We start from the raw sequence: 72,089 nt of genomic DNA on the forward strand, positions 1-72,089 counted from the left end.
CATTATGTCATCACAGACATCGTAGCTAAGTTTCCTGGCAGTACCCATGACTCATACATTTTTAGGCATAGTGGGATACATCAATGCCTGGAACGTGGGGAATTTGGAGACGGTTACCTCCTAGGTAGAGCCACAGACACTTGAAGACATACACACAGGTCACTGTGCACGACTATCTGGACTTCCTAACAGTGTACTTTTGTGCCCAACAGGTGACAGTGCATATGCTCTCAGGCCTTGGATCATGACTCAGTTTTTAACACCCAGAACTGAATCTGAGAGGCAATACAACAGTGCGCATAAGAGGACCAGGAACCTGATCGAGCGCACCTTCGGACTCCTGAAGGCAAGATTCAGATGCCTCCACCGCAGTGGAGGCGCCCTCCAATACACCCCCATTACCGCTTTCAAAATTGTGGTCGCATGCGCCATCCTCCACAACATAGCCACCCGACGTGGGCTACCTCTCATCCCTGCAGACCCAGATCCTGATGATGAAGAGCAAGAACAACCACTTCGCCATCATGGGGATAGGAGTATCGCTAATCAAGGCAGACTGAGACGGGACCACATTGCAACACAATATTTTGGACGGTACGTGTCAACTCCCACCATACTCACCTATTAACCAAAAACTCCATTTGTTAAGTGGAACAAAAATAACTGTTTTATTAATGTCATGAAGAAACTATATACAAGTTGAAATTGTCCATGGGCAGGAAAATGCCAACCACTCATGTGGCACATTAACGCCATGTGCCACATTAATATGTCCTGGCTGTTATCTATGATCTCCTGCCCCTCCTGCCAGCCTGGCTGGTCCCTGCTGCGTCCATGGTGCTCTGCCTACCACTCCTGAGCACCCTACTGTCAGTGGCAGAGACACTGCTCACTGTTGAGCCCTCCTCACTGTCTTGGGGTGTTTCCCCGGTGGCCCTCGACATCTCCTGTGTCTCCATAAGTTCAACTATGTGGGTGAGACGTCCCAGGCCCCTGGCAACATCCCCAGCAAAATGGCCCATCTCTATTTGCAGGCCAACTGTCCTCCTCGACAGGCCTCTTGTATTGATGGCTAGCCTGCCGATCGATGTGGCCATCCTGTCCAGTCTTAGCATTATCTGGCGATCTGTGCGCCGCCCAGCCTCTGCCTGGCCCAGCAGTCCGGCCGCCAGTTCCTGATGGCAAGGGCAATGTCCCCAGTGCTCTGGCACATCAGGTCCATGCATCTGTTGAGGTGCTGCATGCTTGCATGGTTGTTTCTAACAAAGCGGTGCAGCACACCACTAATCCTGCCCAATATTCTGTTCTGCAGGCGCTGACCCCACAGCAGATGTGCCTCACTGCTGGTTGGAGGAAGTATCCCGGATCCAGATGGTCTTGCCCTGCGCCGCCTGCGCAGCGGTGGCTGCCCTGTGCTCATACCTGTATCCTCCCTGCCTGTTGCTGGGGCAGCTCTTGGCGTGATTGTAGCAGCAGGCGTTACCACTGCAGGAATGCTGCTGACTGTGCAGGTGGGGGTGCTGGCGGGTCCTGGGGTGTCCTCCTGGGCCTGGGTGCTTGGGGTGTTGGGGGTGTCTTGCTGGAGACCTGTGGGACATGGGGAACACACTGTCAGTGTCTAGTATCTATTGCACAATTCCTAATAAACATTTGCCTATGAACTGCCTCTTTGACTACATTTCCCATAATGCATCATTCTGGCTTTTTCTACCCTGAAATGGAGCTAATTTGGTTGTGCATGCACCTGTGTACATGGTGGGTGGGGTATGACATTGATAGGGGTACAGGCTTATCACATGGTACTCACCGGTTGATGTGCTGGGCTCTGAGGTGTCCAGGTCCCCAAATCCACACACTGCCTCCTGCTCAAATGTTTCCTCAACCCTTTCTTCCAGGGGTGTGGGTGGTGGCACAGATGATGGTCCCCCTCCAGTGCCTCTCATCTCCCGGAGCCTTTCTGCCACCCTCACCTTGGTCCGGGAGCGGAGGTCATACCACCTCTTCTTAATGTCCTCAATTGTCCTGTGGCTCACACCCAGGGAATTAATTTTTTCTTGCATGTCCTGCCAGAGTTTCTTTTTGGTTGCCTCAGGAACAGTGAGGGCTGCTCTCCCAAAGAGCTCATCATGGTGCTGACAGCATTCCTCAGTCAGCACCTCCAGCTCCCTCTCAGAAAATTTGATTTTTCTTTTTCGTGGGGTTCCCTCCATGGCTGCTGCTGCTTGTTCAGTGTGAAGTCTGGCAGTTATAAAAGGGTGTGGTCCTGCCTCCTCCCAGGTGTATTTGTTAACTTCCTGGCTGTGATGTCATCATCATGTGCCAGGAAGTGTTTCCAGAGTGTTCTGGTATGCTTTCTGGAGTGTTCTGCTGCACCTGCAAGCAATTTTGAAGGTAATCGCAATTTGCGACACCTACTCGCTAATTGCGAGTTAGTTTTTTGCACACTCGCAAACAGCGGCCTCGCAAACTGCGGACTCGCACACAGTGTTGCGAGTCCGGCTGCGAGTCGCAAAATCGGATCGTTTTTTTTTCTGGCATTCCAATTTGCAACTCGCATTTTGCGAGTCGCAATTTTTATTTTTGCTACATCTGGCCCAAAGTGCTGTAACTGTTAGAACCTGGGCATCGTAGTTGCTGCACCAAAGGGGAAGCAGTGCACCTTCATCAATGGCTATGCATCAATGCTAATGTAAGGATCGGGGACATTGCATCATTATTGACGCTGAAGCATTATTTTGCTATGAGCACAGCACTGCTGACCCTGCATGGATTGTGGCTGATGCATCACCTACATCTTTGGGATCAACACTGATACATAGCCTCCAATGCTCCACCCATTTTGTTTTCAACATCAAAGCATCTCCAAACTAAGGTACTGTTTCAGCGAGCCAAGGTCCTGTATCCAACCCACACCTGACTTTACAGATTTGACCTGGTCTAACACGACCAGCTAACCCCAGTTAGCATTTTATGCTTCTAAGCACTACAACTAAGTTTATTCTTTAAAAAATCCTAACTCAACTATCGACTGGATGTTTGTCATTTTAGTCTTGCTTTGCTCAGAAAAATGTAATCTATTTTTTTAACTTTGTGTCGAGCCTTTTTGTGAAGTTTTCACTGTGTTACTGTTTGAAGTATGCACAAATACTTTACATATTGCCTCTTAAGTTAAGCCTGTCTGCTCTGTGCCAAACTACCAGAGGTTGACCATGGATTAATTTATGATGTGTATCTGCTTACTTTGACTAGGATTGTGGTTCCAGCTTGGACAGAGTGCATACCTCTGCAAACCAGAAACCCAATTTCTAACAAGTAATATTAATAATAGGTTGTATATAAAAAGTTATATTTTAAATGTTAATATTATAATAAATGTATCAATAATATTTTATATGTATGTATTTTATATGTCAATTTTCTTAAATGAAATTGTAATCAATATGTATGAAAGTTAAAGTATTTTAAAATATGATATTCATCTTTGTATTTTATATGTATTATAATATATTTTACAAATAAACAACCGCTTTTATATTTAATAAAACATGTAATATATATTTTTGTATTTTTTGTTATAAAATAGGAAGTTGGAAATTTAATTTATATATTTTGTCTGTTTATGCTTTTTAATTATTTAAAATTGTGAAAATGTGTTTGTATATATAATGTTAAAATATTTTATGATTTGATTATTTTCTCCACATATATATCTATTTTTATGTTTTTAATTTTTTATAATAAAACATATTATATATAATTTATTGTATTTTTTAAATAATAAACAATTATTTAACAGGTACTGAATAATGTTAAATACATTGAAATGTTGTATTTTGTAAATTTGGTAACAGTGTGCTATAAGTAATGTTTTAATTTATTTTTAAAAAGTTCCTTGACTATGGACTATGTACAACGTATCTAACGCTTTTAGTGTCCCCATCTTATAAAATATGGTGTGATTGGAGGGGGAATAGTAAATGTATATCCCTTAGTGCCTAAGACCTTTCCCAAAATAGTTTACTTTGGAGTGGAAATAGTAAATATATTTTTTATTTTTCAACACCTACCACAAAAGGATTTTTTGTTTGAGTAGGAATAGTAAATGTAATCCGTTTGATGTCCAACACCTTCTCCAATATGGTTTTGATTGGAGTGGGAACAGAAAATGAGTCCTCCTTAGTTTCCAACACCTTTCCCAAACTGGTTTACATTAGAGTGGAAATAGTAAGTGCAATCGCTTTAGTGTCCAATACTTTCCCCAAAATGAATTCTATTGGAGGGGAATAGTAAAAGTATCACCTTTAGTGTCCAATCCCTTCCCTAAAGTGGTTTATGTTGGTATGGGAATAGTAAATATAACCCACTTAGCATCCAGTACCTTCCCAAGAAGAGGTTTAGATTGGAGTGAGAATAGTAAATGTAACCCCTTTAGGGCCTGATTTAAGGAAAAGTGGCGCAGTGCAGTGATGTGCGTCACTTTAGAAAAGCAGGGATGCGCCATATTTAAGTCAATGCAGCGCAACCCTGCTTTTCCACCAGCACTGGTGCTAAATTTAACTGCCAGCACCAACACAGACATCTGCGTTGAGGGGTGTGATTATTTATGTACGGGAAGGTGTCCCTTCGTACACATAAACAATCACTAATAGCACTTTGGCACTTCTCTGTGTGCTGCACAATGCAACACACACAGAAGTGCCAAAGCGTCATTTTCAAATGATTGTTTATGTACGGGAATGGACACCTTCCCGCACATAAACAATAATTTCTTGCATTTTGTTCTTTATATGCATGCTGCAGAATGCAGCACGCAGAGAAAAAGCAAAAAACGAGGAGGAATAAAAGTATTCCTCTTCGTTGCGCCCTGCTAACGCCACCCCAGGGCTGCCGTTTGATATTGGTGCTGCCTCAGGTTTACAAAATGTCATGAATCTGAGGCAGCGTCAAAATGCAATCAGTGTTGCTGTGGCACGCCCACAGCAACACCCATTGCACGCTACTTCTACGCAAAGTCCTGTGTGGCAAGGGGCCGTATTTACAAGGTGGCGTTAATCCACAAAAAGTGGAACGCCCCTCATTGTCAAACACCTCCCTAAAAATGAGATTGGAGTTGGAATAGTAAATGTAACTCCTTTGTTGTTCAACACCTTCCTCAAAATGGTTTAAATTGGAGTGAGAATAATAAATCTAACCCTTTTAGTGTACAATACCTTTGTTAAAATGGTTGTGTATGAGATATGAGTAGTTAATGTAACTTATTTAGTATCCAAGATGTTATGAAAAAGCAATTCCATGGGCGTTAGTTGTGTTTTTTATATACAGGATTATTAATGACATATTTTATTATAATAAAGGAACACATCACAGTTTGTAATTTTCATTTATATTTTTTCATGTTTATTTAATGTATATTTTTGCATTTTAAGTATTTATTTGCAATAAACATTTTCATAGCGATATTTAAACAATATTTGAAGAAATATGTAAATTATATCTAAACAGTCTTGAGTGTTTTACATCTTGCTGTTATCTTTCCTGTTTGTTACATTTATTTTTAAGCACATATTTCTAAAATACTTTTAATACGCTTTACATTATTTATACATTTTTACATGTTAAACATTTTCAAATATCAAGGGCCCCATTATGAGTTTGTCAGATGGAAAACACCGTCCGCAAAACTCCCAGCAGGGTGGCCACAGCCTACGCAGCAACCTCCTCGTCTGAGCTATTATGGGTTTCCTGCTAGGTCGGCAGGCAGATACCTAAGATGCTGCCCGCTGGCCTAGCAGGAAACAGGCTACAGCATTGTCTCTGGCTTTAATCGAGTTGGTGGCAATGCTATTGCCTGCAGGGTGCACGAGCACACTCACATTGTTCACTGTCTACAAAGCAGACAGTGAATATTTTGATGGTGCCGGCCAGGGGGGCACCTACACTGCCCATGCCAAGTGCATGGGCATTGCAGGGGCCCCCTGTGGCTGCCTGCACCTGTTCTCCGCCAGCCTTTTCATAGCAGTGCTACCACCATGCAACCGCTGGTGGAGAACGAGGTAGTAATCCCCAGGTCAGTGCTGCAGAGCATGCATGCATTGTGCCACTTTGCGATCCCTTGCACCACAATATGCCTGTATCAGGCATAATGTATGGAAGGGGGGCTTTAGGAGGTTCGCAAAAAAAATCACACAGTGAAATCTACAATATTTCACTGTGACATTTTTGGCATTACTTTTAACGCTTGCTCAAAGCCGGTGCTAAAGTGATGCACCTATTGCAATCAATTGGCCTCTTTGCACTTCATTGCACTAGCATCAACATTTTTGATGCTAGTGTAGCAAAGCGCCACAATAGTGTCAACAATTTTGACACTATTGGCTTACGTGCGCCATGGTATGCCGTTCTGTCAATACAGTGCACACATGGTGTTGTTAGTTGGGGCAGGGTCGATGCAAGAAAACCGCTGCATCTGCACTGATGGTGGTAGCAACTTGCGAAGTAAAGATTATTTGTTGCAATGCATTATTATTTCCAAATGTAATTTAGACAATTTGGAATAGGGTTTAGTTAAGGTTTTAGAAATTAGGAATAGGTTAATTTGATAATTTAAGCAATCTGATTGAAAGTACGTCAATACGATACTGCATTTGCCTTTGCCTGTCAAAATATTATCTTGTACCACTAATATATTTTTGTTATCTTCTTTATTTCTTACATCAGTACCCATGGGCAAGAAGAGGGCATCAGGGAGTTGGGCCAAGGAGGGTGCCACTACGAGTGCCACTGTGGGTGTAAGTTCCACCACCAGCGCTGCGGCAGATGGCTCAGCTGGCCACAGCAAGTTCTTGTTAATAATATTTATTTCTCTAACTTTCACCTCTTTCTATTAGATTACTTTTTCCTAATTTCTCTTATGCTGTGCAAATTCTCTTTGTTCTATTTAATGTCTATTCTTGTTCTCCCCCCTTGCATTATCCTTTTTTTATATTTCTAGTTTCTATAGCTGACTTCCTCCTGTGTCTGTACTAATCTGTAGTTTAAGTTTTCTTCTGCTGGGTTATGCTGTCCCTCTCCCCTTACTTTCTACCCTGTGGACTGGTACTGTAATACTAAGGGCCTCATTATGAGGCTGGAGGTCACAAGACCACCAGCCTCGCGGTGGTGGTCAGACCGCCGTGGTTGTGGCAGTCCGATCGCCACACTACGAGTTTGGAGGGCGGACCCACCCCGATGGGGTGACAGCGATTCTGGTTGTAATTAGCCAGGGCAGCACTAAACTCAGCACCACCCTGTTTACAACAACTTTGTTCTCCACCAACCTCTTCATGACAGTTTCCCCACCATGTAAAGGCTGGTGGAGAACAAGTGCAGGGAGCCCAGTGGGGCCACTGCACTGCCTGTGCCCCCCTGCCCAGTACCATAAGAATGCCCACTGTCTGCTCTGCAGACAGTGGGCATTCTGAGACTGCTGGTTGGCCACCTCTGTGCAATGAGATAGCACTCGGCTCATTTAAGGGAGCTGAGTGCTATCTCATAGCACTTGTCCCGCTAGACTGACCAGTGGGTACGCTCTATTTGAAGGTTCCATCGGTCTGCGGTTAGGCTTATCTTGGAGATGTGCAAAGCATTTGTTGAACCCCCTGTTTCAATAAATATGGACACACACTCAAAAGAATAACTCAAGACAAGTTTACAAAAATACTTACTCAAAATTGGGTACTTTTTAAGTTTTGATTTTTCAAAGTTTAGCAGAAATAGGGCCTGATTCTAACTTTGGAGGACGGTGTTAAACCGTCCCAAAAGTGGCGGATATACCACCTACCGTATTACGAGTTCCATAGGATATAATGGACTCGTAATACGGTAGGTGGTATATCCCCCACTTTTGGGACGGTTTAACACCGTCCTCCAAAGTTAGAATCAGGCCCATAGTCTTTTGTGGGTAATTATGCACCCTAGGAATCGATGGGAAAAACTTCTAAAATGCATATAAAATCAGGTTCTTACAAATGTCACCTTCTATTTTTAGGTCAAGGAGAATTGGAACACTGGAGAATTTTAGGCGGTTCCCGGTTGGGGCGGGAGCATCTGCTGAATGTCTACAGCTGTGCAGAATGGAGAAGGGGACCACTTGGAAACACACTGCATAGGTGGACTGAAAGGTAAGTCCAGCGGGTCCCCTTGGAGTGTAGAGGTTGCAAGTGGCTAAGGACCCCTAGAGCACAGCTGGTTTTCTGATGTGAGGGCCAGGGAGACAGGTCCGATATTGGGGGTCCAGTACCGTGGGCTATGACACATCTCAGCCACTGAAGGTCACAGTGCCATCAATATTGGCACACTGGCAAGATTTGTCCTCTGGGTCCATGGGGTGCAACTTGGTCATGCTGCTGCTTCCGCTTCATTGGTCAGTGGCCGGCCAGTGAACTGCACTTCACTGGTTTCTTGCCTGCAGTGTGCAGGAAGTGTTGCCTTCACTCAGAGGGAGGTTCTTTGTCAATTTTCAGAAAGTTGGAGGTCCTCTGGGGTTTCTTAGAGTCTGTCCAAAGTCCATTCGACCCCTCAGCAGCAATTGTTGAGTCCTGGGTGCAACAGACAGGGTTTGGCACCTTTTTCTTCTTGTGGCAGGACTTCTATTTTTGAGCCTTGAGTCTTCTATGTCATTGGTCTTCTTGTGTCCATCAAAACTGATCTACAGGTCTAGGGATGCCCACTAAATACTGCATTTAGTGGGAGTTAAAGGGAGTACTTGGACGTGGACAATGGGCTACTTACCTTAGGGTAGTTACACTCACTATGTGACCACTTCCTGTGGGAAGAAGCCACATCCCCAACCCTGATGGGCTATTTTCCTAGCATCAAAGATGGATGTGTAGAAGCAGAAATCTTAGATACCCATCTCAGGATACAAACAACCATTAGCCAGCTCTTCCTGGTAGACAAAAAGGTTTATTTAGAAACAACAGATACATGTACATGGAGACTGAGCAGCATAAGTCAAGCTCAAACAGTCTGAATAAGGAAGTAATACATGATCTTTTATAATATCAAACCACAAACAGAATCGAGCATTTCATTGGTCCTTGACATGGACGTATGATCAATTCTTCACTATTGCTAAAGGTGCTACAGTCAATTCTTCATAATGCATCATATATAGTAAATTGAAGCACAGACAAGGAAGTTACCTAGTATGTCCTACGTGTCTAATATCGCGTGATACATCTTATGACAGAACTGAGAACAGCACGTACACAAATGGTATCTTCAAGAAGGAAGACTGCTTCAGCTAGCATGCAATGACAATGATATTTCATGGTGGCTGTTCTAATGGCAAGCCTTACAATATAGTGCATTTCAGGCAATATCAGAAGTATATCAGTAAGCATAGTTTGTGTTAGTTGTACATTGTCCCACAGAGATAGGCCCAATTGTCATTGTGTATCACAGGGCCCATTAGGCCCAAGTTGGTGAAGAACCGAAATGCGATTCCACAGATGAAAATTACATGGAGTGGTTACCTTTCTTGCCACACCTTGGGGGTGGTGCAGGCAGAGAGGGGCCACTCGTCCAACTCTGACTAAGTTTTCCCACCTATTTTCCCACTCATAGTTCGGGAAAAAACACTGGGTGGATATCTGCAGCTGGCAGCCGAGTCAGAGGGCAGATTTCAAAGACGGTAAAGCCTTTGAAGCTGACTGATGGCCTGGGTGCCTGCCTAGGGGAGGAGGTGTTACACCTCTGTGCAGGAAAGGCTTTGTGTTATGGTTCCTAAGAGCAGAAGCGCTCACTCCAGGAATCCATATTTTTGTCTGGTGGTGGCAGGCTGGTAAAAACCAATCAGTAACCATTCCAAGGCTGTTAGGGTTTTGCAGGGGGCACCTCTAAGGTGTCCTCTGGGTACATGTTATAATAATTCCAACACTGGCATCAGTGTGGGTTTATTATTGTGATTTGTTGGATAGCAGTCAACCCAGTATTCAGAGAGGCCATCATGTAGCTGGGGAAATAGTAATGACCATTGTATAGCACATATATTTGTTATGGCTTTCCTGTACACTTACTATGTCTTAAGGTTTTGTAAAGACACAGTAGGGACATATTTTCTCATGCAAACATATGTCCTCACATGTATTGCAATGCATCCTGCCTTAGGGCAGTAAGACCTGCCAGAGGGGTGACTTACCTATAGTGCATGCAGTGTTAGTGGACAGGGCACTCTTGGTGACTGCCATCTTGAGTTTGCAACTTTTAAGTTCACCTGGTCATGCACTTGCATTGGCAGTCTGCATGAGAGTGGTGTGGGTCTTCTCAGAATGGCACAACCGGTGCTGATGCACAGAGGGGCTCGTTGCAGTACCCATGTTCTAGGTACCAGGGGTACCACTTCAGAGGGACTTACAAGGGTGGCTGAAGAGCCAGTACAAAGTAAAGTTTTGGGTAAAGAGATCTGGCCCGGAGAACCTGCTTAGCAGGGGCTGAGGGTACTTATAGTTTGAAACCACATCAGTTTCCAGATAAAAGGTGGGGGGCTAACAATGCAAAAAGAGGTCCTTCCTCACAGTTACTCCATCACATATGTGAGGGATATCCTGTCTGCCGTATTCCAAACTATGCTACGGTGGACAGGATATCTGTCACTTTTGTGATCGAGTAACCCCTTTGCCAAACTCTAGTCTTAATCCGTCCCTAAGTCAAGTTTCTTTCCCTTACTGCCAAGTGAATGTATTTGATTTAAATAATTTGTGTTTGAGGTTGAGACCAGGAAGTGAAGTGAGAAGAAGTGCCTGTGATTTAATGTTTAGCAGATGGGATACTCTGTTTCCAATACAATTCACATATCCCGTTCCTCTCCCTGTACTTCAATGCATCATTTTTTCCACTTTCTACTTAAGGCAATCAGGATAGTTATTTTCCGCATGTTACATGTGACTTGTGTGACATATTAATCATCATCTGTCTCTTTGGAGTCAGGATAGAATTGAAAGGCATTTGGAGAAGAGCAGGGCCACTGGAATTAAAGATAACTTTATTGTCCATTACTTTTGAACCAGCTGCAGACTGGAAAGAGTACCAAACTTGTACCTGATGTGCCAGGTAGCATGCTTCCAGTCATTTAGCACAAAAGTAGAATACTTGTACTCCATAGAGGATGATGCCTTTCTCATTAAACAGAGTTATTTTTTATTTTTTACACACAAAATATCTTTAGGAATTATCTTTTCTAGGAAATCTATTAACAGAAAAAAAAAAAACTCTTTTGTTTAATCTTATGCCATCTCCTTTAAGCCAGTCAGTGGATTTATGTTAGGCATATGTTGTTAAAATCATGTCCCTCATTGTGACTGACTTTCCTAAGCACATCAAAAACTCCAATTGTCCCAGGGGACCAGCAGTGTACTCATAATGTACAACTATGTAATTAAAAACAAAAAACAAAAAACAAGCATTTGAGCAGAGTATTCTATACAATTTGTCTTTTTCATTTTCTTCTTTATTGATATAGCTTCTTTGGCTGGTCCACCACCACCACTGATCTGGCAGGAGATCGTGGCCCGGCTCCATCAGCAGAGGCTGTAAGCCATCAAAGCACACTACCAGCGGCTGGTGGATGAGGAAGGCCTGGCACATTCTCCTGCTCCTAGGCCCAGTTCCACCAGCCAACCACCTGCACCTTCATCCTCCAGGCCACACCAGCACCGCTGCCAACTTGGAGCTGCCCATCCCTCTTTCAGTCTGGCTCCACCATCACCAGAAGCTGAGTGAGCTGGTGCACTGGGCCATAGAATGGCATTCCTCAAGGTCTGGATTCAACACCCGGAGACCCTCATAGACAATGCCCTCTTTTAGGCCTTTTTTGAATTTTTTGTTTTGGTCGGTGGAAGTTGCTGTGGGTGGAGAGGGTGGGAATTTGGGCACGGCATTTTTCTTCTGTATGGAAAATATTGACTTGGAAATGTAGTTATTTAATTTGGACATTGGTTGGTAATGGGGAAAGACTTGGAGAGGGGTGGGCCTGTTGTGGGTCGTTAAGAGGGTGGGTTTTATATTTTATAATTTATAAGTTAGTAAAGGAGAAATCTTTATAATCCACTTTATGTCTGAAGTTTTTTTGTGTTTTACTTTAACTCTGCACTGATGCCTTTTTGCACAGCCTGTCCTTTTAATCTATTTCTCAAAGTATATAACAGTTAGGAGGGTATGCTGCCATTCCCTATATCCCTATGATGGGTGAGTGCATGTGTCAGCCAATAAACAATGGTGACACACTCCTGACTGTGGCACAACATGAAATGTATCCCCATCATGAATGTACTGTTCCACAGTTTGCCATACACATATATGTGAGGGAATCCAGATATCATCCCATCAAAATGGGTAGACCATGCATGAAACTGCAGCTTACAAATGTTTTTCTAAAAAGAAAGGGATACATGCTGACATGTAGGCACAAGGAATGTTGGCAAACATGATGGCACATAAATCATGTCAATGGACATTCCCCACTTACCAAGGGATAATATTGACCTATAGCTGCATCCATACAACAATGTAAACCCTGTCATCTATGTTGGACATCTTCACGTTACAGACTGCAGTGAGGCACTAGCACTCATCATATGTTGAAGACAATTAGCTTCTTGGGGGCAGATGCCTATATACACATTTACCCAGACACATGGCAGAGAACAGTGATCCATTACCTACTTACCTTTGGCCAGGATCATTAAGGAGTAGTGGTCTATTGCATAAAAATTACACACACTACAACAATAAATAGTACATGATTGATCAATGCACACAGCCATATGTCGTCCCTGCAGAGCAAGTGGTCTGTGTTTTCCACCCAGTTGTGTCCTAGGTCCCTGGGCCAATATGCAAGGCACATCAGTATGCACCACATGACATGTCTACAAAAACAATCACTCCTCAACTGTGTGACACATGGCTCATTCCGAATGGTCAGGAAAAGCTGTCAGAACCTAATTCAATCACTTGGCAAAGGGACAGGCAGGAATATGCACTGTACTCACCCTCTTTTGGCTGCTGCCCTTAAATGCCCATCAAGCTCTGAATAGAACACCGCCAGAATGCGGGCTATTGGGGGTGGTCATGGTCCAACGGGCACCACATCCACATTTGGAGGACATCCCCATCTCGATGTCTTTTATCTTCCGGGCCTAGAGTCTCAGGTCCTCCCACCTTTTTCTGCAGTGTGTTCTCCACTGGCTGTGGACCCCCAGGGTCTGCACCTTCTTGGTGATGGCTCTTCATAATCCCTTCTTTTGATGGGCATTGACCTGCATTGATGTAAACGCAAGCCAAGAGATCATGATCACAAGTCTCATCACAAATGAGTGAGTCACGTACATCAGTAACATCAAGCTAGACCTTTACTATCTGTCAATTCTCCCCAGATGTGTAACACATACAATCCAATAGGTACAGGGACATAACTATTCACTTTTGTATCGACCTGCAAATTAACCCACTACCCTGCTCAGGTTCTACAATAACTAAGCAAGCTTACCGACAACATGTAGGCCACGCTTTAGAAACCTAATTGAGATGGGAGCCACTATGAGACACATAACACCTCTGGCTTCTGAAGGGTAAACTCCTTAGGCATGAATGGACCAACACAATCACACTCTGTGAGAATGACTCTCTGCATACAGTCCCTACAGGCAACTGCAATGTCAAACATGACACATGGGTAGCAATGAAGGAACTGGCATGGTGGGTGCAGAAAGTGTCTTCCGTGTCCATGTGTGGACATGTGGACTAACAAATGTAGATTCATGTCACTTTAGGGGGTGGGGTTTTGTGTTATGTACCTGTATCACAGAACACTCCTTTAGATATATGTGCCCATCCTAAAGAGATGGCATCCAACAATCAAAGACATGCGTTGTACAGTTTCTGCTATTTGACCAACCTACTGAGTCATATACCATGGCCTCCCAGGAATCAACACACTGTCTGCACTGTGGGAATGTTAGTTATGAAATACCCCTGCACAGGACAAACATAACCTCTAGGAAAGTGACAACAGGGCTGTGGGAGTAAGGGTCCTGTCATGAGTTAAAGACACACGACAATGATGCTAAGTGAATGTATGAACTAGATTAATTACCTCTGTACCCATTCATAATATAATCAAAGGAATGAGGCATTCTAGGCATGATTTTCTACCAGAACATCATATTGTCCACATGACAGAATATACTGGGGTACAGGGAATGGGCACAAAGCCACAGTTGCATAGCCAGAGTGACTCCACCCCAGCCTAGACTAGGACCTATAATGGGAGATTTCTGCAGGCTGAGCATATAAAACCTACATGACACTGTGGCCCTCATAACAACATTAGCGGTAAATGCCGCTTACCGCCGTACAGAACACCGCCAACACACCGCTGCGGCGGCGGAATTATGCTGCAGCTATTACGACCCACAGGACGGAATCCGCCAAAATCCAGATGCCCACACAAGTCTGCCACTCCAAAGGTCAGTGATAAACTGGTGATAGCAAAACCTCCACCATCACGCCAACAGGAATACACCCACACTATCACAACCCACGAATCCACGCAGCGGTCTTTCAACCGCGGTATTCCATTGGTGGTACACACCGCAGCGCTCAAAATACACATACATTTACAAAACACAAACACATTGGACAATTCAAAATACACACACCTGACACACATATACACACCACTTCCACACACCAAATACAATATAAAACACACACCCACAATCACACATAAACCACTATGACAAAAATTGTGAAAGAAGCACAGAGAGAGACACCACTATCAACAATACTAGCATCCACAGGCACACATCATCATCACTCACACAACATCCACGACCTCGGACAACACACACAACCACACATCCCCTCACACATCGCAACACACACCACCCTACAAATCACCCACACCACATCATGGCACCACAAAGAAACCCCAGGTTCTCCGAGGAGGAGCTCAGGGTCATGGTGGAGGAAATCATCCAAGTAGAGCCACAGCTATTCGGATCATAGGTGCAGCACACCTCCATAGCTAGGAAGATGGAGCTATGGCGCAGAATCGCATACAGGGTCAACACAGTGGGACAGCACCCAAGAACATGGGATGACATCAGGAAGAGGTGGAACGACCTACGGGGGAAGGTGAGTTCCGTGGTCTCAAGACAACAGATTGCAGTTCAGAGGACTGGTGGCGGACCCCCATCTCCTCCCCCACAACTAACAACATGGGAGGAGCAGGTCTTGGCTATACTGCATCCTGGGGGACTCGCAGGAGGAATGGACTCTGGTAAGTCAAATCTTAACTATTACATCCCCCACCCTACGTGCATGCTATTACATACCCCACCCTCACCCCCATCACTCCAACACCTCACATATGCCCCACTATCACACCCCACACATCCCAATACCAAGAACCTGCATGAAATAACAAAGCATGGACACCTATCACCAAAGCATGTCCACTACAGATACCCACACAGACCCCACCCATTGCACACAATGGCACACACAGATGCAATAATCATGCCTTTACACCCCTGCAGGACCCCTACCCAATGTCACCGGACAGGAGGTTCCAGACATGTCCACTCCCCCCACAGAAGAGGCCCACAGTGATGATAGCAGCTCTGTCCATCTGGAACAAGATGACAAGCCCAGCCTATCTGGGACATCGGGACAGTCGGTTCCCCTCACACTGGCACATGCCACCACACAGCCTCCCCCCTCAGGAAACACCAGCACAGCACCCTCCCAGTGGGCCCATCCCTCTGTCCTCAGGACACGTCAAACAGCAGTGTGTCCACCACAACAGAGAACCCAGGAAAACCCACCAACCCAAGAAAATCAGGGACCTGGGGGCAGTGGCAGTGGGCACGTGGTTCAGGCGACAGAGGCACAGGATAACAGGGGAACTGGGAGGAAAGCTGTGCAACAAGGGGAGGACAGGCCCAGGGAACCCACTCTCCACGAGGCCCTCTCCAACATCATGGGAGAGTACCATCATTCCCAGGAGACGATGGCAACGGTACTGGCCAAGTTTCAGGAGACCCAGTGGCTGCAGGAGGAACAGTATCTGGGGATCAAGGAGGGACTCAAGTCCATCAACACCACCCTGGTCACCATTGTAGGGGGGGCTGAAGGACCTTGTGGACACCAGGAGGGACACTGTGGCACAACAATGGGCCCCTGACACTAGCCTCGATGATGAACAGCCCACCACCTCCACCGGCGCTAGTGGACAGGAGGCACAGCCACAGGACCACAACACCAGCACCCCACACCCTGCAGATGGAGAACCACCCAGCAAACGGTCCCTGAGATCCAGGACAAAGACAGAGAACAACGCCAAGACCCCTGCTAGGAAATGAGACCACCCTGAATGTCATCCTTCTGTCCGTATTCGTCACCCTGCCCTTCCATCAACTGCCCTAGCTCCACTTCCTATGCCACTTTGGACAATGCACCTGTGAAACAAATAGCCATGGACAATCCTCCACCATCACCCCTGCCCAATTTACAACCCCCTCCACTAATTTGCACTGAAATAAACACCCTTGAATCACAAAACAATCTGGAGTCAGTCTGTGCTTTCACAAATGTGTATTTGCAATAACTAAGGAAAATAGCAATGTTGATTGTATTGTCAATATACCTATGTCACACAGCTCTAGTCCATGTGGTAATATAGCAGAGGTCACAAAGTGGGACCCACATCTGTGAAATGGAAAGGCAAATTGACAAGCCAGGGTGCATACACTGGGTGAAAGTGACAGACTTATGATAGGTGTAACAATTGTATGAGATTTGTGAGCCAGTGACATCTTCTTACCTGTGTCTCACTGGAAGTATTGCTGGATAACTTTGTCTCTGTTGTCGATATCCTCTTCTTCTGCCTCCTCTTCTTCACTGTCCACAGGCTCCACAGCAGCCACAAGACCTCTTTCTGGACCATCCTACTGCAGAAAATGCACCTGTCGTCGCAAAGCCAGGTTGTGCAGCATACACCAGGCCACGATGATCCTGCACACCTTCTTTGGTGAGTAGTAGAGAGAACCACCTGTCATATGGAGGCACCGGAACCTGGCCTTCAGGAGGCCGAAGGTCCTTTCTATCACTCTCCTAGTTCGCCCATGTGCCTCATTGTAGCGGTCCTCTGCCCTTGTCCTGGGATTTCTCACTGGGGTCAGTAGCCATGACAGGGTGGGCTAACCAGAGTCACCGGAAAATATCGAGGGACAACTGTTAGACACACACTAACCCTTAGGGACAACCCCAGACAACTATTCACAGGGCATAGGGTCCTTGTCCTCACCTATTAGCCAGACACAATGCCTCAGGAGTTGCCCCATCACATAAGGGATGCTGTTATTCCTCAAAATGTAAGCGGCATGCACTGAGCCTGGAAACTTGGCATTCACATGGGAGATGTACTGGTCGGCCAAACACACCATCTGCACATTCATTGAATGGTAGCTCTTCCGGTTTCTGTACCGCGGGGGTACAGCGTACCAAGGCCACATGTGTCCCATCAATGGCATCTATGATGTTGGGGATATGTCCCAGGGCATAGAAGTCACCTTTCACTGTGGGCAAATCCTCCACCTGAGGGTAAACAATGTAGCTGTGCATGTGTTTCAGCAGGGCAGACAATACTGTGGACAACACATTTGAGAACATAGGCTGGGACATCCCCGATGCAATGGCCACCGTAGTTTGAAAAGACCCACTTGCCAGGAAATGGAGTACTGACAGGACCTGCACTAGAGTGGGGATTCCTGTGGGATGGTGGATAGCTGACATCAGGTCTGGCTCCAACTGGGCACACAGTTCATGGATTTTTGCACGATCAAGTCTGTAGGTGACTATTACATGCTCTCTTCCATTGTCGACAGGTCCACCACCGGTCTGTACACCGGAGGATGCCTCCATCTCCTCACCTGCCCCAGCGGACATACCCTATGGACGGGAATGGCGAGTCAGCCAAAACTGAGGTATTAAAAAAAAAATTATTGCACACATTTGTCAATCCGCAATGTGCGTTTCACTGTGTGTATGCAAGGCCTAGACAGGTGTGACGCATTTAAAGTTAATGCCATGTGGCCCCCTGAAATGGTGGCTGCCTGACCTGTAAGGTGAGACAAGGGGATATGAGGTAACTGCACTGGCGTTGTACACCATCGCGGCAGGCGGTCGAAGACCACGGCACAATCCTGCATTGGTTAACATTGGACCCTATGGGTCCAGGAGCCAATGAGGATGTACGCCGGCGGTGACGGTACGCACCGCCACGGACGTGACTGCCATTTTCTGTCTGTTCACTCATTTGATACCTGACCTTCGACAGGAGAGGACCTACACTGCAAGTGCTGCTGTGACCTTAGTCTGGAGGGGACACCCGTGTGTCTGGGGAAATGGCCCCTGCCTTCACTTCGAAGGAGTTGGAGAAGTTAGTGGATGGGGTCCTCCCCCAGTACACGCTACTCTACGGTCCTCCAGACAAACAGGTGAGTACACTGTGAGCATGCTGTATCGGCAATGCCTGTTTGGATTGGTGTGGATGGAAGATACGGGGGGGGACTGAGGCCTGCATGAGCGGATGGTGAGTGTGTGTGCGTCAGGGCAAGGATGGGAATGTGGGTCAATGACTGTGACAGTCCGGACGGTTAAAGATTTTCCTTTTTCCCCTGTACTATTCCTGTAGGTTAGCGCCCACAAGTAGAAAGATATTTGGCGTGCCATCGCAAGGACGTCCGGACCCTGGGGGTCCACCACATACGTAGCACCCACTGCCGTAAAAGATGGGAGGACATTCGCCGCTGGAGCAAGAAGACGGCGGAGGCCCAGCTGGGGATGGCCTCCCAATGTGGGAGGGGTGTCCGTAGCACCATGACTCCCCTGATGTACCGGATCCTGGCGGTGGCCTATCCGGAGTTGGATGGGTGCTTGAGGGCATCACAGCAGCCTCAAGGGGGTGAGTACAGTCACATCCATCTGACTCTGCGCGCATTGGAGGTGTCTGGGTGGGGGAGGTGGGCTGTGGGTGTTTTGTAGGCAAGGTCCCTTCGTGAGGTAGGCTATGTGGCACCCCAACCCCACCAGTGGTAAGAGCCAACTACACCTAGTCAGGCTCCTGTGACTTCCATGTGTGCAGCAATCGGGCATAGTCCTTGTACCCTGTGTCTCTGTGATCAATTAGGGAACTCTAAGTGCATAGCGTAGTGCAGAGGGCTGTGGTGTCTGTAGTGTCCGCCAACGGTAGTGGTATTGCATGCACTGAACATGTCTTACTTCTGTCTTTCCCCTACCCTTTTTGTGGTCTCCCTGTTCTTGTGTGCATTAGCATCATCAGGCGGAGGAGCAGTGGCACTGGAGCAGGAGGGAGCTGCATCCCATATGGCCCTGGAAGGCCAGACAACGGAGTCTGAAGCCACCACTGGGATGGAGGGCGTGGATAGCTCCACGGCGGGGACCAGTGGTGACAGCGACTCTTCCTCTGATGGGAGTTCCCTTGTTGTGGCGGGCCCCTCTGTGCCCCCCGCATCAACAGGTACACCCGCCACTCCCCCTACCAGCACCGCCCTCCCAGCAGCCCCTCAATGTGTGTTCCGTAGCCGCTCACCCAGGAGGGTGGGCATCTCCTTCGCCCCAGGCACCTCAGGCCCTGACCCAGTCAGACCTGCTGCCCTCAGTGAGGAGGCTATTGACCTCCTCAGATCCCTCACTGTTGGGCAGTCTACCATTCTGAATGCCATCCAGGGTGTAGAGAGGCATTTGCAACAAACAAATGCATACCTGGTGGGCATTCATTCTGGCCAGGCAGGCCCAACAGAGAGCATTTCAGGCTCTGGCCTCAGCACTGATGGCAGCCATTGTCCCTGTGTCCAGCCTCCCCCCTCCAAACTCCTCCACCCAGACCCAATCCCCTGTACTTCAGCCTATCCCAAGCTCACCATCAGACCAGCATGCACACACCTCAACACACAAGAGTGGCTAAGGCAAACATGAGCATCACACATCCCACAGGCACTCACACAAGCATCATACCCATGCAGACATACCATCATCCACTGCCTCCACTGTGTCCCCCTCCTCCACGTCTCCCTCCTCCCTCCCTGTCTCGTCTCCACTCACACCTACATGTACTACATCTTCAGCCACTACCTCATCACCAGCACACCCTTCACCACACACCGCTCACGTGCACTCACCACCACCACTACCATTCACACATCCCCTGTGTCCTCTCCCAGTGTGTCTGTGAGCCCTCCTCCCAAAATACACAAACGCAGTAACACACTCACCCAACAGCCATCCACCTCACAACAGCCTCCAGCCCATGCACCTTCACCCAAAGTCAGCAAATGTACACCTCCTACAACCACTACCTCTTCCTCCACTCCCAAACCCACTCCATCTACCCATCCCAGTGTGTCTAAAAAACTTTTCCTGTCTACTATTGACCTCTTCCCTACACCTCACCCCCCCCGTCCGTCCCCTAGGGCCCGCCTTTCCAGGTCCCAACGCAGCACCTCAGCCACCACATCACCGGGCACAGTGGTGCCAGCAACTGCTGGCTTTTGGAGTGCACCAAGCATCAGGGCTGCCAGTGTTCCACGGAGAGAGGGCAAGGACATTCTGCCACCTCCAAAAGTCAAAAAGTTGCCCACATCCTGGAGGGAGAAGACGAAAACACCTGCCACCAAGGGCTCAGGCAAAACAAAAGTGGATAGTGGAAAGACTGCTGCGCCACCATCTAAGGTGGGGAAGGGCCAGGAGATCAAGGGCAGGTCCACGTTGTCGCCAACCTGCACGGCGGACAAGACCGCCACCAGCACTGCTACCAGCAACGCCACCAGCACCGCAGTCACTGAGCCCACCACCAGCACCGCATTCACTGAGCCCGCTGCCAGAACCGCCGCCACTAAGACCGGCACCAGCACCGTCACCACAAAGACCGGCACCAGCACCGCCGCCACAAACACTGCCACAGAGCCCGCTGCCAGCACCGATGCCACAGAGCCCGCCAACACCACCGATGCCACTGAGACTGCCGCCAGCACCAATTCCACTGAGACCACCACCAGCACCGATGCCACTGATACCGCCGCCAGCACCGCCAGCGGCCCCGCGACATCCTGAGCCAGTGGCACCAACGCAGACATGGCTGCCATCCCCAGTGGTCAGTCGTACGAGGCTGGTGGTCAGTTCCAGGAGTCTGGGCAGCTTGCATGTTGCACCACCATCAGTGGAGTATCACATCCACTACCTCTGGATGAAGCACTCTGGGCACAAAGCCCCCTCCAGAAGCAGTGGAGTATCACATCCACTACCTCTGTCCTTGGCAGGATGAAGCACTCTGGGCACAAAGCCCCCTCCAGAATCAGTGGAGTATCACATTCACTACCTCTGTCCTTGGCCGGATGAAGCACTCTGGGCACAAAGCCCCCTCCAGAACCAGTGGAGTATCACATCCACTAACTCAGTCCTTGGCAGGATGAAACACTCTGGGCACAAAGCCCCCTCCAGAACCAGTGGAGTATCACATCCACTACCTCACTCCTTGGCAGGATGAAGCACTCTGGGCAAAAAGCCCCCTCCAGAACCAGTGGAGAAAGGCATCCACTTGAGAGACTGTGGCTTGGCACTCCCCAGGATAAAGCAGTGGCAAACCACCCACTGTAAAGACTTTTGACACTGTGGCTTTGCACTCCCCAGGATACAGCAGTGGGCAAACCACCCACTGTAAAGACTTGTGAGGCTATGGCTTTGCACTCCCCAGGATACAGCAGTGGGCAAACCACCCACTGTAAAGACTTGTGAGGCTGTGGCTTTGCACTCCCCAGGATACAGCAGTGGGCATGGAGCTCCCTCGTGGAGCTGGCGTTGTGCACTCATCCGGCTGAGGTGCCCCCTCCCTTCCCCCCTCCCTTCCCCCTGAGGTGCCTGTTTCAATTCGATCTGATGCCCCTGCAGTGTTCTCTCCATTTGAAGTCTGGTATCGAGTGTGGGCCTCACCCATGCTTTTTGGGCCCAGTGGTTGTGTGTACGTTGTTGTGGGTGAGGGCGGGGGTGGAGGTTTTGTGTGTTGCGTGTGTGTGTCACTCTCTTTTCCCTTCCCCCCCGTGTTGTAGGTGCAGTACTCAACGTGGTCGTCGCCGCCGTCTTTCGTGCTCCTGGTAGAGGAGCAGGAATACCATTGCAGGGAGTATTTGGAGTTCTGGCTCCATGGCATCCTGGTTCCTCGTGGGGTATGGAGAGGTGAGTGTTTTCCCTTCCAAGTCCTGTTTCCAATGTGTTTTTGTTCGCGTTGGTTCCACCCCGGAAAAGGTGGCGGATTAGCCTCTCTTTTCCCTCCCCCCCCTGTGTTGTAGGTGCAGTACTCAACGTGGTTGTCGCCGCCGTCTTTCGTGCTCCTGGAAGAGGAGCAGGAATACCATTGCAGGGAGTATTTGGAGTTCTGGCTCCATGGCATCCTGGTTCCTCGTGGGGTATGGAGAGGTGAGTGTTTTCCCTTCCAAGTCCTGTTTCCGATGTGTTTTTGTTCGCGTTGGTTCCGCCCCGGAAAAGGTGGCGGATTGGCCTCTCATAATAGTGTGGGCGGTACATTGTCTTCCGCCTGTCTGTTTGCAGTTACCTCTGCAGTGTTTTTTTCTACCGCCGTGGCGGTCAGAGTGTTAAAGTGGCTGTCTAGGTTGGCGGTTTCCGCCATGGTCATGATTCAATTTTTTTTAGCACCGGCCTGTTGGCGGTCTTACCGCCACTTTAACAGAGACCGCCAGGGTTGTAATGAGGGCCTATGTTTCCATCACTTCCATGCATGACAGTATATCATGTATCCAACAGACATTTGTCATGTGGTGTGTGTGGCAACCTGAAGTACGGAGTGAGTCATGATATGCCTTCCACACAACAGTTTAGCAAGGGGAGATGCCTTCAGAAATCTGTGGAACCAAACACATTGCTCACATTACCCTCAACTGACTCATACAACATGCATACTCTGCTCTGCTTTCATGCACATATATGTTGTCTGACATTTACAACAACCATCAAGAAGGAGGAGTCAGTGGATTTTAGTAATGTCTTCTCACCTGCTTATGTGCACCCAACATAAGCAGGACCTAGGAACCAAAAAACCTCACACAACACAATTTGACAGAACTTTGCATTTGTCACTGGCCACCAATACTTGCACATTGTACATCCCATTGATGCCACACCGACTGCAACAACAGGCACATCAGTAGTAAACATGTCATACATGGGCACATTCTAGCCTGTGAGGAGGGAAAGGATTGTGAAGTACAGAAAAAAACTGTGCACAACAGGTACTTACGTGCTCTTCTGGTGCACCATAGAGCTGCTCATAGAGGGGTAGGATCTCATCCCCTAACCTCTCCACTCCTCTGGAGAGAAGGAAGGGCACCTATCACTTGCCCGAAGTGGCATGATTACTCCCACAGGTGGTACACAGCAGCTCAGGTAGTGGAGGTCTTGCCTGCAGCAGTGTCAGGAGTCAACTGAGTGAATCTGTAGCAAGTGGTCATCATGTCTGCCAGGTACACGGTCATCACCGCTGATGGACACAACCATTGGCCTGTGACCGCCACTGGCAACAACATTAGCCTATGTCTGTGTCTGCTGCAGTTGCAACCACCTACAAATATGATGACTTCCGCAGGCGGGTGCTAACGTCCAGTGAAGTACGTCAGGCAGCCACCATTTTAGAGGTCTGAAATGCAGTATTGGGCTTCACAAACTACATCACATCTCCAAAAATGTGGGTTTGAGCTCACAAACATGCTTATACTGTCTGGTCCTGTAGGTCGGGCTACACCAACAGCATTGTAGTATGTTGCAGGGCACAGATGTCATTTAACAGTAGGCAGGGCCAGCTCTAGGGTGGTGTCACCGGTGCTACAGTACCAAGTGCTGACTTTGGGAAGGGGCATCATATTTGCAACTATGTTCTAGTTTTTGAAGCCCCTGTTGCAGCGTTCCTTGCCTCCATGAATGTCCAGGCAACAATAAAAATGTCTAGATTACTCTAAAGGTTAATGTTCTTCCTGGAGAGAGTTTGGAGTTTTGTCTGGTGGATTTTTTAAAGTGGCATTGTGGGTTAGTATGCCTCCTGCAAAGAACATGTACCACGTAGATCACACAGTGCATATGACACAATTGGGTCAGTGGGTATCTGCTTTAGTGAGAGAGGTCCTCTTGCTGCTAATAGTTTATAAGTTAAAGTCCTGATATAGAACAGTAAGCTGTTAACAGTCATCAAAGAACTGCATTAATCCCTCAAAGTATAAACTAGAGCATTGTCATGTTTTCCCCCAGTCTTTCATCATGCTACTGTTGCAAAAAGAATTCATTTGGGTACAAATCAATACTCATTTTTTAAAGAGAACCTCCAACCATGGTGTTACATTTAAAATTCATAGTTTGTGATTCTCCAAATTAGACATTCCTGAACTATGCAGCCTACCAGCATGGTTCACATGTGAATCATACATCTTTTTGTGTTCTGTCTAATGTAACAGTTTTCATCCACTGATTTGCAAACTTCTGACTGATTGTCTCTGTGTAATATGTGTGCGATGTAAAGTGCTCTGACACCCAACCCTAAAGTGAGTGGCACTACAAAACTAATTAAATGCATTTGAGAGAGAGTAGTTATTGAGACCTGAAGGGCACTGTTAAAGGCTGGTAGTAATGAATCCGTGGCATAGGTGGTCATTGGGGGCGCCAACAAACATTGTCGCACAGGGTGCGGCCAGCACTAAGGCTGGCCTTGACAGTGGGGCACAATGCTCCCCGACTGTTGGTAATTTTGGAAGTCGGGATATCCAGACAACTTTCGAGGGGCAATTATGTTGCACATCTTTGAGTTTGATCCAGTAACATGTTGTGTACGCATGTGTGGAAAATCATAGGGGACCTTTTTGTTATTTGCAGCTGTTATGTGTACTGGTTGCCATGCCTAGCCCTTCTTAAATGCCTTGCCACATGATAAAATTGACATGCATCATGTATGTCACTATGGACACAATTACTAATGTTAGAAATCATGTCTTGTCATACATAGGTATCGAGGGAGAGGAAGGATGTGACAACCTCCTGTCTACTGTCCACTGCCAGACCTTCAGACCAGGGAAGAATGACACCTCCTACCGCTCTATCGTCTGAATCGGCAAAAAATAGTGGACTTATGTCATCAGTTGGAGACAGATCTGATGCCACTTATTAGTTAGCATACCACCCATTGTACATGTCATGTCAGTATTGCACTTTCTAGCCTCTGGGTCCTTGCAACATACAGTGGCCCTTTCAGCTGGCATGTCCCAACTTATGTTCAGTCTGGTTTTGAAGAATTTCCTCTCAAACAACGGGACAGCTACATCCAGTTTCCTTCATATCAGGATTTGGCCCATGTGAAAGCTTACGTTTATGGTTTTGCACACCTCCCTCATATGGTGGGGGCCATTGATATCACACATGTTGGCTTGGTCTCACCACAAGCCAATGAACAAGCATAACGCAACTGAAAGAACTTCCATTCATCAGCGTGCAAGCTGTCAGTTTGGCGGATCTATACATTTTACAGATCTGTGCACTTTTTCCGGGTCCAACCCATAATTCCTTCAATATGCAGAATAGCGCCATACCCCAGCTCATCTCACAACTTTACCCAGAGAGGGCCTGGCTGGTTGGTAAGTCACATCTGTCCTGTTTGTGTGTAACAATGTCAGGTGCTACAATCATGAAGTGAGTGACTCATTGTTGCACATATGTCACATTCCTTAACAGGAGACTCCGCATATCCAAACTGTCCTTGGTTGTTGATACCAATAAGGAATCCAACTATGCCAGGCAAAGTTGGCTTCAATTAGGCCCATGGAAGAATAAGGTGAGTAGTGAAGCTGGCTTTTGGGCTACTGAAGGCCAGATTTCAGTGTCTGGACTGAACAAGTGGAGCCCTTCTCTACTCGCCCGGGAAAGTGTGTCAGATCACTGAGGCATGCTGCATGCTCCACAACATCACTCTGTGGAGGAATATCCCATACATTCCAGAGGAGGGGGAGCCTGCAGTGCCACCGGGTGAGAATCCTAAAATGCCAACTGAGCATGACAGTGGTGAAGAGGAAGGAGATGACTTGCAGGAAGATCTCATCAACAGCTACTTTTTGTGAGTGTAAGTATGTCATGTGATGTGATGACTGTGACCTTGCGTAAAAACTGTAGTTGTGAGAATGCGTTTAGTTGAGTGTTTTGGAAACAACTAATGAACAGATACCCTGCAGTATTCAGCTAAAGTGAGCATTAAAAGTTAGCCTTTGGCACATCCACACCTTGATGTAGCTACTTTGTTTGAGTCAGTCTCCCTGCAATGTAATTTACATTCCAGATTCTTGCTATGAGGTTTGTGTATTTATTCAAGCCTAGACTCCTTGTTTTGTCTTTGTACAGGTACCTCCACCATGACATTCTCATGTGGGCATTTCAGAGTTTTGATATTGGCAGGTATCTGATGCAGTTCTGACATAAGAAGTAGACATGGATGGTTCCAGGCAATGTAGGTCACAAATTTGGGGTGTATGCCAAGGCAGCTTGAACAGTGTTTGGGTGGAAGGTCAAAAGTGCACATTGTACTTGTTCATTGTGTGGTGTTGGGATGATTGCATCATGTGTGTGATCATGTGGGCATGAAATATGTTGTCATCAATTTCAAACAAGGCATTCACCCTTCACATAGGCTAACCACTATTGTTGTATGACCTGTATGTAGCGGTAGATGTGTTTAATCATTGCAGGCTACAGTGCCTGTGCCACAACGTTGACATATGTTTGTGTCATACCATCAGATGAATGGCCATTAGACTATGATGGGCCTCTGATTAGGGACTGTTGTACTGTCCTCTGCCTATACTTTGGGTTATATGATTTTGGGTTTATTTGGTGTGGTATGTGACAAGGCTCAAGCTGGTGACACCACCCACTATTCTGTTTGTCTATTCTACAGGACAATGTCTGACAAGGCCCTCCCTTCTGTAGTCCGTGGAGCTGTTCCTGGGTATGTATACCTTGACACAATATGAGTCAGTCATTCTTGGCTGTGACAGTCCAGACATTTCAACAGCCAGATTTCTAAGGCCCTAGCACCTCCTTGTGCCACATTAGAGTAATTTTTTTACGCTAATGAGGCTTCACACAGCAAAAATCGCTGTACCATATTTCCAAAGTGGCCTAATGTATGCATTGTGCAACTTTGTGACCCCTTGCACCACATTGTGCCTGCGCCAGGCATGATGTATGCAAGGGGGGTGTGCCAGTGTTAGGAGGCCCAAAAAAATGCAGCAATGTAATCTACAAGATTTCATTGCACCATTTTTGGTGTAATTTTTAATGCCTGCTTAAAGCAGGCATTTAAAGGATGCACCATGTGAAATCATTAGGCCTCTTGCACTTTGCTGCATTAGCAGCAACATTTTTTGTGCTAGTGCAGCAAAGCCTCATAATAGAGTCAAAAATGTTGACGCTATTGGCCTAACATGTGCCATGGTGTGCCATATTGTAAATACGGCGCACCCATGGTGTCATTAGGTGGCAGTGGGGGGGGGGGGCTCAAGAACTCTGGTGCATTAGTACTGATGCACCAGTTTCTTATAAATCTGGGCCTATGTGCTGTACAGTAGAATAAAATGTTTGTTGTGACCAGACACTTGTAGCAATGTGTTTGTGTGTGTTCGTAGTAATCCTTAGCAGGACACTGTTCCTGTGACTTACCCCTCCTTGCATTAGTGCCCTTTGTCTTCCTCATTTGCTTCAGATGGTCTTACATCTCTACATAGCAAAATGTGGAACAGAAGCAAGCAGACAATGACTTTGTGATGGGTGAATAAAAAAAAAATTGTGCATAAAACAACATTGGGGTATGATGGAAGAGAAAAGTGAAGGGTTCAGGCATGGTTGGTGAAATAATTGCAGTCGATTCCACTTCATGGAAAGTCAAAAGTCCAGTGTACTCCTCCCATTGGAAATGGAAGGTGGTTGAAGAACCGTCAACAGAGTGAATATGTGGCACACATAGAAGGTCATTTGGTAAGAGGTCACTTTCTGGCAGTGGTGGGTATTTTGCCCTCTGCACCTCCTGGAGTCTTTGCTGGCTGTCCCTGCTTGTGAGGAGGGGGGTCTGCTACTAAAGGAACAGGGGTGTCTAGGGCAGGTACTTCCGCTAACAGGGCCTCCCTTCCAGTGGCGGGCATGAATGAAATGCCTGATATAGATGTGCCAAATGAAGGTGTAGTGCATTGTTGTTGATCCATGCTCAGGGTAGTGTTAATTTCTCTCAGTACTCGGGGATGCCATGTTGGTATTGTGAGCCTCCCACTGTTCATGCATTTGCCGATGGCAGACCCTCTGCAGCTGCTTCATTTCCTTCATTTGCTTTATTACCTGGAGTTCTGCAAGTACATGGCCCATCATGCCTTGGGACTCCTGATAGACCCCCAATGGCTAATGGTGTCCTGGCCAGGCGCATAACCAGTGGCCTCACCTTGTTGGCCCACAGTATCCCCCCCACACACTGTGCCCCCACAGCCCTGTGTCCTTGCCACAGGGTGACCACTCCCACTGGCTCCAGGACCATCATTGTCAGTGGTGTTGTGCTGAAACTCAGGATCCTGGACTGGGGGCACAAGATGGTTGCCACTGTCTTAGGGATACAGGTTGGGGGGCAAAGGGCTGCCTGTGATGTGGAGGCAACGAAGTTGGGAGGTGATGTAGTGGCCACAGTGAGACACACTGTTGAGGTCTGACCAGGTTATCCAAATGGGCCAGAACCATCCTCCATGTTCAGACGTCAAGTAGTGTCATAGTCACTGAGGGTTTCATCCATGGGGTTAGTGGCAATCTCCTCCGTGGGCACAGTGTGGGCAGTGGCAACTCAACCTGTTAATGTGAAACATACAATATTACTGGTTGTATTGTGACATCTACATCCAAAGGTTTACAGTGACATTCCACAAAGCCCTTGTACACAGTTGATTTGCAGGTTATCCTATTGTGACAGGTACCCATGGTATTGGGAACCGCCATTTGGCCGCTCCGCGGTCAAAAGACCTCTGGGGCCATTCCGACCTTCCCGCTGGGCCGGCGGGCGCTAACATTGTTAGCGCCCGCCGGTCCAGCGGGAAGGCGGCCTGCAACACTGAAGCCGGCTCCGAATGGAGCCGGCGCTGTTGCAGGTGTGCGACGGGTGCAGTTGCACCCGTCGCGCTTTTCACTGTCTGCGAGGCAGACAGTGAAAAGCAGGCTGGTGCCCTGTTAGGGGGCCCCTGCACTGCCCATGCCATTGGCATGGGCAGTGCAGGGGCCCCCAGGGGCCCCAGGACACCCGTTCCCGCCAACCTCTTCCTGGCGGTGTACACCGCCAGAAACAGGCTGGCGGGAAGGGGGTCGGAATCCCCAGGGCAGCGCTGCTTACAGCGCTGCCCTGGTGGATTCGCCCAGCCGGGGCAAAAACGTCGGGAAACCGCTGGCCCGGTTTTCCGACCGTGGCGGTAGGAATGGGCTTTGAAGCACCGCCAGCCTGTTGGCGGTGCTTCTGCTGTTCTGCGCCCTGGTGGTCCGAGACCGCAAGGGTCAGAATGACCCCCTTGGTGTACTGACCTGACATTTGTGAAGAATGCCAATTCCATTTGCCAAGCAGCTGCTAAAATGTGCAGATCATTAGCCTATGGGAGGATGGCCTGAGAATGCCACCTTTCCACCAGTGCAGGCCAAACAGTGTCTAGGCAAGGTATGTCTTTCGAGGCCTAGGTGCTTCTTATGCAGGCAGACCCAGGATTTTATGGTACATGTGATTGGAATCTTCATGTAGTCAGTGCATTGTGAATGTGCCTGCTGCCAATAACATTCTGGTTATGCATCTTGATGCCTTTTGGATTGTTATTTTGCACACTGGGTAGTGTGTCCTTCCTGTCCTCAATATTTTAATCTTGGGTTTGCAGGTCAAGGTGGAGCTAGGTAGTCAGACACATCTCTGGGTTGAGCATGATCTGCATCGTGGTCCCTCCCAGGTGAGTATACTTCAATTGGGAGTTAGCAGGCATGGGTAATTGTACAAGTGACCACTGTTCTTATGTTTGCAGTTACTGAAACAGTGCCTCCTGGGAGTTGCAGTCATGTCACTCTCCATACTACACTCACTTGACAGATGGTATCCTCCCGGGTGAGTAAACTTCAATTGAGCTTTCAATAATCAATATATTTCGGCAAGTGACAACTGTTTTTGTGTTTGGAGATGGCGACACAGGGCTTGTTGGATTTTGCATTCCGGTCAATCCCTCTGCTTCCCCCCACCATACATATGTTATGCTTCCAGATTAGTAAACCCTGTTAGAAAGTTAAGACACAGGGGTATTGTGGCATGGGAACCCTGTGCTTGTGTTTGGAGTGGGAGAGCCAGAGTCTTCTGGCCTTAGGAGTCATATCACTCCCTCTGCTTCATAACTTGATAACTGCCATCCCCCACAGGTGAGTACACTTCATTTGTGAGTGCATAAGGAAGGGTATTTGGAGAAATTAACACTGGGCTGGTGTTTTAAGTTAGTGAAACAGTGCCTCTTGGGAGTTGCAACCAGATCACTTCCTCTACTACACACACTATACAAATGGTATCCTCCTAGATGAGTACACTTCAATTGGGAGTTCACAAACAAAGGTATTTGAATGAGTGGACACTGTTCTGGTGGCTGATTTTACAGACACAGGGCCTTCTGGCCTAAGTAGTCATGTCACTGCCTCTACTTTCCACATTTGACAGTTGGTAGCCTCCCAGCTGGGTAAACTTAATTTATGAGTTAGCAGACAAGGGTATTTGGACAACAAATCATTGTTCTGGTGTTTGGAGTTGCTGAAGCAGTACCTGCTATGAGTTGCAGTCATGCCACTCTCTCTAGTATACACACTTGACCAATGTCATCCCCCCAGATGAGTACACTTTAATAGGATGTTCACCAACAGATGCATTTAGGCAAGTGACCACTGTGCTGGTGTTTGGAGTTACAAAAATAGGGTTTGCTGGGAGTTGGAGTCATGCCACTCTCTCTAGTACACACACTTGACCAATGTTCTCCCCCAGGTGAGTACACTTTAATTGAGTATACACTAACAGATGTATTTGGGCAAGTGACCACTGTGTTCGTGTTTGGAATTACTGAAAAAGGGCCTGCTGGGAGCTGGAGTCATGCCACTCTCTCTAGTACACACACTACACAAATGTTATCCTCCCAGGTGAGTACACTTCATATGTGAGTTAAAAACAAGGGTATTTGGAGGAGAAAATAATGTGCTGGTGGTTTAAGTAAGAGTAAAGGTGCCTCTTGGGAGTTTCATTCGTCACTCTCACTACTCTCCAATACTTGGCAATTGTTAACCCCTCAGGTAGGCAAACTTCATTTTGGAATTGACAGACAAGGGTCTTTGGAGAAGAGAACACTGGGCTAGTGTGGGGAGTTACTGAAACAGAGCCTCCTGTGAGTTGCAGGCATGTGACTCACTGTACTACACACACTGTACAATAGTTATCCTCTCAGGTGAGCCACTTCACTTGAGAGTTCTCAAAAATAGGGATTGAGACCAGAGTAAACTGGGCTGATGGTGATGTCAAATCATAACACATGCAATACACCAAACTTGTAGTACAAACAATACAAACATATCAAACTTAAATGGAAAGGGAAACGCAGATGTATAGACCACAACACATAAGCCACATGCCACACTGCACTGCATGCAATGCACACCACCTCACACACGCCCATGTCTCCAAGTCCCTGGTACCACCTGACTATCACATCACTGGATAAACAGGTGGAGTAATGTCCCCTATGAATACAAAAGCTGGATTCAAACAAATACACTTGTCCACAGGTTCACAGCAAAACACAGATCCTACACACATAAAACACTTACCAAGCAACCACTTTGCTATGGGATTTGCATTGGGCATTCAAACGTCAAACAACTCACATATTGGCACTGCCCTACATTTACTATAATGTAGAATTCCCAGGCAGCACTAATATCATTGCCACCCGAGTGGTCCCATCACCATCTACATATCACCTAAATATGATAGACATACTCACTGTGTACAACTTTTCATTGTGTGGTGCATAGTGCAGCACACATTGAAGTACAATATCACCATCAATGAAAGATCATGTGCAGGAATGGGCACCTCACAAATATACTGGCAAATCCTACATCTCCATACCATAATACGAGGGTACCAACAATTGACTGTGCCAGATGTACTACTGAAAGTGTACAGGGAGAGGCCAGAAATGCACATGAATCAGGATAGATGGAACTTACCAGGGCACTACTGAAAAGCACAGCATGCCCTGTCCTTACCCACAGCTGTAAGAAAAATAATGCATACATCATAATACATCCCATACAACTGTCCCACACTGGGCATATGAACCTCATGTGTATGCCACCCAGCAGTTGCCAACAACAACACTTTGTGCAAGGGAGATATTTCTAGGGCAAAGGCGAGGGATTCACACACACACCTGTTATATGCACCCAACACACAAAATAGGTATACATGTCTACTACATCACTGTTGTGCAGATCAAAAGTGAAGGCACTAAGGGCTTTGTGCAGGTGTCAAAAGTACCAGATGAAAACTATGCTGTTGAACCTTTTATACCTCTGCACCATTTTAGCTTTAGCCCAATAGGGACACACACCCTGTGCATACATGATGCTTTGCACAGACATAGGTGGTCATTACAACCCTGGCAGTCGGTGTTAAAGCGGCGGTAAAACCGCAAACAGGCCGGCAGAAAAAAATGGAATCATGACCATGGCGGAAACCGCCAACAAAGACAGCCACTTTAACACTCCGACCGCCACGGCGATACAAACAAACACCGCGGCGGTAACCACCAACAGACAGGTGGAACACAATGTACCGCCCACAGTATTACAACAGGCCAATCCGCCACCTTTTCCGGGGCGGTTTCACCGGCAAACAAAAACACGGCGGAAACAGGACTTGGAAGTGAAAACGCTCACCTCTACACACCCCACGTGGAACCAGGACGCCATGGAGCCGGAACTTCATATTCTTACTGCCTTTGTCTTCCTGCTCCTCTACCAGGAGCATGAACACCGGCAGCGAAGACCACAGTGAGCACTGCACCTATGACACAGGGGAGGGGGGAGGGAAAAGAGAGTGACACACACATGCAACACCCCCACCCCCACCCTCACCCACTACAACACACACACCAATACATGTTGTACAATATAGTTACACCTCCCAAACCCCCCGGAAGAATGTAAAGACAAAATTAAATGATTTGAACGATTGTAATCTATCAAAATCTAGTACTCAAAAATATATATACACTATAAACACATATATACACCAATAATACAAGTCCAGGTATTGCACCATTAAAGTCCGTGGACCACTGGGCCCAAAATGCATGGGCGAGGCACACACAAGATACCCGATCAAAACGGAGAGAACACTGCGTGGGCATCAGATCGAAATAAAACAGGCACCTCAGGGGGGAGGGAAGGGGGGCACCTCAGCCGGATGAGTGCACGATGCCAGATCCATGAGGGGGCTCCATGACCACTGCTGTATCCTGGGGAGTGCAAAGCCACAGTCTCTCAAGTCTCTCAAGTGGGTGGTTTGCCCACTGCTTTATCCTGGGGAGTGCAAACCCACAGTCTCTCAAGTCTCTCAAGTGGGTGCTCTGCCCACTGCTTTATCCTGGGGAGTGCAAAGCCACAGTCTCTCAAGTCTCTCAAGTGGGTGCTTTGCCACTGCTTTATCCTGGGGAGTGCAAAGCCACAGTCTCTCAAGTGGATAACAGTCTCCACTGGTTCTTGAGGGGGCTTTGTGCCCAGAGTGCTTCATCCTGCCATGGACTGAGGTAGTGGATGCCTTTCTCCACTGGTTCTGGAGGGGGCTTTGTGCCCAGAGTGCTTCGTCCTGCCAAGGACTTAGGTAGTGGATGTGATACTCCACTGGTTCTGGAGGGGGCTTTGTGCCCAGAGTGCTTCATCCTGCTCGTGGCAGCCTCAGTAGCGGCAGTGCTTGCGGCGCTCATTGGCCTGCCGTGCTGGTGGGTGGCTCAGTGAGCGTGCTGCTGGCAGCGGTGTCCTTGGCATCGGTGCTGGTGGCGGCGGTGTCCTTGGAGGCGGTGCTGGTGGCGGCAGTGTTCTTGGAAGCTCTGCTGGTGGCGGCGGTGTTCTTGGAAGCTCTGCTGGTGGCGGTGGTGTCCTGGGCAGCGGTGCTTGTGGTGGCGGTGTCCTTGGCAGTGGTGCCGGTGGAGGTGGTGTCCCTGGCAGCGTTGCTGGTGGCAGCGGTGTCCTTGGCAGCGGTTCTGGTGGCGGCAGTGTCCTTGGCAGCGGTGCTGGTGGCAGCGGTGTCCTTGGCAGCAGTGCTGGTGGCGGCGGTGTCCTTGGCGGCGGTGCTGGTGGCGGTCCTGTCCGCCGTGCTGGTTTGTGGCGACTTGCCTTTCTTTCTGTGCCCCTTCCCCACCTTGGATGGTGGCGCAGCTGTCTTCCCACTCCCAACTGTAGTCCTGGGAGAGCCCTTGGTGGCAGGTGTTTTGCCCTTCTCCCTCCGGGCAGTGGCCAACTTCCTGTGCTTCTGAGGTGGGGGACTGTCCGTGGTCTGGCTGCCCTGCTGTTTGGTGCACTCCAGAAGCTGGTTACTGCTGGCACCACTGTTCCCACTGATGTGGTGGCTGAGGTGCTGGTTTGGGACCAGGAAAGGCCTGTCCTAGGAGACTGAATGGGTGGGGAGGTGAGGGAGAGAAGTCAAGGTTGGACAGGAAAAGTTTTTGAGACACACTGGGACGGGTAGATGGAGGGGGTATGGGAGTGGAGAAAGAGGTAGTGGTTGTAGGAGGTGTACGTTTGCTGACTTTGGGTGATGGTGCATGGGCTGGAGGCTGTCGTGAGGTGGATGGCTGTTGGGTGGGTGTGTGACTGCGTTTGTGTACCGTGGGAGGTGGGCTCACAGACACATTGGGAGAGGACACAGGGGATGTGTGAATGGTAGTGGAGGTGGTGAGTGCACGTGAGCGGTGTGTGGTGATGGGTGTGCTGGTGATGGACTTAGTTGCTGAAGATGTAGTGCATGCAGGTGTGAGTGGAGACGTGACAGGGAGGGTGGAGGTAGACGAGAAGGAGGGGGACACAGTGGAGTCAGTGGATGTTGGTATGTCTGCATGGGTATGATGCTTGTGTGAGTGCCTGTGGGATGTGTGGTGCTTATGTTTGACAGTGCTTCCCTTGTGTGTTGAGGTGTGTGCATGCTGGTCTGAGGGTGTGCTTGGGATAGGCTGAGGTACAGGGGTTTGGGTCAGGGTGGAGGAAGTTGGAGGGGGGAGGCTGGACACAGGGACAATGGCTGCCATCAGTGCTGAGGCCAGAGTCTGAAAAGCTCGCTGTTGGGCTGCCTGACCAGAATGAATGCCCTCCAGGTATGCATTTGTCTGTTGCAACTGCCTCTCTACATCCTGGATGGCATTCAAAATGGTAGACTGCCGAACAATGAGGGATCTGAGGAGGTCAATGACCTCCTCACTGAGGGCAGCAGGGCTGACAGGGGCAGGGGCTGAGGTGCCTGGGGCGAAGGAGATGCCCACCCTCCTCGGTGAGCGGCCATGGGGCACACGCTGAGGGGCTGCTGGGAGGGCGGTGCTAGTAGGGGGTGTGGCGGCTGTACCTGTAGATGTGGGGGGCACAGAGGGGCCCGCCACCACAAGGGAGCTCCCATCAGAGGAGGATTGGTCTCAGCTCCTGTCCCTGCCGTGGAGCTCCCCTCGCCCTCCGTCCCACTGGTGGCTTCAGACTCCATTGTCTCGCCCTTCAGGGCCATGTGGGATGCAGCTCCCTCCTGCTCCAGTGCCACTGCTCCTCTGCCTGATGATGCTATTGCATACAAGAACAGGGTGATCACAAAAAGTGGGGGGAAAGACAGAAGAAAGACATGTTCAGTGCATGCAAAACCGCTACCGTTGGCGGACACTACAGACACAGAAGCCCTTAACACTACGCTGTGCATTTTGAGTTCCCTAATTCATCACAGCGACATGGGGTACAAGGCCTATGCCCGATTGCTGCACACATGGAAGCCACAGGAGCCTGACTAGGTGTAGTTGACTCTGAACACTGGTGGGGTGGGGTGCCACATGGCCTGCCTTACGAAGGGACCTTGCCTACTAAACTCGCCCTGGCCTAGGGGAACCCACAGCCCACCTCCCCAACCCAGACACCTCCAATGCACGCTGAATAAGCAGAACGATAGAGTACTCACCCCCTTGTGGCTGCTGTGATGCCCTCAAGCGCCCATCCAACTTCGGATACGCCACCGCCAGGATCCGGAACATCTGGGGGTCATGGTGCGACGGGCACCCCCCCCCCCCACATTGGGAGGCCATCCCCAGCTGGGCCTCGCCATCTTCTTGCTCCAGCGGCGAATGTCCTCCCATCTTTTCCGGCAGTGGGTGCTCCATCTGTGGTGGACCCCCAGGGTCCGGACTTCCTTGGCAATGGCACGCCAAATATCATTTTTCTGGTGGACGCTGGCCTACAGGAATAGTACAGGGGAAAAGGAGAAGATATAACCGTCCGGACCGTCATAGTCATTGGCCCGCGTCCCTACCCTTGCCATGACGCACATGCACTCACCGTTGTTTCATGCACGCCTCATTCTCCCTCCTCTATCTTCCATCCACAACACTCCACACAGGCATTGCCCATACCACATGCTCACAATGTACTCACCTGTTTGTCTGGAGGACCGTAGAGTAGTGTGTACTGGGGGAGGACCCCATCCACTAGTTTCTCCAACTCCTCCATGCTGAAGGCAGGGGCCCTTTCCCCAGAAACATGAGCCATTGTCTCTTCCAGATTGAGGTCACAGTAGCACTTGCAGTGTAGGTCCTCTCCTGTCGAAGATCAGGTATCAAGTGAGCGAACAGAGAGAAAATGGTGGTCACGTCCGTGGTGGTGCATACCGTCACCGCCGGCGTAAATCGTCATTGGCTCCTGGGACCCATAGGGTCCAATGTTAACCAATGCAGGATTGTGCCGCGGTCCACCACCGCCTACTGCGACGGTGTACAATGCCAGCGGATTTAACTCATATATCCTTGTCCCACATTACAGGTCAGGCAGCTGCCATTTCAGGGGGCCACATGGCATTATTTTTAAATGGTTCACACATATCTAGGCCTTGCATACACACTAAGACAGGCACATAGAGGATTTACAAATATGTGTAATAAAATAGTTGTGTTTTCATACCTCAGTGTTGGCTGACCCTCTGCTCGTTGTTCTCGTCCATAGAGCACGTCCGCTGGGGCAGGTGAGGAGATGGCGGCATTCTCCGGTGTACAGACCGCTTGTGGACCTATCGACAATGGAAGAGCAACATGTAATTGTCACCTACAGACTGGACCGTGCCACAATCCATGAACTGTGTGCCCAGTTGGAGCCGGACCTGATGTCAAATATCCGCCATCCCACAGATATCCCCCCTCTAGTGCAGGTGCTGTCAGTACTCCATTTCCTGGCAAGTGAGTCTTTTCAGACGACAGTGGCCATAGCATCAGGGATGTCCAAGCCTATGTTCTCCAACGTGTTGTCTGCCCTGCTGAAACACATGTGCAGCTACATAGTTTTCCCTCAGGTGGAGGATTTGCCTACAGTGAAAGGTGACTTCTATGCCGTGGGACACATTGCTAAATTGGTGCCATTGATGGGACACATGTGGCCTTGGTCCCCCCCGCAGGAGTAAACAGGTGTACAGAAACCGGAAGAGTTACCATTCAATGAATGTGCTGATGGTGTGTTTGGCTGACCAGTACATCTCCCATGTGAATGCCGAGTTTCCTCGCTCAGTGCATGATGTTTACATTCTGAAGAATAGCAGCATCCCTTATGTGATGGGGCAACTCCAGAGGCACCGTGTGTGGCTATTAGGTGAGGACATAGACCCTATACAGTTTGACTAGGTGTCCGGGTCTGGGGTTGTCCCAAACTGTTCGACCTCTTGTGTCTAACAGTTGTCCCTCAAAATTTGCAGGTGACTCTGGGTACCCCAACCTGTCAAGGCTACTGACCCCAGTGAGGAATCCCAGGACAAGGGCAGAGGAATGCTACAATGAGGCCCATGGGCGAACTAGGAGGGTTATAGAGAGGACCTTCGGTGTCCTCAAGGCCAGGTTCAGGTGTCTCCATATGACAAGTGGTTCCCAATTCTACTCACCAAAGAAGGTGTGCCAGATCATCATGGCCTGCTTTATGCTTCACAACTTGGCTTTGTGACGACAGGTGCCTTTTCTGCAGGAGGATGGTCCAGCTGGAGGTCTTGTGGCAGCTGTGGAGCCTGTGGACAGTGAAGACGAAGAAGCAGAAGAAGAGGATATCGACAACAGAAACACGGTGATTCATCAATACTTCTAGTGAAACATAGGTAAGAAGACATCAATGCCTGCTACATCTGATACACTTGTTCTACCTCTCATCTGTCTGTCACTTTCATCCAGTGTGTGGACCCTGAGTTGTCACTTTCCCTTTCAATTTCACAGATGTGGGTCCCACTGTGCATCTGCTTTGTTTACTCATGGACTACAGCTGTGTGACATAGGTATGTTGTTAATACAATAGATATTGCATTTTTCCACAGTTCTTGCAAATACACATTTTCGAAAGCACAGACTGACTCCAGATTGTTTTGTGATTCAAGGGTGTTTATTTAAGTGCAAAATAGTGGAGGGGGTTGTGAAATGGTAAGGGGTGATGGTGGAGGAATGTCCATGGCAGAGTCCAGTCTATTAGTCTCACAGGTGCATTGTCCAAAGGGGCATAGGACATGGAGCTGGGGCAGTTGATGGATGGACAGGGTGACAAAGTGGGACAAAAGGATGACAATCAGGGTGATCTCATTTCTTGGTGGGGGTCTTGTTCCCTGTCTTTGTCCTGGATCTCAGGGACCGTTTGCGGGGTGGTTCTCCATCTGCAGGGGGTGGGGTGCTGGTGTCGTGGTCCTGTGGCGGTGCCTCCTGTCCACTAGCGCCGGCAGAGGTGGTGGGCAGTTCATCGTCCAGGCTAGTGTCAGGGGCCCCTTGTTGTGCCACAGTGTCCCTCCTGGTGTTGACGAGTTCCTTCAGCACCCCTACAATGGTGCCTAGTGTGGCATTGATGGTTTTGAGTTCCTCCATGAACCCCAAATACTGTTCCTCCTGCAGCCGCTGGGTCTTCTGAAACTTGGCCAGTACCGTTGCCATTGTCTGCTGGGAATGGTGGTAGGCTCCCATGATGTTGGAGAGGGCCTTTTGGAGAGTGGGTTCCCAGGGCCTGTCCTCCCCCTGTCGCACAGCAGCCCTCCCAGTTCCCCTGTGTTCCTGGGCCTCTGTCCCCTGAACCGTGTGTCCACAGCCACTGCCCCCAGGTCCCTGCTGTTGGGTTGGTGGGTTAGCCTGGGTTCCCTGTAGTGGTGGACACAATGCTGCCTAACCTGTCCTGGGGACAGAGGTATGGGCCCTCTGGGTGGGTGCTATGCTGGTGTTTCCAGAGGGAGAGGCTTGTTGTGTCTTGTGCCAGTGTGAGGGGAACCGACTGTCCCGAGGTCCCAGATGGGCTGGGCTGGTCATCTAGATCCAGTTGGATAGAGCTGCTGTCATCACTGTGGGACTCTTCTGTGGGGGGAGTGCCCATGTCTGGAACCTCCTGTCCGGTGATGCTGGGTAGGGGTCCTGCAGGGGTGTAAAGGCATGATTATTGCATCTGTGTGTGCATGGTGTGCAATGTGTGGGTGACCCTGTACCCCAATGCTTGCATTCTTGTGTAGGACCTTGTGTTATAATTGTTTAGGGGTGTGTGTGGGTTTGTGCAGTGGCCATGCATTGGTGATGGGTGTCCATGCTTTGGTTTTGCATGCAGGGCTTGGTGTTGGGATGTGTGGTTTGTGATAGTGGGACATATGTGAGGAGTTGAAGTGATGGGGGTGAGGGTGAGGGTGGGGGTATGTGATAGCATGCAGGTAGGGTGGGGGATGAAGTACTTAAAGATTTGACTTACCAGAGTCCATTCCTCCAGCTACTCCTCCAAGTCCCTCAGGATGCAGTATAGCCAAGACCTGCTCCTCCCATGTTGTTAGTTCTGGGTGAGGAGGTAGGGGTCCGCCACCAGTCCTCTGAACTGCAATCTGGTGTCTTGAGACCACGGAACGCACCGTCCCCCGTAGGTAATTCCACCTCTTCCTGATGTCATCAGGTGTTCTTGGGTGTTGTCCACGATTCTGCTCCATACCTCCATCTTCCTCGCTATGGTGGTGTGCTGCACCTGTGATCCGAATAGCTGTGGCTCTACCCAGATGATTTCCTCCACCATGACCGTGAGCTCCTCCTCAGAAAACCTGAGGGGTCTTTGCGGTGCCATGGGGTGGTGTGGGTGATGTGTGGGGTGGTGTGTGTTGTGATGTGTGGGGGGATGTTCAGGGGTGTGTGGTGTTTTGTGTGTGGCTGCGTATGTGTGATGGTGTTGTGTGCCTCTGTATGGTGGGGTTGTCTATGCTGTGCTGTCTCTCTGGCCTTCGTCTAAATTTCTGGTCGTAAGTGTGCTTTATATTGTATTGAGTGTGTGGGAGTGGTGTGTGTATGTGTATCAGGTGTGTGTATTTCGAATTGTCCAATGTGGTGTATTTTTGTAAGTGTGTGTGTATTTTGAGCGTGGCGGTGTGTACCGCCAATGGAATACCGCATTTGAAAGACCACTACGTGGATTCGTGGGTCGTGATAGTGTGGACGTATTCCTGTTGGCGTGACGGTGTGGGTTTTGTTCTTGCCAGTTTATCACTGACCTTTGGTGTGGCAGACTTGTGTGAGTGTCTGGATTTTGGCGGATTCCGAGCTGTGGGTCATAATAGCTGTGGCGGAATTCCGCAGCCGTGGCTGTGTGTTGGCGGTCTTCTGCACGGCGGTAAGCGGGATTTACCGCCAATGTTGTAATGACCCCCATAATGTGTTGCTAAGGTACACTACATTTTGCATAGCATGGGTAGTGGCACTTTGCAAACATGGCACTGTGTTTATTTGTCTAGATGGCCCACAATAGTGTCTACAAAAATGAGGCTAATGTGGTTCAAGGAGGTTCTAGGGCCTTGTAAATTTGGTCCCCTGGATCAAATATAGAGAATACCACACACATTTGGCATGGGTGAACTGTCAGACAAAATTTTTAATTGCAATCACCTTGTATCTAAGCCACACCCATGATCGGAAAGTGCACCACCGCAGACCAATTGAACCATACATCCAAACAGCAAAACACACAATACCAGATGTAAGTCTGATACACCATTCCACTCAAAACAAATATGGGCCATGGCACGTAGCAATGAACTAATGTGCATGATTGACACATGTTCTCACATTCCTTTGCAGCTGACCAAGGTTACGGGATCCAGCCAGGGGTCATAACACTTTTGGAAATACTGCAACGGATGCAGAGTGGGCCTACAATGAAGCCCACATAAGGACCAGAAATGTTGTGGAGCGGACATTTGGCCACCTTAAATCAAGGTTCAGATGCCTACATCTTACAGGAGGAAGACACTTATATGCACCACCCCTTGTTTGCTAAATTATCCTTGTGTGTGCCATTTTATACAACATTTGTCTATGCACACATGTCCCCTGGGATGACCAACTAGATGTCTCCAATGAGGAGGATGACAACAATGGTGTACAACTAGAGGAGGGGGAACAACAAAACACTGCTGCTGGAGTTCGCAGAGAGAAAAAATTGTGCTAAAGTTTTTCACATAGAACTGTAGTCCAAGAATCATCATGTAAATAATTCAATAAAATCACGTAAACTCAGAATGTACATGGCGTACTCTTTTACACCATCACATACCAATTGTAACTTGCCCATATCTCAGAGAGCATGACTACATCACAAAAGCTGTAAACACTTTGGGACACAGGCCCTGATTTAAGAGGACTTAGTGTAGGCTTGTACAACGTTAGTGTCAAACATATTCTGCTAATGTGGCCCACTTATGCAATTATCTAAGCAGCAGAAACTCATAGTGGCACAAGTCAGATATTGTGGAACTTTGTAACATCTTGTGCCACAAAATGCCTGAGACAGGCATTAAGGATGCAAGGGGAGGTCTACAGCTGGTATGGGGAGCAAAATGGTGCGGTGGAATCTAACAAAAACAAAGGTGCCATATATTGCTGCTACTTTTGACACCAGCTCACAGCAGCTGTTTAAAGGTGGCGCAATATTGGTACCAATGGGACCCTGAGTAGTGTTCATGGTAAGGGCCTAAATCTTAGCTCAGACCCTGTAGAGTACATCCATTGCGTTAAATACCTCATATGCTCTTCCCCCTACCCTGTCCCACAGTGTGGAGTCTGTAAAATACAGCACACACATGGTTGTAGTAGGGGGATACTAAGGGGGGAAAGAAAAGTACCCCAGCTCTGGCTTCTGTGCCACTTTACTTTAATCTGCCCCATAGTCAGGAACAATAAACATCTCCTTAATAATTCACCACCACATGAATGTGTTGGTGGAATGTAGGTATTGTCTGTAGCTAATAAATTTTACATTGTCACACGCATATCAGACAAGTGTGTTGGCTTGACACATGCCTGTAGCAATGCAGGACACATACATGATGACTGGTGTACAGATGTGTGGACTAGGTAGGAAGAGGCTTGCAAATACCTACAATGGCAGGTTTGTGTCTGCTGGGTAACCTAGCTAAGTCTGAATGACAATATCACACATGAGTACTGAGAACATACTTCTCAGTGCCGCTCATATGTATTAGCAAGAGAGTGACATGCAGGGACCAATACACACAAGTGTCTAAGCGTATCACACCCAATCAACTCGGAATGTATATGTAAGTCAAGCAATGTACTAACAAGTCACAGACTCTCACAAAATTGTATATGTGAAGAATGACATAGAAAGCTTGATTGTGTCATTCCCTCTACTCATAGCTGGAAGAGTAATTACAGTACCAAAATACACTCATTGGGACTATTACATAGGTTGTGAAAAGCAAATGTGACCTTTTGACCATGTATGAAAAATGATGTGAAGCCACAGTAGAACAGTTGTGAGAGAAGTTGGAAGACATGGAGGGCTGGTCCTGCTTAAATGATGTATGGATACTACTGTTACCTCTAAATACCAAGGGTCCAACCATAGACTTGTTTGTGAATGATCTCAACCTGAAACAGCTGCAAACATGTGGAATCCCAAAAATCTTTTAGGTGAAGGGAGCCCAACACATCCCAGGTGCACCATGAAAGCCTGGAGGACAACCTTATCCCAGGTTACTGCTGGATTTCCACCACACTTTGGGCAAATATCTGTCAGTAGCCATGCTGTCAGGTGGTGGCGCTCTGACGCTGCTACCACCTGCACCGCCCTGCCAGTAAGAAGCCGCCAGTTGTATTATGACCATTATGAAAGGTCTGGCGGTGTCCTACTGGCGGTGCACTGCCGGCGGCGGCAGCGCCCCTTCCCTGCCGGACGACCTCCTCATCAGACAAGGTAAGTCAGGTGTCTGACAGGGGAAGGGGTGGGGGAGTCGGGGTGTTGTGTGTGAGTGTGTGGTGTCTGCCTGTGTGTATGAATGTGTGTGCATGTGTGAATGCGACTGTGAGTGTTGTGGTATATGCGTGGTTGTATACGTGTGAGGGAATGTGTGTACAAATGTTGAAGTGAGTGTGTGTCTGAATGTCATTGTGTATGCATGTGAGTATGCATGTTTGGATGTTTGTGTGCATGCGTGTATGGATGCGTGTGAATATGTGTGAGTGAATGTGTGTATGGATGCGTGTGAGTGAATGCATATATGGATGAGTGTGAGTATGTGTGAGTGAATGCATGTGGATGTGTCAACATCAGGGCAGTATGCGCTCTACGGGCGACTGGAATGCAAAAACCCAGCACTTATGAGAAAACGTTATTCATGCATTATGTTGATATGCTTTTGTTTAACCTTTTGCATTGCAGAGTTTAATCCTGAAGACTTATATTCAAGGTGCTTGTAAATACTGTTAATTTGCAATGTATTGCTGCAGGCTTTTAAAGGGTGTCAGGGGGTGGTCCCTTTCCAGGGCCTTCTAGAAGCTTTCTCTGCAGCATGACTGGGTGTGGTTTGTGGGCTGGGCCAGACTCCATATAAGGGAGCCAGCCCAGCTCCACGTGCTCACTATTCAGAGGTCCCGGTGCAGAGCAGCAGCAATTTCCTAAGCTCCTGTTCCGGAGGCCTACCTTGACCTTCCAGGCCTTTGCCCTTCATTGTGTTGGTGATCCTTGATCAGGGCGGTAAGACGGAAGTCGGGCTGGGCTCCCAATCCCGTTTTCGAAGGCATTCCAGTTTTTGGGCCTAGTTTTCATGTTGAAAGATTTTTCCTTGTGCGTGTGAATGTGCTCGTGGTTTCTGGCATTTACATGTTGATATTCGAATCGGCAAGACGCGCGATTCATTCTTGGCATTTGACTTTTGAGTTTCGGGTTGGCAACAGTGTGCACGACCATTTCTAGACATTTGCATATTGAAATTCGAATCGGCAAGACGCGTGATTCATACCTTGCATTTAACTCTTGATACTCATTGTGCGCTACCATTTCTTGGCATTTGCATGGTGGCATTCAAATCGGCAAGACGCGCGATTCATTCCTTGCATTTAACTCTTGATACTCATTGTGCGCTACCATTTCTTGGCATTTGCATGGTGGCATTCGAATCGGCAAGACGGGCGATTTATTCCCGCATTTAAATCTTGCTAATCATTGTGCACTACCATTTCTTGGCATTTGCATGGTGGCATTCGAATCGGCAAAATGTGCAATTCATTCCTGCATTTAAATCTTGATGTTTCAGATCGTTTGCAGAGTGCGAGAAAATTTCATGGCATTTGCATATACTTGTTGGAATCGGCAGTGTGCGCGATTTATTTCCCCCATTCAAACCTACGGTGGTCAAGCTGCGGAAATACCGCAAACAGGCAGGCGGACAAAAAAAGGGAATTATGAACCTGGCGGTAACCGCCAACAAAGACAGCCACTTTAACACACCGCCCGCCACGGCGGTACAGACAAGCAGCGTGGCGGTTACCGCCAACAGACAGGCGGGAGACAATGTACCGCCCACACTATTACAACCCGCCAATCCGCCACCTTTTCCGGGGCGGATTCACCGTGGATAAAAACACGGCGGAAACAGCTTTTGCTATGGGAAAACACTCTCCTCAACATACTCCACGAGGAAGGAGGACACCATGGAGCCCGAATTACAAATCCTACCTGCCCTTGTCTTTCTGCTCCTCTACGACCAACAGCTACGTAGGCGCCGAAGACACCAGTGAGTACTGCGCCTACGACACAGGGGGTTGGGGGAGGCAAAAGTTAGGGGGACACCCACCAAACACCCCCTCCCCCACCCTTGCATATTACAACATACACACCAATGCATTCACAAAAATCACAGTTACAACCCACAATCCCCCCGGAAGAATGAAAAGACAAAGCGAAATTCGGGCAAACATTGTAATGTGGCAATATACATGTCATACAAAAATATACATATATATATATCTCAAAATCACTCATATTTACATATACAATCCGAGAAGTAGTGCAGATATGTACACAACAATGTCCGTGCACCAACAGTCCAAAAATGCATGGGTGAGGCCCACAAACTATACCTGACCAAAATCGGAGAGAACACTGCCGGGGCATCAGATAGAAACACTACAGGCACCTCAAGGGGAAGGGAAGGGGGGGCACCTCAGCCAGATGAATGCAAAGCCAGATCCACAATGGGGCTTCATGCCCATTGATGTATCCTGGGGAGTGCAAAGCCACAGTCTCTCAAGTCTCTACAGTGGGTGGCTTTCCCACTGTGCCATCCTGGGGAGTGCAAAGCCACAGTCTCTCAAGTCTCTACAGTGGGTGGCTTTCCCACTGTGCCATCCTGGGGAGTGCAAAGCCACAGTCTCTTAAGTCTCTACAGTGGGTGTCTTGCCCACTGTTCCATCCTGGGGAGTGCAAAGCCACAGTCTCTCAAGTAGATGCAGTTATCTACTGGTACTGGGTGGAACTGGTGCCCCGACTGGATGAGTCTCCCCGTGAAAGTTCATGTCCTGTCACTGTCCCAGCTGCACATGGGAGAAGGATGCCTGATGTGGCGGCTTCTTCATTCCTACACAGTGCTTGCCCTGTTCAGCGGTCTTCACCATGCCGGTCTATGGACTGTTCAGCGGTGCTTAGCAATGGCGGTCTTTGCCCTGTTCAGTGGTGCTTTGCCATGGCGGTTCTGGACTGTTCAGCGGTGCTTAGCCATGCCGATCTATGGACTGTTCAGCGGTGCTTTGACATGGCGGTCTTTGCCCTGTTCAGCGGTGCTTAGCCATGGCGGTCTTTGCCCTGTTCAGCGGTGCTTTGCCATGGCGGTTCTGGACTGTTCAGCGGTGCTTAGCCATGCCGATCTATGGACTGTTCAGCGGTGCTTTGACATGGCGGTCTTTGCCCTGTTCAGCGGTGCTTAGCCATGGCGGCCTTTGCCCTGTTCAGCGGTGCTTTGACATGGCGGTCTTTGCCCTGTTCAGCGGTGCTTTGACATGGCGGTTCTGATACGGACATTGGTGTGTGGCATGACGTTCTCTACACTGGGCATTGGTGTGTGGCATGACGTTCTCTACAATGGGCATTGGTGTGTAGCATGATGTTCTCTACAATGGGCATTGGTGGGTGGCATGACGTTCCATCATTGCCCAGCGGGGCTGTGGCATCCGGGCCCCTCCTGGGCACTGACTCCGGCGGTGGTCTCCTGACCAGTGACGATACTTGGGCCCTCCTGGGCACTGACTCCGGCAGTGGTCTCCTGACCAGTGACGATACTTGGGCCCTCCTGGGCTGTGACTCCAGCCGTGGTTTCTGGACCAGTGACGATACTTGGGCCCTCCTGGGCTGTGACTCTGGCGGTGGTCTCCTGACCAGTGACGATACTTGGGCCCTCCTGGGCTGTGACTCCGGCGGTGGTTACTGGACCAGTGACGATACTTGGGCCCTCCTGGGCTGTGTTTCTGGCGGTGGTCTCCTGACCAGTGATGATACTTGGGCCCTCCTGGGCTGTGAATCCGGCGGTGGCGGTGGTCTCCGGACCAGTGATGATACTTGGGCCCTCCTGGGCTGTGACTCCGGCGGTGGTTTCTGGACCAGTGACGATACTTGGGCCCTCCTGGGCTGTGACTCTGGCGGTGGTCTCCTGACCAGTGACGATACTTGGGCCCTCCTGGGCTGTGACTCTGGCGGTGGTCGCCTGACCAGTGACGATACTTGGGCCCTCCTGGGCTGTGACTCCGGCGGTGGTCTCCTGACCAGTGACAATACTTGGGCCCTCCCGGGCTGTGACTCCGGCGGTGGCGGTGGTCTCCGGACCAGTGACGATACTTGGGCCCTCCTTCAGGGCTGTGACTCCGGTGGTGGCGGTGGTCTCCGGACCAGTGACGACGGTGCTGGCGGTTGTGTCTGGACCGCCGAGAATGATGGCGCACTTCTCCGCCGTGACACTCACAACAGGCTGGGCAGACTTCCTCTGGACCTTCCCCACCATTGTTGGGGTTACAGCTCAATCCCCTTCGAACCCATGTCACTTGTCCCACCAGGAGTCTTAACACGGTCCCGCCGTCCACTCTCCAATTTTAGAGCCTTTACAGGGGGTGGGCTGCCAGTGCCTTGGCTCCGGGTCCTACTGCCTGCCCTGGTGGCCGGTGCACTCCACAAACCTTGAACAGGCACCACTGGTATTGGAGGCTTTTTGGCTGAGGCGCTACGACGGGACTGATGAATTGGAGGGGGGTGGGGGCAAAAAGGTCAATTTGACATAGGGACAGTTTCTGACGGACACTGGGATGGGTAGTTGGACTTGTTCTGGGAGTGGAGGAAGAGGAGTTGGTTGTAGGAGGTGTTTTGGGTGCAGGTGCAGGTACTGGAGGCTGTCGTGAGGTGGATGGATGTTGGGTGAGTGATTGCCGGCGTTTGTGTACTTTGGGAGGGGGCGTCACAGACACACGGGGAGAGGACACAGGGGAGGTGTAAATGGGAGTGGAGGTGGTGAGTGCAGGTGAGTGGCTTGTGGTGCTGGGTGTCCTGGTGCGAGTCCTAGTGCCTGTAGATGTGGTGCATGCAGGTGTGTGTGTACATGAGACTGGGAGGGAGGAGGAAGAAGAGGAGGAGGGGGACACAGTGGAGACAGTGGATGTTGCTGTGTCTGTATGTGGGTGAGGCTTGCGTGAGTGCCTGTGGTGTGTGTGGTGCCTGTGTTTGCTTGAGCTACTTGTGTGTGTAGACTTGTGTGCATGCTGGTCTGTAGGTGTGGTTGGGATGGGCTGGGGTACAGGGGATTGGGTCTGGTTGGAGGAGGATGGAGGGGGGAGGCTGGACACAGGGACAATGGCTGCCATCAGTGCTGAGGCCAGAGGTTGCATGGTTCGCTGAAGGACAGCCTGACCAGAGTGAATGCCCTCCAGGAATGCATTACTATGTTGCAACTCTCGTTCTACACCCTGGATGGCATTCACAATGGTAGACTTCCCAACAGTGAGTGACCTGAGCAGGTCAATGGCCTCCTCACTAAGGGCAGCAGGGGTGACTGGGGCAGGGCCTGAGTTGCCTGGGGCGAAGGTGATGCCCACACTCCTGGGTGAGTGGGCACGGGGCGAACGCTGAGGGGCTGCTGGGAGGGCGGTGCTGGTAGGGGAGGTGGCGGCTGTACCTGTATAAGTGGTGCGCACAGATGGTGCCGCCACCACAGGGGAGCTCCCATCGGCGGACGAGTCCGTGTCGCTGGTTGGTGATCTGGTGGCCGACGTGAAGCTCCCCTCGCCCTCCATCCCACTGGTGTATTCAGAGTCTGTGGTGTGGCCCTCCATGGCCATGTGGGATGCAGCTCCCTCGTGCTCCGGTGCCACTGTACCTCCGCCTGATGATGCTGATGTACAAAAGGACAGGGAGAGCAGGAAAAGTGGGGGAGACAGAAGAAAGAGAGTGCATGGCATTCCGCTACCGTTCACGGACGAGACAGACGCAGCAGCCCCCTGCATAACGCGTGCTCCTGCCCTCTGCACATGCAATTTCTGGGATATAGCCTACATGGCAATAGTGGACATCTGCGCACATGGATGCCACAGGGGCAACTATACCTCAACTTGGCACTCTGCTGAGGTGGGGTTGAGTGCCACATGGCCTATATTACGGAGGGGCCTTGCCTACCGAATTCGCCCTGGCCTAGGGACACCCACAGCCCACCTCCCCCACCCAGACACCTCCACTGCACGCAAAGTCCACAGAATGAGGATGTACTCACCCCCTTGTGTCTGCTGTGATGTCCTCAAGCGCCCATCCAACTCCGGGTAGGCCACCGCCAGGATCTGGAACATCAGGGGGGTCATGGTGCGACAGACACCCCTCCCACGTTGGGAGGCCATCCCCAGCTGAGCCTCCGCCGTCTTCTTGCTGCAGCGGCGAATGTCCTCCCATCTCTTACGGCAGTGGGTGCCCCGTCTCTGGTGGGCCCCCAGGGTCCGGACTTCCTTGGCGATGGCACGCCAAATGTCCCTCTTCTGGTGGGCGCTGACCTACATGACATGCACAAGGGAAGAGGTACAGTCATTACCAACTGCACCGTCGTTGTGAGTGGCCCCCTCCCTACTCTGGCCATGTGGCCCATTCATTCCCATGCATTAATGTTCTTAGAACTCTGCCCCCTTCCCTCTTCCACCCAGCCCTCTCTACCCAGGCCTAGCCCATACAACGTGCTCCCTGTCTACTTACCGGTTGGTCTGGAGGATCGTAGAGTAGCGTGTACTGGGGGAGGACCCCATCCACAAGTTTTTCCAACTCCTGTGCCGTGAAGGCAGGGGCCCTTTCCCCAGACGCAGCAGCCATCGTCGCTTCCAGACCGAGGTCACAGCAGCACTAGCAGTGTAGGTCCTCTCCTGTCGAAGGTCAGGTATCTAATGATTGAACAGATAGAAAATGGCGGTGACGTCCTTGGCGGTGACGTCCGCGGCGGTGCGCATCATCACCGCCGGCGCACCTATTCATTGGCTCCTGGGACCCATAGGGTCCAATGTTAACCAATGCAGCATTGTGCCACGGTCTACGACCGCCTACCGCGACGGTGTGCAACGCCAGCGCAGTTACCCCACAATCCCATTGTCCCAGTTTAGAGGTCAGGCAGCCGCCATTTCAGGGTCCCACATGGCTTCATTTACTACTGCGTCACACATAGCTAGGCCTACACTCAACACACATACAGGAAGGGTTTTGTGTCTGGTGTAGACTTGTGTGTAACTGTGGGTACATACCTGGAGGAATAGTGACTGGTTCTTCGCTGTTGTCCTTCGTAGGCACCGTCAACTGGGACATATGAGAAGATGGTGGAATCCTCCGGTGTACCGACCTCTGGTGGACCTGTTGACAATGGAAGAAAGACATGACATCGTCACCTACCGGTTTGACCGTGCCACAATCCAGGAACTATGTACCCAGTTCGAGCCAGACCTGATGTCACCGATCCGCCATCCGACTGGAATCCCCCCTGACGTGCAGGTGCTGTCAGTGCTCCATTTCCTTGCAAGTGGGTCTTTTCAGACAACAGTGGCCATGGCATCAGGGATGTCCCAGCCTATGTTTTCCAACATCTTGTCCAGAGTGTTGTCTGCCCTGCTGAAACACTTAAGGAGATACATCATTTTCCCTCAGGTGGAGGATTTACCTACAGTGAAAGGTGACTTCTATGCCCTTGGACATATCCCCAACGTCATAGGTGCCATTGATGGGACCCATGTAGCACTGGTCCCCCCCGCAGGAGTGAACAGGTGTACAGGAACAGGAAGAGTTATCATTCGATAAATGTCCAGATGGTCTGTTTGGCAGACCAGTACATCTTGCAGGTAAATGCTATGTTCCCTGGCTCTGTGCAGGACGCCTGCATCCTGTGCAATAGCAGCATCCCTGATATGATGGGTCAACTCCAGAGGCACCGTGTATGGCTATTGGGGGACTCTGGTTACCCCAACCTTTCCTGGCTATTGACCCCAGTGAGGAATCACAGGACCAGGGCAAAGGAACGGTACAATGATGCCCATGGGCGGACTAGGAGGGTTATCGAACGCACCTTCGGCCTCCTGAAGGCCAGGTTCAGGTGCCTCCATATGACTGGTGGATCCCTATTCTACTCACCGAAGAAGGTGTGCGACATCATCGTCGCCTGCTCCATGCTCCATAATTTGGCATTGCGACGCCAGGTGCCTTTTCTGCAGGAGGATGATCCAGATGACGGTGTTGTAGCAGCTGTGGAGCCTGTGGACAGTGATGAGGATGAAGCTGAGGAAGAAGAAAACGACAACAGGGAGTCAGTCATACAGCAATATTTCCAGTGACACACAGGTGAGAATATTTTCTGGTTTAACATTACATTAACTTTCACACGTCTACCTCTATCCTGTACCTCCATTTTAATCACTATTTGTTAATTGAGTTGTACCCTTCCATTTCAGTTTCACAAGTGTGGTAACCTACGTGTCAACTGCTTGCATCCTTCAAGGGCTTGTGATGTGTGACATAGGTATGTTAGCCTTACAATGGGTAACCCATTATGACACTGTAATTGATAATACAAAGTACCAAATCATAGACTGACTCCAGATTTGTTTGTGTTTCAAGGGTGTTTATTTAAGTGCTCAAAAAATGAAGGGGGGTTGTGAAATGGTGATGGGGGATGGTGGAGGAATGTCCATGGCAGAGTCCAGTCTATTAGTCTCACAGGTGCACTGCCCATCTGGGCATAGGAAGTGGAGCTGGGGCAGTTCGAATATGGACAGGGTAAGAAAGTGGGACAGTGGGAGGACAATCAGGGTGGTCTTATTTCCTGGCGGGGGTCTTGCTATCTTGCTCTGTCCTATTCCTGGATCTTAGGGACCGCTTGCGTGGTGGTTGTCTGTCTGCAGGGGGTGTGGTGCTGGGATGTTGGTCCTGTGGCGGGGCGTCCTATCCACTAGCGCAGGCGGAGGTGGTGGGCAGTTCATCGTCACCAATGGCATGGGCACGGCAGGGGCCCCCGTAAGAGGGCCCCGCAAAGTATTTCAGTGTCTGCCTTGCAGACACTGAAATACGCGACGGGTGCAACTGCACCCGTCGCACCCCTGCAACTACGCCGGCTCAATTCTGAGCCGGCGTCCTCGTTGCAGGGGCATTTCCTCTGGGCCGGCGGGCGCTCTTTTGGAGAGCGCCCGCCGGCCCAGAGGAAATGTCTGAATGGCCGCCGCGGTCTTTTGACCGCGGTGCGGTCATTTGGCGGCGGTACTGTCCGCCATAGTCAGAATCACCCCCAATATATAGTGTTAGGTGTGTGGGAGTGGTGTGTGTATGTGTATCAGGTGTGTGTATTTGGATTTGTCCAATGTGGCTGTGTTTTGTATGTGTGTGTGTATTTTGAGCGCATCGGTGTGTACCGCCAATGGAATACCAGGGTTGAAAGACCGCTGCGTGGATTCGTGGGTCGTAATAGCATGGGCGTGTTTCTGTTGGCGTGGAGTTGGAGGATTTTTTTCCGCATTTCCGCGGTGTATTGGCGGTCTTCTGCACGGCGGTAAGCGCCTTATACATCCAATGTTGTAATGACCACCTAGGTGTTCAGATCGCCTACAGTGTGCGCGATCATTTCATGGCAATTGAAACCTTGATGTGTAGTGTTTTTTGAAGTGCACTCAACTATCCAGGGCTTTTGAATTTTCTGCAAAGGTGTTAAAATTCAATATGCTACATTATATGTGCATATTAAGGGGGTCATTCTGACCCTGGCGGCCGGTGGCCGCCAGGGCCACCGACCACGGGAGCACCGCCAACAGGCTGGCAGTGCTCCCACGACCATTCTGACCGCGGAGTTTCAGCTGCGGTCAGAAGCGGCAAGTCGGCGGGCTCCCGCCGACTTACCGCTGCTCGGGGGAATCCTTCATGGCGGCGGAGCGCGCTCCGCCGCCATGAGGATTCTGACAGCCCCTACCGCCATCCTGTTCATGGCGGGAAACCCGCCATGAACAGGATGGCGGTAGGGGGTGCCGCGGGGCCCCTGGGGGCCCCTGCCGTGCCCATGCCAATGGCATGGGCACGGCAGGGGCCCCCGTAAGAGGGCCCCGCAAAGTATTTCAGTGTCTGCCTTGCAGACACTGAAATACGCGACGGGTGCAACTGCACCCGTCGCACCCCTGCAACTACGCCGGCTCAATTCTGAGCCGGCGTCCTCGTTGCAGGGGCATTTCCTCTGGGCCGGCGGGCGCTCTTTCGGAGAGCGCCCGCCGGCCCAGAGGAAATGTTTAAATGGCCGCCGCGGTCTTTTGACCGCGGTGCGGTCATTTCACGGCGGTACCTTGGCGGACGGCCTCCGCCGTCCGCCAAGGTTAAAATCACCCCCTAAGTCCTTAGTGCAACTCCTATTGTTTTCCAGGGAATGTTCAGATTACTTTTTTGTCCTCATGTAAAAAGACAATGGGGTTATTACAACTTTGGAGGAGGTGTTAATCCGTCCCAAAAGTGACGGTAAAGTGACGGATATACCACCAGCCGTATTACGAGTCCATTATATCCTATGGAACTCATAATACGGCTGGTGGTATATCCGTCACTTTACCGTCACTTTTGGGACGGATTAACACCTCCTCCAAAGTTGTAATAACCCCCAATGTTTGTTCTGAAAACATAATTCTAGAAGGTTATTATTTCCTAGACAATATGTAACATTTCATGAAAAGTTTCATATGAGAAGTTATATCAATCATTCTTGATTCCTTTCCAGGTACCCAGACGTTTTGAGGCCTAGTTATAGTCCTTTCTTAAGTTATCCATGGTTACAGTATGACAATGCTTAGAATCATACTCTAGTGAAAATCAATGTGATATAGGGGGTCATTACGACCTCAGCGGTCTTTTCAAAGGACTGCCGAGGCCGCTGGAGACAGAATAGCGACATTGCCGGCGGTATTTCTGTCTCCCTATTATGACATTTCCGCTGGGCCAGCGGACGGTAACACTGTTACCGTCCGCTGGCCCAGCGGAAATGTCACATCGACATTGCAGCCGGCTCATAATAGAGCTGGCGGCAATGCTGATGTGCAGCGGTAGCAGTAGCACCCGTTGCGCATTTCACTGCCCGAAATTCGGGCAGTGAAATGCGATACGGGCTATGCCTGGGGGCCCCTGCACTGCCCATGCCAATTGTATGGGCAGTGCAGGGGCCCCCAGGGGCACCCCAAGTCCCCTTACCGCCGGCCTTTCCATGGCGGTGTGTACCGCGATGGACAGGCCGGCGGTCGGGGACTTATAATCCCCAGGGCAGCGGTGCTGGCACCGCTGCCCTGGGGATTATGACCGCCAGGCGGAATCCTGGCGGGAAAGTGGAGGGGCCGGCCGGTCATAATTGCTGGCGGAACATCGTCAGCCTGTTGGCGGTGTTACCGCCAACATACCGCCGGCCGCCAGGGTTGTAATGACCCCCATAATCTTGATATTGTGTGGTTTAACCTTTTGCTTCCTACAGGTCTCCTTCCCAGCTGTTCCCATCCTATTCCCCTTTTCCCCCGCTTGGACTCTCTCAGGCTCTGTGATTTTTTCTATCAGAGTTTTGGAGCTGTCTAGTGGTGGACATGTTGGGAACGTGCCTAGACCTAGAGGATCTGGTCTCCCCGACAGGATGAGTGTGAGTGAATGCGTATCTGGAAGTGTAGGTGAATGGGTGTATGCATGGTGCATGTGGGTGTCTGTGTGCATGTATGCGGGGAGGGTGGTGGGAGTATTATGTAAGTAGGGTCACTTTGTGAGTGGGGTGTTGGGGGCTATGTGAGTAGGTGGTGCTATCTGAGTGGGGGTGCTATGTGAGTAGGGGGGTGGGGTGTTGTGACTGTAGGGAGTGTGAGGGGGTCAGGTGCTTACTGAGGGGGTAGGGGAGCCATTTCTTCCCTGTCAACGGTAGCCCTACCACCATGGTTTTCGTGATGGTGCTACCACCGCGGAAATCATGGCGATAGGCCGGCTCATAATACCACCGATGGGCCTCTATGGCTATAGGTGCTTACTTGAGACTTCATACTTTTAACCACATTTTGGTTTTGGTTTTCATGTAAATAGCACTGCAAAACATATACGAACACAGAATTGACTCGCACTGTGCCATTATACAGGAGCACCTCCATTACTTTACTTTAAATTCTGGAATTTAAGTTTATACTAAATAGGATATATTACTCATCGGTACAGAAAGTTCTTTATGATACAACCATGGTTGTGGAAGTTAATTCATATACTTCCCCAGGAGGGACCAAAACATTTTTCTGTTACATTACTTACTTATCCAAGTCCCAGGGTACTTGGTTGCCCTATTTTTTTCAAAACAATATTGAAGTGAGGCACCGAACGTGCAAGGAGCTCTGTTGAGGAAAACAGTCAGTTGAGTACACCTTGAGATTTGCGCTCTTCTCCAGATGGATGTAAGACACGTTCATGAATTGTAGCAAATAGGATATGTGCAGATGAAACAACATGTTTTAGCCATCATGATAGTTGTGAGCAAGCATGATCACATCATGTGTGTATGAAATGTGCATGGTGAGTGTGTACCTGATAGTTATGAGGTGTATCAAGTTTGTTCACAAAGAGGCGCAGATACAAGTAAACAGGCGCTGCAGCCAGTGCTGCGCTACTTCTCTTGCGGTCGTCAACTCCCCCCATCCACCACCATGTGTGCCATATTTGATATACGGCACAGGATGACGCTGGGTATGTGGCAATTCTGGTTACCATCTTGAAGGAAATGATGTAATATTCATTGTTAGTGCAAGAGAATCTAATGCAAACTTTGGACAGTGTATAGGGGCCCATTGTGACCAATGGGGAGCCCCTTTTTAATTCAGGCTCTGAGCTGGCATTAAAAGTAGGAAAAACTAAATGCGGCAACTGAATCTCTTAGATTGCAGTGATTTTGGCAGACACCCTACCAGAGTATCACATCCCTTGCATACAGCATGCCTGGCACAGACCTAATGTGGGTCATGGGGTGACAAAGTGGCACAATACAGGTATTGTACCACTTTGTTGATATTCTGCTGGCCATTTGCCCTTTTTGTGTCTTATAAGAGTCATTTTGCTTATGACGCTAATGTGGTACACGTAGGCCCTAGACCTTCTCAAATCTTGGCTCTAGTGTGCAACTCTGGATAGCCATTGTCCCTGTGACATGTACTAACTACTGTAGATGCTTGGTAGGCAGATTTGTATGGACTTGGGTCTTGCCCTTGAGGAAACAAAAACAGTGGTTAATGCCTAAAATTCACACATCCGTACACAAAATGGCAAATTAAATAGTCAGTCCAAATTCATTAGAGCTCTTGTGGGTGCTGAACCTGGTAGTAATACCCAACCACCAAGGGTATTATAGGGCACTATTCAAAAAGAAACTTTTTGAACTGTGCTGGAAAGTATTTTGGAAAATGGTACCAGGGCACTCCAGAAAAACAGTCCAAATAATATCATCCAAAGAAGTCCAAAGATCAATCAGAGTTGTTATTCAAACCGGTTGGGCTTTAATTCCTTGTGTAATTCAAAATTCAGCAAAATAGTCGTAGGTGTACATATTCCACAAACAGCCAACACGTGTTTTGTCCAAGGGACTTTTTCAATGCGAATGCGTGCTTGTATAGGAATTCATATGTCAGATGTTACAAAATCAGGTAATCCAGGGTGTCCAGTAGTAATCCAAAATAGGTGTTCAAAAACTGTTGTGATGTAGTGACAGTAGGAAAAGGTCGTATAAGAAGTCACATATCTTGGTCAAGTTATGCAGAGACAGGCCATGATAAGCCCATCAAGCCATATCGTATTAACGATGAGACGTGCTCCGGCATTTCGGCAATGTTACTGCCCGACAACATTTGTCATCAGAAGATGCTATTCACAATGCATGCTTGTTCTTCCTCTATCTAACACAGTTACTGATGACATGTTTTCCTCATGTTTTAGCTGCCAAAATGACTCCAGCCCAGAAACAGGAATTCACTAAAAGTGTAGATAGGTTCCAGCACATTTGCAAGGTTCAGGCTGGTTACAGGAAGATGGCAAGGAGATACTGCATGGAAAAGTCATCCAGGACTTGGAAGGTCTTTCCTAATGGTGGACCAGCTCAACAACCTAAAACCACCTCAACTAAAGGAGTATCCTCAGGACCCAGAGTCCATGATGCTCCTTCAAGTCTGGCACCCTTAACATTTGCATCACATCAGACAGCACCAGCACAATGACAGCCACCACCATCTGCCACTGGGTCCAGCTTTGAGGCAGAAATGCGTGAAGGCATGGCCAAGGTGAAGGCTAGGTTGGCCAGACTTGAGGCAGACAATGCCAGAAACTATAAATTACTAAAATGTATCAACAGAAAACTGAAGAAGCTGTAGGTGCGGGCACTCACAGCTTCCCTAGACCTTCCCTTCCCCAGTGTGCAATGTATAAAGTTTTAGTGTGTTTTAGTGTGTTAGACACAGGTTAAGTAGGATAGGATAGGTTAGTTGTAGGCTATAGTTAGAGTAGCATAGGGGATGGGATTTAGGTATTGTTTTAGTTTGGGGTAGTTGGGTGGGGGTTATGTTTAAGGGTATATATACAAAAACAATTAGGAAAACAAAAAAAGTAAAACATTTGAAAAAAATACAAAAAATATGTATTTGTTTAGAACTTAGGATTAGTTAGTATATGTGTAGATTTAGTTCATGTTGTCCTACGCATCTATTGTCTCATAATGGGGTGAGGGGACAATGTTTATTGAGTGGTGTTATGTGTATAAGTTAAGTTTAGAACATGATATATAGCTGTAGGGTTAAGTTAAGATATATTAGTATAGGTGAGCTTGGTGTAGGTTAGTGAGTAGGTTCGGTTTTTAATAGGTTGCGTTTTTAGGTACCAATAAATCCTGTCATTTTTTACAATTAGGTGTCTGTGATGATTGACTGTCCTGGTGTTCTCATGTCAGCACTGGCCAAGTTGAGGAAATGCCTTATGGTATGCATTCAGTATTGATTTACCTGTAAAACTATGTGTATCCCCAATGACCAAGGAGCTGTCTGATTGGCAGCACTGAACATCAGCTACTCAAGACAATTTTCAGCACAGTTCCTGACACTCCGATTGTGTATGGATACATATCTTTGACAGGTAATGATGCAACATCAACTGTCATTGCTATGATCTGTCAAAATAATTTTAGAAAAGGTTTGCACATTAAACTCCACCGTACTTGGGATATGGATACTGGCACACTGACAGCTGCCTGTCACAGTCTTAAATATGCTCTTCAGTTCCTCTCATATTCGCTCTTTTGGTACATTTGTCAGGGAAATCTCCTGACACTTGAATTCTGAACCATTCATGGCATATGTCAACTTGCATGGACATATCTTCAATACATGTTTGAGAGGCTCAGTAAGGTGTTTGTAGTTCACAATACTGTTGAGTCCTAGTGTGTGGGTTTATGTCTAACAGTAAGCCACATGTGTCACTTGGTTCTGTTCTCATTGACATTGCTTCACACATGAGACATGTGTAGGAGAAGTGTGCATTAATGAGGAGGTCTCCAAATTGACAATAGATGGGAATAGAAACAATGACAGTCCATAGAAGATAAGTCAACAGTGGTTGAGTGAAGAGGGCACATTGCTAGCTGTCACAACACTGGGATGATCTTCAGCACAGAACTGAGGAGATACTGTCCGTGTGCCACAGACTGGTGCTACCGGGAGGTTTTACATGTGAATGTTGTTCTTTTCACATCTTGCTCCTCTGATGTGTGTGGTGCCTCCTGTGCCATGCATGGGTGGTGCTGTTGTTGAAGTTGAAGGAGTCACCTACACATCAGGGGATAGAGATGTGGAATCAAAGGTCCCAGCAGCTGCCATTTGTGGGAACACATAAGGTATCACTGCAACAAGGAGGAACTGCTGATTTCTCAACACCGCAGCTACGTCACAGTAGTAGGCACCCATGTTTTCCCTGAGGCAACCACTTCCAGCTGTATGGACTCCAGGACATTTTATATAGCCCCCCAACCTTTTATCTATCATACTGCTGCCACTTTGGGAGTCCACGTAGTGGGTACCTCTGATGGCAGCTGAGTTGTTCTTATTTGGACTGAGGCACGTCTGCACTCCCTCTAGGCTGCCTGCCATGGTCTCCATCTCCACCCCCACCTGCTGTGACAGCCCCCTGGACTCCTACCACTGTCTTCAGAAAGGTGATGTTTGGGTCCTCAGAGTCCAGGGCTATGTCAGAACAGGTTGCTGCTGTGTGTTGGTAGTTGATTGGTCCATGTGGGGACCCCGCACTGCTGTGTGTCCTCCCTGGGACTGGAGGTGGTGTCTGGAAGGAACCTAGGACATCCTGGAGAGTCTCTTCATTGATGGTCAGCAGCTGGTCATCCATGCCATCTGTAAAATCCAGGACAGGCAGGTCAGCAGGAGGTAAGGCATCATCCTTGGCAATAGGATTATGAAATGTCAATTTGTGACTGTAGTGACTGTTGGCATGGCTTTATTTACTTGCCAATAGTAGCTTAGTGAAATGTTACAGATCCCAGGTTGTAGTTGTTTATTATGTGTTGCATTGTGCATCACACATAAGGCAAACTTCCAAGGTATTTGGTGTATGGATCCCACACCACCATATTCCTTGCAGGTCCCTTGCCCTAGTTTCTGACACCATGGTAGCATGTCATTTACATTTCTGGTGGGCATTCCCACAGTAATCTAATCAGTGCTGTCACTATGTTGGTGCTTTACTGCATTGGCACCATGAATGATGGCACTAATGCAGCAAAGCACAGAGAGGTCAATACCTTACAATGCATGTGTCACTTTGTCATCTGCCTTTAGCAGGCTTCTCACATGTGGTAATTAGATGGCACAATGCAACCTTTATGGATTGTCAGCCCCATCAGTTCGTAACTCCCTGCATCAGGGACATTTCCTTGCATATAGGCATATGCTGGTGTAAGGATGTACAATGTGGATCAATGCATGTATTTTGTGACTTTGTTAACATGTAACGAGGGGAAGGGCAGCTTGGATCCATATTGGCAACTATTTGTATGATGGTACTGTGGCATCATGGGCTAGTGACATTGGGCCCGTAGTGCAACATTGATGCCACTTGTGGCTGTTCTTGTGCATGAAGGTGTCCCTTTGTGCACAACGCCAACCTTTCCACAACACAGGCAACCTTGTTACATGGTGAAATAGAAGCTACATGTACAGCATCACAAACGATGATCCCAGACATGCCCCATATGTTGTATATGTTCAATTTTGTGCCCATTCCCAAATGGTGCATGGAGGTGTGTGAGAGTTGTTGTTGGGCCACCCTGTGCGACCAGCGTAGGACATGTTGTACACTGAGGCCCTGATTTTTTCAAAAGTGGTGATTTGCGGGGCTGCACCAAAAATAGCAGCGCTGCGATGTGCCACTTTTGAAATGCAGGGATGTCCTGAATTTACAGGAATATGGCACAACCCTGCATTTCCCTCTGCGCAGGTGCTGATTCAAGCTCCCTGCACCAAAGCAGGCATCCTTGCACCACAGCGCAGGGGTGTCTGCGTTGAGGGGATAGATTGTTTATGTGCAACAAGGTGTCCCTTCCAGCACATAAACAATTTGTTATGGCCATTTGGCACTTCTATGTGTTCTGAAGGATGCAGCACACATAAGAAGGGCAAAGACATGAGGAGGAAGGAAAACATTTTGCCTTGTTGTACCATACTAACACCACCCCTGGGGTGGTGTTGGATTTAGTCGCAGACTCAGGTTTACACGTAGTCTTTAATCTGGGGAAACAACAATCTGCAATTGGTGTTGTTGTGGCACAGCCATAGCCACAATGATTGCACGCACATTCCAGGCAAAGTGCTGCATGTGTAGGGACCATATTTACACGGTGGTGTTAAGCCACACTAAGGTGGTCATTACAACCTCGGCGGTCTTTTAAGAAGACCGCCGAGGGACCGCCGTGTGGAAGACCGCCAGTAGTGGCGGTTTGCCGCGCTGAGTATTATGACCGTTGCCTGCCCTCCGTCGTTTTTCCGACAGAGAGCCGCCAACAGCCATACTTGCGGGCGGTGGGGAAGTGGAGGTTGCTCCACCTCCACGCCAACAGAACACCGCCGAGCTAATCACGTCATGTGATTCTGCATGGCGGTGTTCTGTTGGCGGTGTGGTGTTGGCGGAGCTGCCCCCATGGCTCCCGTCCCCTCCCGGAGGATCGACGGAACAGGTGTTGTGTGTTGTGTGGGTGCATGGGGGTGTGCGTCTGTGTATGTAGGGGGGGTGTGTGAGTGCGTGTATGCTGTCCGGGGGTGATGCGTGTTTCGGAAATGTGTGCGTGTATGTCTGTATGTATGTCTGTATGGATGTGTGCGTGAATGTGTGAATGTGGGTGTACGTGTCTGAGTGTGTGTGTGGATGTTGGCATGTATGTCGGTGTGTGTGCGTGTATGTGTGTTGGTGGTGCCTGCGTGCATGTCGTGTGTGTGTCAGTAATTGTATGTTGGGGGTCGCGGTGGGGAGGGGGGCCCTGCCACCTTTGGGGGGTGGCAGGGGTGGTGGGGGGTGTAGGGGAGGGAGTCGAGGTGGGGGTGGGGGGGGAGGGAGTCGAGGTGGGGGTGGGGGGGGAGACCTCTATCAGTGCCAGGTAAGGAATTCCCTGGCACTGATAGTGCTTACCGCCATGGATTTCATGGCGGGTCCTACCACTGGAAATCCACGGCGGTAAGCCGGGTCACAATACTGGCAGCGGTATTGTCACGGCCGCCAGGCTGGAGACCCAGGTGGGTGGAACGGGAAAGCGGCGGATGGCCATGGCGGTAACCGCCATGGTCATAATACTGAAAAAAAGACCGCCAGCCTGTTGACACCGTCCGCCAGGGTTGTAATGACACCCTAAGTGGCTTAACACCATGGTGTGTATATGTCAGAGTGCATAGTGCCACCAGTGCATCTCTAAAAGTGAGGTTCTGGTGGTGATGGAGCTTTCTGATTCTGGCCCGTTGTGTCCATATGAGAGCCTTGTGTGTGCATTCAGTGTGTCCTATGTGCCTCCCCCTTCTGCCATTTGTAAAATTCCAGATACTCCCCCCCTGCAACTTACCACGCATTTGTGATAGGTCTTGATAGTCTGCGCTGTCCTGCAATTCTAGTTTCCAGTTTCTGTGGGATGACTGCTGCCACCATCTCCTCCAGCTCATTCAGGTCCTCCTGGGGTGCGGGACTTCCATCTCCAGTTTGCAGTGAAGCCTTTTGATTTCTCTTTAGTTCTGTGCTTGCAATCTTGCCAGTATTTCTTACAATTGGTAGCAGTCCTCTTCACCTCTGCCACGCTGTTGACTTTATCTACTATTGCCTGCCATATAGCCTCTGTCCTACCTATTGGCAATTCGGAGGTGACAAAGAGCTGGTGTTGGTGCTCTGTCACCTCTTTGACAAAGATGTCATTCTATTCCTCATTACAGTGGCACTTCGCTTCCTCTTCTTCTTCTCCTGGGATTTTGCTGGTCCCTCCTATCTCGTATTGGACTTGTTGGGATCTCTCTGGGGATCTCTCCTGGCTTATATTCTCCAACTTGTCTCCCAGTTTTTTTTCTTGCTCGCACTTTTTTTATGCTAATGCTGTTAAATATGGCACTAACATGTTTAGCATAAAAAAAGGTGCTGAAAAACGTTCTAACGCCAATTTTACAGCATTAACTTCATTTTTCTTTCTGGAATGTCCCAATGGTTAGCGTATTTTTTGTGCTAATCTTTGAGGGATCATTTTTCAAATATGGTGCACGATGGTGCTAAGGAATTGTGTTAGCTAGAGGTAATTTGTTTGACACACAACTGTACTAACGCAGTTGTGCGTAATTTTTCTTAAATCAGGGCCTACGTTTTTGTTCTATTTGGTGTAAATTAAGACACGCCTCCATAAAAATCACACAGACTGGGGGAAGAGGGTTAGGGGTTTGGTGAATGGATGGGAAAGGGAATTTGGGGAAAGGTGTGACAAAGACAAACACAACACAAGAACAAAATTCATCAGGGTGATGAGCAGCACATCATCATCATCATCACTATGTAGTGGAAGGAAACAAAGGAATGAGTATGACACAGTTCAATTAAATGCATTGCAAACAGCCCATCTGTCCCAGAGACCCAAGTTATTAGATATTTAAATGTTGTGTATTCTGTATTTGAAAATATCTAATTATGGTTCAGTGAATTGAACCCACTCAGTTGTTAAAAGTAAAATGATACTGTATTGCCAAATTTGGCTGTACATCTGTATTCTCCTCTGGAATGTCCATCACTCTTGGGTGCCTGTCTGAACTGGTCCGGTAGGTAAGCAGGAGTGCTTAGCTCAACTTTTGCCTTTTGTTCATGCAGGAGAGGAGAAGGCCTGCAGATTGTAAAAAAGAAACTGTAATGTAGAGTCAAGGAGAAGGACCAAAGGAAGGTAAGCTTCACGAGGAGTGTGCCAAGAAGACTCAGAGGCAGAGCAAAAAAACAAGAGGACTTGGAGTTTCACTTTTGCCACCAGTGCAACACACACTCATCAGCATTTCCCAAATCAAAGTACCTCTCTCCATTCCACTTAGCTGAGTACTTGGCCTCAGAGTCATGGTTTACCTTTGAAGGTAAGAACTTCCTTCTTCTTGCTGTTGATAAGGTAGTCCCGTCCTGAGTCCTTCCATCCTCCTTCTGACTCTGAATAACTCTTTCTCTTTCCCGACCTGAGCAAGATAGACGTGTAGTGCACTGCTGTTGAAAAAAAAAGTAGAGAAATAGAATTACAGTTTTTTGTATAGATTTGGGTTTGTTAAATAAAGGTGGTCATTCCAACCTTGCCGGTAAAAGGCACTTACCGCCGTGCAGAAGACCGCCAGAACACCGCCGCGGCCGCGGTTAACCGCCACGTCATTCTGACCCACAACAGGCAAACCGCCAAAATACAGACATCCACAAAAGTCCACCACACCAAAGGCCAGCGAGAAACTGGCGATGACCAAACCTCCACCGTCACGCCAACAGAAATACGCCCACACTATCACAACACACGAATCCTCGTGGCGGTCTTTCAACCGCGGTATTCTATTGGCGGTACACACCGCTGCGTTCAAAATACACACACTTCAACAAAACACTGCCACATTGGACAATTACAAATACACACACCTGATACACATACACACACCACTCCCACACACCCAATACAATATAAAACACACACTCACATCACCCACAAACCTCCACTCCTACAGAATCGGGACCACCCACAGAGAAAAGACATCCGAGCACCCAGACGCGCATTTTACTGTCACCCAGCAATATTAGCACGCACTTCACACAACACAACAATACACATCACCACACTTAGCACCACACAATCCACCCCACACATCACCCACACCACCCCATGGCACCGCAAAGACACCCCAGGTTTTCTAACGATGAACTCAGGGTCATGGTGGATGAAATTGTACAGGTAGAGCCACAGCTCTTCGGGACACAGGTGCAGCACACCACCATTGCCAGGAAGATGGAGCTATGGAGCAGAATAGTCGATAGGGTCAACGCGGTGGGACAGCACCCAAGAAATAGGGACGACATCAGGAAGAGGTGGAACGACCTACGGGGGAAGGTGCATTCTATGGTATCCAGGCACAACATAGCGGTGCAGCGGACTGGCGGCGGACCCCCACCTCCTCCCCCAGAATTTACAACATGGGAGGAGCAAGTCTTGGCGATCCTGCATCCTGAGGGCCTCGCAGGAGTCTCTGGAGGAATGGACTCTGGTAAGTCTCATCTTCACTACTTCATCCCCCCACCCCACCAGCATGCCAACTCATACCCCCACCCTCACCCTCACCCCATCACATCCTGCTCCTTGCAAATGTCTCACCATCACAAGCCACCCATCCCAACACCAATCCCTGCATGCGACCACAAAGCATGGACACCCATTACTAAAGCATGCCCACTGCACATACCCATCCCCCCCCAAATCACTGTCACTAAAGCCCCCACACGGTAATGCCACCACTGGGCTACAAGGGCACCCACCCATTACACGCTATGGCACACACAAATGCAATAACCATACTTTTATACCCCTGCAGGACCCGAACGCCATGTCACCGCGCAGGAGGGTCCACAAATGTCCACTCCACCCCCAGAAGAGGCCCACAGTGAGGACAGCACCTCTGTTGACCTGGATCTAGATGACCAGCCCGGCCCATCGGGGACCTCGGGACAGTCGGTTCCCCTCAGACAGCCACAGGCCATAGCAGACCTTCCCCCCTCTGGGAACACCAGCACAGCACCCACCCAGCGAGCCCATCCCTCAGTCCCCAGGACACGTCAATCAGCGGTGTGTCCACCACTACAGGGAACCCAGGTTAACCCACCACCCCAACAACAACAGGGACCTGGGGGCAGTGGTAGTGGGCACACAGTAAAGGGGACAGAGGCCCAGGGAAACAGGGGAACTGGGAGGGCTGCTGTGCGACGGGGGGGGGACAGGCCCAGGGAACCCACTCTCCACGAGGCCCTCTCCTCCATCATGGGAGCATACCACCACTCCCAAGAGACGATGGCGACGGTACTGGCCAGGTTCCAGGAGATCCAGGTCCTGTCCGCCAACGGTGTCGCCAATGCATGCACTCAACATGTCTTTATTTTCTCCCCCCCCTTTTTTTGTGGTCTATCTGTTCATGTGTGCATTAGCATCATCAGGCGGAGGAGAAGTGGCATTGGAGCACGAGGGAGCTGCATCTCACAGGGCCATGGCGGGCCATGCAACGGAATCAGAATTCACCAGTGAGACGGAAGGCGAGGGGAGCTCCACAGCGGGGACTCCTGCTGATGTCAGTGACAGCGACTCGCCCTCTGAAGGGAGCTCCCTTGTGGTGGCGGCCACATCTGTGCCTCCTGCAACAACAGGTACAGCCGCCACCCAGAGCACCAGCACTGCCCTCCCAGCAGCCCCTCAGCGTTTGCCCCGTGCCCGCTCACCCAGGAAGGTGGGCATCTCCTTCGCCCCAGGCACCTCAGGCCCTGCCCCTGTCACCCCTGCTGCCCTCAGTGAGGAGGTCATTGACCTCCTGAGGAAGCTCACTGTTGGGCAGTCTACCATTTTGAATGCCATCCAGGGTGTAGAAAGGGAGGTGCACCAGAGTAATGCATACCTGGAGGGCATTCATTCTGGTCAGGCTGCCCTTCAGCTATTGTTCAACACTCTGGCCTCAACACTGATGGCAGCCATTGTCCCTGTGTCTAGCCTCCCCCCTCCAACTTCCTCCACCCAGACCCAATCCCCTGTACCTCTGCCTATCCCAGACACACCATCAGACCAGCCTGCACACACCTCAACACCCAAGGGAAGCTCATCCAGACATAAGCACGACACATCACACAAGCATTCACACAAGCAACATCCACATACAGACATACCAACACCCACTGCCTCCACTGTGTCCCCCTCCTCCTCGTGTCCCTCCTCCCTCCCTGTCACGTCTCCACTCACACCTGCATGCACAACATCTTCAGCCACTACGTCCATCACCATCACACACACCAGAACCCCTGCACATGTGCAGTCACCACCCCCACTACCATTTACACGTCCCCTGTGTCCTCTCCCACTGTGTCTGTGACCCCCTCTTCCAAGCTACACAAACGCAGGCAGCCACCCACCCAACAGCCATCCACCTCACGACAGCCTCCAGCCCAAGCACCTGCACTCAAAGACACCAGACTGAAAACTCCTACAACCACAACCTCTTCCTCCACTCCCATACCCACTACACCTACCCGTCCCTCTGTTCCTAAACTGCTTTTCCTTTTCAAACTTGACCTCTTTCCAACAACTCCCCCACCCCGTCCATCTCATAGGACTCCAGTCAGCACCTCAGCCACCACAAAAGCGGGACCTGTAATGACAGTCTGCCATGGACTGTGGAGTCCCCCACCCTCAAGGGCAGCCAGTTCAGTAAGGAGCCAAGGCACGGCCAGCCCACCCCCGGTAAAACATCCGAAAATTGTCAGTGGCCGACGCGAGAGGCCGAAGACACCAGGGACCAAAATCCTTACCATGGCTCCGGCAGGAAGTGTGGTGCCACCTGGCACACCGCCAAAGGTGGGGAAGGGCCACAGGCGAACAGGGAAGGCTGGGAAGGGCAGCACGCCTGACAAGACCGCCAGCAGCCCAGCTGGCCAGGAGGGCCCCGCCAGCCCCATCCCAGGTGGGCAGGAGGACACCAACAGGCCCGGTACTGCAGACCAGGAAGGCCCCGCCAGCCACCCGACAGATGGGCAGGAACGCCCCGCCAGCCACAGGACAGGTGGCAAATGACCTGCAACTGGGCCCTTTCACTCAAGCACCGGTGAACTGGGCACCGCTGTCTCAAGCACCACTGCACTGGGCACCGCCGTCTCAAGCACCACTGAACAGGGCACCGCCGTCTCAAGCACTGCTGAACAGGGCCCTTCATCTCAAGCACCGCTGAACAGGGCAAAGACCGCCATGGCAAAGCCCCGCTGAACAGGGCACCACCGTCTCAAGCACAGCTGAACAGGGCACCGCCGTCTCAAGCACCGCTGAACAGGGCCCTTCATCTCAAGCACCGCTGAACAGGGCACCGCCGTCTCAAGCACCGCTGCACTGGGCACCGCCTTCTCAAGCACAGCTGAACAGGGCCCTTCATCTCAAGCACCGCTGAACAGGGCAAAGACCGCCATGGCAAAGCACCGCTGAACAGGGCACCGCCGTCTCAAGCACCGCTGCACTGGGTACCGCCGTCTTAAGCACCGCTGAACAGGGCACCGCCATCTCAAGCCCCGCTGAACAGGGCCCTTCATCTCAAGCACCGCTGAACAGGGCCCTTCATCTCAAGCACCGCTGAACAGTCCAGAGACCGCCATGGCAAAGCACTGCTGAACAGTCCAGAGACCGCCATGGCAAAGCACCGCTGAACAGGGCAATGCACCGTGTAGGAATGAATGGCCCACCACATCAGGCATCGTTCTCCCGTGTCCAGCTGGGACAGTGACAGGACACTACCTTTCACGGGGCGACTCATGCAGTCTGGGCACCACTCACCCCCCAGTACCAGTATGGACCAGCATCGACTTGAGAGACTGTGGCTTTGCACTCCCCAGGATGTAACAGTGGGCAAACCACCCACTGTAGAGACTTGAGCGACTGTGGCTTTGCACTCCCCAGGATGGTACAGTGGGCAATCCACCCACTGTAGAGACTTGTGAGACTGTGGCTTTGCACTCCCCAGGATGGTACAGTGGGCATGGAGGCCCCTCGTGGATCTGGCGTCGTGGACTCATGTGGCTGAGGTGCCCCCCCTTCCCTTCCCCCTGAGGTGCCTGTAGTTTTATCATCTGATGCCCCAGCAGTGTTCTCTCCAATGGAATCTGGTCTCGTGTGTGGGCTTTGCCCATGTGTTTGTGCACATTGGCCCACGAATGATGGAACTTTGCCAAAATGTGCCGGACTTTTGGCCTATGTATATATTTTTAAATATGTTATTTATTTGATATATATATTTCATATTTTAGATTTCACATTACTTCAAATGTTCAATAATATACTTCAATTTTAATGATCATTTAATTTTGTCTTTGCATTATTCCGTGGGGTTTGGGGGGTGTCACTCTGACTTGTTCCTCTGCATCGGTGTGTAGGGATTTGGGGGAGGGGGTGGGGGGGGTATCGCGTATGTGTGTGGCCGTAACCTTTTCTCCTCCCCCCTCCCCTGTGTCGTAGGTGCAGTACTCACCGTTGTCGTCTGCGCCGGCGTTCGTGCTCCTGGTAGAGAAGCAGGTAGACAATAGCTGGTAGGATGTTTAATTCGGGTTCCATGCTGTCCAGATTCCTCGTGGAGTGTGTAGAGGTGAGCGTTTTCCCGTTCGTAGTCTGTTTCCGCCGTGTTTTTATCGGCGGTGCTCCCGCCCCGGAAAAGGTGGCGGATTGGTGAGTTGTGATAGGGTGGGCGGTACATTGTCGCGCTGTTTGTTTGTCCCGCCGGGCGGTCGGAGTGTTAAAGTGGCGGGCTGTGTTGGCGGTTCCCGCCAGGGTCAGAATTCCATTTTTTTGACCGCCTGCCTGTTGGCGGGTTGGCCGCCGCTTTATCACCGACCGCCAGGGTTGGAATGACCCCCAGAGTGTAAAGCATTCAAATATCACAAAACAGTAATTAAATAAAACCCAGGAAACAGTTTAAAAATCCACAACCACTTTATAAAGATAGATTATATTGTTATCTTTAAAATGACACCAAAATGAATAAAATCAGATAAGGGGAACCGGAGATATGAATTTTTAAAGAATTATTATTTTTTAGCGCCTAGAAACAAAAAGCGCCAATCAGGTCATCTGGTTGCACCTTGACCGGGGCAAAGTCAAAGTTTAAGGCCGACCGCGATGGAGCCCTGCTCGGCTACAGGCCGCGGGAGGCCTCGGTTAAAAGTTTACCTTCACAGTTAGGGGGTCATTCCGACCCTGGCAGTCATAGACCGCCAGGGCCGGGGACCGCGGATGCACCGCCAACAGGCTGGCGGTGCATTCAGGCCAATTCTGACCGCGGCTTACCGCCGCGGACAGAAAAGGGAAACCGGCGGTTTCCCTGCAGTTTTCCCCTGGCCTGAGGAATCCTCCATGGCGGTGCTGCAGGCAGCGCCGCCATGGGGATTCCGACCCCCTTCCCGCCAGCCTGGTTCTGGCGGTTTTGACCGCCAGAACCTGGCTGGCGGGAACGGGTGTCGTGGGGACCCTCGGGCCCCTGCCATTCGGAGCCAGCATCCTCGTGGAAGGGGGTTTCCCGCTGGGCGGGCGGGCGGGCGGGCGGCCTTCTGGCGGTCGCCCGCTGGCCCAGCGGGAAACTCAGAATTACCGCGGCAGTCTTTTGACCGCGCTGCGGTATTCTGTCGGGGGAACTTTGGCGGGCGGCCTCCGCCGCCCGCCGATGTCAGAATGACCCCCTTAGTCTTTTTTTCGAAGTTTTTCTTCAGCGGGACAAACCTGCCAGTCCAATCCGACCACCTGGAGCCCTTCTCCGGATACGCGATGCTGTAATCCTCGGTGGAGATTTTTACCTTCGGACTTAGTTGTTTTTTCAAGGTGAAAATCCTTCGACCGGGGTAAACCTGGATCTTGATCCGACGTCCATGGAGCCCTTCTCGGATACGCTGGCTGGGAGGTCCCGGTCAACTTTTTACCTTCGGACTTAGTCTCTTTTTCGGAGATTTTCTTTACCGGGACGAACCAGCAAATCAGGCCGGGTCGCGGTTGAGGCAAGCCGGCTAGATTTCCCGCGGCGGGTCGGTCCCTCTATGGAGCTTTTTTAAAAAAGTTGTCCAAACTTCTCCAAACTTCTGGGGCTTCTCCCAGATGTCCTTTTAAGGTTCTTTTGGGGTCCACAGCTCACCCCAAGGGTCCAGAAGTTCTGAGATGGTCCTTGGGGGGTGCAGACTACAACTCCCAGAATGCACCTGGCGCAAACTCCTTTTTGGCCACTGGACAGTGGTCAGCTGGTCGCTTTCTTCAGGAGTTGGTGCAGGGGACTCTGGATAGCAATTTTTCACCTGTAGCAAACAGGGAGTCCCTCCTTGAACCAGTTGAAGCCAGGCAAAGTCCTTCTTGTGGTGAAGCCCAAGTGTGCAGCTGGTGCAGTCCTTCTGAGTGCAGGTTCCAGGTGCAGGCTAGGGGTCCAGCAGGGCAGTCCTTCTTCTCATTTGGTTTTTCCTTGTTGGAATCTGATGGGGATCTAAGGTGTGGGTGCAGGTCTGCCAGTTTTATCCTTGCTCCTGGGTGAAAGGCAGTGGGGTCCTGGTTCTCCAATCAGGTGCAGGGCCCTTCCCCCTGTGATGACCACTTCCTGGGAAGTGTGGCAAAAATCAATCCCAGGAGGCAACATTCTCTAAACATCCATCATGGCTGAATCTGATTTTTGGAGGTTACATATGGCTGAGCCCACCCACTGGTGTGGCTAAAAATCATAAACACACCCCTCTCCTGCCCTCTCCTAATCTAATCAAGGGGGCACCTAGTTGTCTGGGGTTGCAGGATGTGGAGGTGTTGCTGGTTGCTCCAAATGTCCTTCTCTGCCTTTGAAGACCAGTTTGGCAGCCCTTCCCCTTCCTGCCTCACCATCTGCTGAGGGGAGATTCCCTCCCACAGGCACATTCCTTTGTGTGAAGGCTGGCCACTTCACACCTCATCAAGGCAGCTTGGCCAAGCTACTAGAGCTGGCCAATCACAGCACAGCAGCAAAACAATGCAGGGCTGAAATGGGCAACTTTTCAGGTAAAGTTTAAAACTCTTTACCTGAAAAAGTTATATTAAATCCCACAACTGGAAGTTGTGGGATTTATTACAACAATTAATTTGATATCAAATTCTTGGTATGTATCATTTAAAGAGACTTTAAAAATTAAAATAAAGTCTCCCCATTCTAGCCTATGAAGTCCATTTACTACAATGGGGGAAAAACAAATTTGGCTGTTTTTACCTCACCAGGGCTTATAAAACTATTTGTATAAAGTCCCTGCTTATAGTTACATGGCACCCAGCCCTAGGGGCACTTAGGGCACATCTTAGGGGTGACTTATATGTAAAAATAAGGCAGTTTGAGACTTTGGAACTACTTTTAATTCCAAAGTCGAATTTGCATATAACTTTAATTTAAAAGCAGCCAGCAAGGCAGGCCTGCCTTTAAAATGACACTGGGCACCTCAGCAGTGCACCTATGGGTGCACTACCTATGCTGTGGTCCCTAAACCTACATGCCCTACCATGTACTAGGGACTTATAGGTAGGTTAACTTAGC

This window comes from Pleurodeles waltl, chromosome 1_2 (assembly GCF_031143425.1).
Source record: "Pleurodeles waltl isolate 20211129_DDA chromosome 1_2, aPleWal1.hap1.20221129, whole genome shotgun sequence".
NCBI classification, from domain to species: domain Eukaryota; kingdom Metazoa; phylum Chordata; class Amphibia; order Caudata; family Salamandridae; genus Pleurodeles; species Pleurodeles waltl.